The sequence below is a fragment of the Cibotium barometz genome, chromosome 44 (assembly GCF_041138505.1).
Source record: "Cibotium barometz isolate CiBa-2024 chromosome 44, ASM4113850v1, whole genome shotgun sequence".
NCBI lineage: Eukaryota > Viridiplantae > Streptophyta > Polypodiopsida > Cyatheales > Cibotiaceae > Cibotium > Cibotium barometz.
Window position 1 is genome coordinate 10,103,030 of NC_141089.1, and position 72,089 is coordinate 10,175,118.

A 72,089-nucleotide genomic window follows, 5' to 3' on the forward strand; every position below is an offset into this window, starting at 1 on the left:
GTGTGTGCATGATGCATCATCATGTGAATAAGTATAAGATATATCATCATTATCGAGATCCGTGTCACTGTAATCTACACTGTCAAGAACATAATCATGGCAACTCAAGAGTGGGACACTCACACAAAACACCAAAAAAAGACTTATCTAATAAGAACAATGTCGAACCATCTATGTCGAGGTAACCAAGCAACGAGTTGATGAAGTTGTATATACGAACCATCTAGAACCATATATCCTCCTCATCAAAATAATGCCTCATACGACTAGGCAACGAACCTACAAGCTCGAACATTCAATAATGGCATGAGTATGTCGCCTAGCATGAAGTCTACAAATGAGGGTTAGAGCTCTAATCCTCCAAGTACCAAAAGTATGTGTGAAATCGATGAAAGATTAAAAAATGGCAACTCAAAATATTAATCATAGAGCCATGAAGTCAATGCGACACTCCTAAGATCAAGATCTGAGATGGTAATATAGTGATGTCAATGATGATGTGAACTCGCACCATGGTGATCAAATGAAGGGTAAAAGTAGTAGGAATAACCCATGGTCACGTGTGAACACTACCCAAAGTGTACACCCTAAAAACATGATGCATAGCATGTAAAAAAAAAAACTAACAATGCATAGGGAACTTACACCACATGTGAACAAGGCCACAATGCACCAAAGTGCATGAACAAGGCCAACAATGCTCCAATGAGTGTGAACAATGACTAGCAATGCACAAGTGCACGCGAACAAACCCAATAGCTCAAAAACCATGCACTCTCACATAAACAAGCCCCAATGCAAGGTGATACCCAATTCACCTCGAAATCATTGTAGGCCCCAAAAAATTCTAAAATAAGGTATGTGAACCACTCACAACACTAAAATAATAATATGTCCAAGGAGTATGAGTGGTTCCAAACAAAACAAAAGGATGTGTAGAGTGTGGAAGGGCATGTAGAGAGTGAAAAGGGGCAAAAGAAAAAAACCCTAAGGTCTTAATGTAAGTGAACGCTTGTTTTTTTAGGCCCATTACACATCGCCATACCCCTGCCTTCCCATGCTGATGTGGTGGAGGTATCCACCGTCCATAATTCATGGGCAAGCAATCTCCCAAGCCCAATCCATAAGCGGTGGGGTATGTGTAACGGGTCTTGGCTTAAGCAAAGAAAAAACACTTATCTTCCTCCAGCTGTTGTCGCTTCCTCTTTTCTTTTTCTATTGCGCTTGCCTCTGAGTGGCGATGATCCCTAATATGTTTTTTTTTTGGTTGTTTTTTTTTTCGCTCTATCTGTCGAATACATCTCCACTGAGTCTTGAACAAAAGAAAGAAAAAGGCGATGTAGTTTTTTTTTTTTTGGATGATGTGCGCTCTCTAAAAGGCGATTAAGCTCTCTTTTTTTAAAATGATCTGTGCTCTATAAAAGGTGAATCATATTGTTCTACATTTAGATAGAGAATCCTCCATTCAAGCTCTTCACCTTGCCATCCTTTGGGCCTATCTATGTAGCCACTGTATTATCATTGATCTCATCACATGAGTGCTAAATCAAGCTGGGAAACTGTATTGTTTTTTTTACTTTTTTTTGAAGCGGGGAAAAATCTTCCTTTGATCCATGCAGGCTTGTATGTTTTTGCTTCTACTTCTATTTCTGCTTGTGTTGAGGAAAATGTTCATCACTTGTCTTCTGCACGATGATGCTCTACGGAGCTAAGAGTTTAAAGCTCTATGATGCCCAAGCTTCTTGCTAAGCTTAAGCTCCAAGAACTCTCTGGGCCATATGCAAAAGCTTTAGTAGTAGACAACCCTTGATCTTACCCCTTAGAAAGAAAGCTACAAGATTATCACAACATTGCTACTAATGTATCTTTCCCAACAATTGAATATTGCATAGAGAATCTGTCGCTAATAATCTATCATTGCTTGTCAAGGTAATGTTGTTTAGATTGATGCACCAAGATGCCAATTAATCTCTTTGATCAAAATGTTGTTCCAACTGATCTTAATCACCAACTGTTGCAAAATTGCCACTTAATTAATTCAAGCATGCATGATAGAAAACTACAAAAAATACCTTTGCAATTGAGATCAAAACCCTAGCAATTCCACAAGAACAATACATGGAATTCACAACATACTTGCAACCATGCATGAGACATACAAACCTTGTTTTTCCATTTCCCATGTTCAGGCTTTCTTTGATACCAACTATAAGATCTCCCTAAACACAAGCAACAAGATTAGTACCAAATAGGAGTGCATGCTAAGCTCACCTCCCAATCGTAAGTGTGCGTTTGTAACCCAGTAGCCCACCCTCCAGCCCCTTAGGTTAAGGCATCCATAGACCATGTCCCAAGCCTAGGCATATCCTTCCTGTCATTTGACCACATTGATAGGATACAAAACACAACAGTAGTCACACAATAAGCTCACTCCACTTATATAACTGCAAGCAACCTATAGAGATATATTGTTGACTCATAAATAGCTATAGCAAGTAATAAACCTTAACCCAAGTAATCATAGCATGTTGGACTAATCCCTAGGGTCCCCCCACCCCAGATTAGACCCCACTAACCATGTTGTTAGCGTCAAGTACGTAACAAATATGAGCTAGGACTAGCGTGATGCAACAAATGTGCCTTTATCTTCACAAACGACAATGATAGCAAGATCCAAAGAAAAAAGTTGCTTTGTTTTTATGCATATGGTGCTTGTGCTAGGTGCGACACATGATTTGATGTTCCTCTTCTATAATGAAGCGTTTTGTGCTTGAACTCCACTTCTAACAACTCTTGGATCTACCAAGCCACCTTTTGTTCTCAACATACACTCTCTTGATATCATGTGTATGGATAAACTTTTTGATATTGTGTGTATGGGCAAACCTCTATTGCCATCTAAGCCTTCGAGTGTTTGAAGCCACCTTTGACAATCATAAATCTGATCTACATGTTACAAGTTGTCATATGGATTTACAAGTGGTGATATGGTATCCATGAGCTTTAGAATGCAGCAAGCTATTCTATGCTTTGTTATCTTTCCAGGCAGCACTAGGATTTGCTACTAATGAGACAATATGTGGTTTTTCTTATTTTTTTCCATATCTCGAAACCACTCACATCATGACTAGTCATGTGGTTAGAAGCGCTAGAATCCACACATAAAATATCTCTTGGCCGTGATACATCTCTTGTCGTAGAGCTGAGCATATGCTACATCACAAATAATTGCCCACTTTTATCATCACCCTGTTTACTTTACATTTTGAGGTAAGGTGCACGTGAAGATGCTAAGAGAGAGAGAAGGGTTAGGCTCCTCACCATCATATTCCTCGTCTCCTTCACAAGGATAGTCGTCGTTTTCAACTTGGTGTTTAATTGAGAGATTGACTTGAATGTGCTCAAACATATAAACCTTGGTATAAGTGTTTAGAGGGACCTATTATGCAAACATGGATGTCTTTCTACAAGCTGAAGTCTAAGACGAGACAATCCACCATGGAAGGCTGACATGTTAAAAAGTTGCTTGCAAAAAATTGAGAAAGAGAATGTGAAGCATAATCATTCAACACTCAATTTTCCTCACATTTTCTAATCAAAGCTCCAAATTTTAGAGTGAGTTCCCACCATGTAAAATGTCATGCTTTTTTCGGACTCTATAACAATTCATTATCCTTCACCTTCGTCAACAAGAGTACTCATCTAAATAAGGAATGAAATGTTTCCCTAATTTCAAGACAACCTCCCCGCCATACCTTGTGTATGGTCGTCGTCGTCTTCTTTTTTTTCCCACAAATTTACACACACAAAAAATGTTTGTTGTAATCAAAATGATTAACTTTATCAATAACCCATACTATAGTTAACTTGTTGATGTGCAAGGATTTTGTGAGTGGCTTCTTCGATATTCAGCTATCAAGTCATTCACCTCGTTCCTAACAATTACTCTCAAAATTCTAGTAGAAATAAGATCGTTCTTTTCATATTTGATAAGCAATCCAAAACAATTTTTCTTATTGTCATTCCATAAAGTTGTCTTTGCTTCATCGCCACAACATTCTAGTTAACCTATGAATGTTGTGCATGCTTTGGTTTGCATCAATTCTATGTCATGTCAAAAACTTGTTGGCTAGAATGAATCATTTGCAAAATTAGTGCTCTACATGCTTGGGCTAACATCAATGTCACTGTCGAGCAAGCTAACACATAGTCTTTGTTTCTTCAAAGAAATAGTAAAGATAAATCATCCAACTTTGTGCATCACATGCTTAAGTTTGCATAAATGCCATGTCATTTGGATAGGTCATGTTATTTCTACATAGCAACATTGACCAAGAATGATTATTAAATCAATGCTCCATGTCCTTAGGCTACACCAATGCCACCATTCAACATGTTCACCCCCATTTCTTGAGAAGAGCTAGAGCTAAACAAATAGTTCTATCAATCATGGAGTTGCCAATCAAAACCCTCATCTTCAAATAAAGGATTTGTCATTACAAGTCCATCTTCTATAGGTCACACCAACATGTACAAGCCATATGGGAAGGGGTTGTTCTAATAATGATGTCAATCCATTATATTCCCACACAATGACATTCCCAATGGCCTAGTGGTGATCCAGAATGGTGTGGGGACTTGAAGGGCTTCGACCTGGAGACACTATTTGGATTCATGGAAGCCACAGTAATGTGGTTTAGATTGATTACACTCACTCAAGAATGTTGCCTTCATAGAAGCTTGTGGTAGCTCCTTGCGACACGGACCATTTGTAGGGTATGTGGTTTTTACAAGTCCAATCTATAAGCATATGGCCATACGTCAACACCTCAATAAACATATTAACGGACTTCAAACTTAGCACCTCCCTCTCACTATATATTTTAAATGTGCACAAGAAACCCCATGCATAATTGCCCAAGCCTTCTAGTTAAGCAGTAGTAGGTGCCTTTTTCTATGTGCACCAAGGGCAAGCCATCTCCCATGTGTAGTTGTGAACTTTTTGTCATGATTCCAAGCAGTGTGAATGAGACCCATCCTTCTAAGAGAACTTGCTTCAAATCTTCACGTGCACTTTGGCCTTGTACAATTTGCATTTGGAGCAAGGAGCCTTGGTTGATCCTAACGACTTCATAGCTTTTAGGACCCCTAGAGAGCTTTGCATTCTTAGAAAACATTGTCAACAGCGTATGCATGTGGCTTTCTTCTGAACTTGGATGCTAAGGAGACCATGCCATGGACTTATGGCAATGGATAAGAAGACCTAGTCATGTTCTCCTTACCATGAGATAATGGCACCTTTAGCAATCTCCTTTCTCTACACAAACATCCCTCCTTGGACGACTTACTACTCAAAATGCTTTGCGCTTCACAATACCTATGCAACCTTGTCTCACCTAAGCATAAAACACAAGATTCATGTTTTCACCACTCCCAAAGGCACTTCCATGAGACTCCTCATTATCTCGCTCCCACCTTCACCTCACCACCATTTTGTTTTTGTCCACCTATCCCCCCTCAACCCTTCACCACCCTTCAAAATGTGAGCCTTCCGAGTGATACGATCACGCATATTGAAAGAAAGGGAAAGGAAGGCATCACCTAAAACATAAAAATTCCATGGGAAAAGCACAAAGTTATATCTAATCCAACCATCCATCAACATTTTCCACACAGGGGCATTGCCAAAGAACAGAAGTCCTAACCATGCCTACAAACCTTCAAAATCTTACACTTTATACTGAATCTCTGGTCTGATTACCATTCCTTTTACTATATAGAATTAACGTTGAGAATCAATACTCCTGATGAATAAGAACTTGAAGAAAACTCTCTAAATATGTTCTTAGACCCAGGTTCTCAAAGAAAAACAAAACTAGCTTCTCACCTTTTCTTGATAGAAAACTGGAATGAAAAGCTAGTTTGACGTATGTACGATTTCCCTGGAAACAGGGAAGAGTAGGGAAGTGAGAGCCTTTTTCTGATCAACCAAATTTAATGTTTTAGAGATCCGCCATGACTAGAAAAACTTCATTCCTACATTAACGGCTTTTTGAAGTGGTTCACTACATCCACTTCATTTGCTGCCTTTTCAATGGGTGTGCCTAGACAAGTTCCTTTTCTGAAATCGGGCAGCTGGATTGTCTGGGTACAAGCTCTGGAGACTTCTAGCTCTGCAATACCGTTGCGGGGTCACACTGTGCAGATGTAAACTGACCGTTGTTTGTGCATTGCATTGCCCTCATGCAGTTATTCTTCTCCAAGTGCAGAAGATAATACATCAATCAAGTTCCAGCATGATTCCCTTCTTGCTGTTTATGCCATCGGACAACTTCCACATAAGGTAACTCACCTCCAAAAATGTCTAGAGCACTCCCAACTGTTACGTTAACAACTCCACCTCCCGCAGCACGGATCAGTTCAAGATCAGCAATGCTTGATACACCTCCCGCATAAGTAACAGGTATCTGATACCAGGCAAAACTGGCATCACAATCCGTGAAGTGTGTATGTTGCAAACAGGAGGTTATGCTAGCTGGAAAAACTTACAGGTGACCATTGCCCAAGAAGAGACACAAGCTCCTCATCCACACCAAGTCTGAAAAGCAATCCATCCCAAATTACATTCTCAGCATACATTGAAGTGGCAACATGATACTTTTCTACAAACCAGTAGCTCTTTCCTATTACCTTTTCCCTTCTACGTCAACTCCATGAACAAGGAACTCATCCGCATATTGAGAAAGGCTTTCCAATGAATCCTTTGATAAAAGAAAGTCCGTAAATTTCTGCCAACGGTGTGTCACAACTGCATACCTACCACCCTGACTCTGTCACACTCATCATAAAAAATATTACATTATGAAAAGTGTAACTTAATTACATCACTGGCATGTGTGAAAGACCAATGGATAGTTTCAAAGCATGCAATCACTCAATGCTTCATACTCTTTTCTTAATAACCAAGTGAAAGCATGTCATCCCGCGGACCATGTGTGCATAGCAGGCTATTGTGAGGTCTGTTGGCATGGCAGACTATTGCAAGGACTATTCCATATATTACAGGCAGTTTCCATACTGAAACATGGAAAGCAGTGAATCAAAAACACCACTTCACTTTGTCCTGCTGTCTGTTGATGAGGAGTCAATCAAGCTATCAACTTCCTTTCTCCCATGGGCCAGGAAACCTCATTAAAATAGATCTTGGCATCCCATTTTGTACAACCAAAAATGCATGGCACTCACCAAAGTTTAGGCATAGCCTAGGAAGTCTGAGATTCTCGTGATCAATCATGAGAGGTGCAGGCCCCAACCTCTCCAGACTGGACCATTTTTACATTGATAAGCAGGCTTATGGACGAGGCGGCATATTTGGCATTCTTGCAGGCACTTCCTTCTCAGATCATGCCCCTGTCGTTCTTTCCCTGGAGGACCAACCCATGGAGGCAGGACAGACACTTGAGCACCCATATCCCCCAGTGCCTCATTCAGAACTCCGAGATTTGTAGCAGCATTGAGGAGATCCGGGAGAGTCTTGATTTTCACGCTGGTTCAGCCACAGGGGCCCTGGATGCAGGACTTGGAGAGATCACCGGTTTGCTGCAGGAGGCAGCACAGAGCAGAGAGTTCAGAGAGCACGAGAGAGAGCATTCATTGGAGCCTAGCCTGGTGGAGTACAGATATCGTGCTAGAGCTTCCTTCTGGACGCAGGCTGGGGAGACAGGGTCACTCGCCATTGCTTTGAGATCACAGGCCCACACAAGAGGAGGGATGGTATCCGCAGATTGTGGGGCCAGGATGGATCTATTGTTTCTGATCCCCCTCAACTTTAAGCTATTGCCACAGATTTCTTCAGGTCCCTTCTTTCGGGATCCGCAGACTGCGTGGCCAGGATGGATCTATTGTTTCTGATCCCCCTCAGGTTTGAGCCATTGCCACAGATTTCTCAGGTCCCTTCATTCCGGAGCCCTTCTCTCCGTGCAGGTGATGGATGCGATGGATCAGGTATGGCGGCACACACGAGAGGTGGTCCCCCCTGCTCACCGGACCTTCTTGATGACACCCTTTACCTCAAAGGAGCTGGCTGAGGATCTACATGCCCTAGGGAAGATGGGCTTCTGGTCTCTTTATTTCTTCATCACTAGGATCTCATAGAAGGCAGGCTTCAATGAGATTATGGCCATGGGCTCGATGCCAGAGAGGTTGACTGAGGTCTTGATCCATATGATTCCCAAGGAGGGTGGAGCCAGATTGGAGAATTGCCAGTGGGTGGAGGAGACCCATCACCCTCCTAGGGACTGCCTACAAAACCCTCGCCAAAACCATCAGCCGACACCTTCAGCCTTTCCTCCCCGACTTGATATATGGCACACAGACAAGGAGTATCCTGGACAACATCTTCAATTTTTGGGAGGTGACTGCCTCGGGCTATTTAAGACAACAGGATTTGATAGTTCTCCTTGATTTTGAGAAAGCCTATGACAGGGTGGATTGGGGGGACTATCTGCAGATGGGTGGGTTTGAGGTGTCTCCAAACTCTAATCGGCCTCACAGTCAGGCGCTCATCCAAGGGGCCCAAGGTGACAAATTCCCTCTTTCTAGTTAGGTCCAGCAGGGCTGCCCTCCCGCTCCCTTTTCTTGTTTGTATCCGAGGCCATTAGCAGTTTCCTCACCGCAAATCAGACCGGTCTACAAGGGCTACACCTACCTCTATCCGCTCATAGGAGGAGCTACTTGACTCTGAGTTTGCCGATGGCACACTAGCATACCTGTCAGGAGATGTGAGGAATCTCCAGAGATTCGCTGATGTGATAGAGATTATGCTGTGCATCCGGCGCACAAATCAACTAGCACCAAGTCATGTGGGTTTTGGGTTCGCTCCTCGCCCGCCCCGACTTGGAGGCCAGTTAAGGCTTTTCACTGGATCCTGAGCGGCACTCCTCTTAGATGCCAAGTTGGTATTGCAATTTCCCCAGAGAAATAGCTAGCCCCTCTTCTTATGAGCATTCGGAGGAAGTTGTTATACTAGAGTTCAGCCAGGTTTTCCTTAGGTGGCCGAGTCGTGGTGGCGAACCAGGTTCTTCTCGCCACCATGTGGTGCATCACTTCCTGTTGGGCCTTCTTCCGAGCATGCATTGGCCAGGTTCAGCAGTTGTTCCGCAACTTCCTCTAGTGATGAGAGGCCCACAAAGGCCAAGGTGGCTCGAGAGTGATCATTCAGCCTTGCCATAGGGGGGGCCTTGGCATCATCGATCCCTCTATTCAAAGTCAAGCCTTGCAGGCCGACGTAGACTTCTTCCGGGTGGTGAACCCTGGAAGGATTTTCTCTTAGCTCAAATATCAGCCCACGCCCCCGTGTTGGGTGGTCCCTGGCCGCAGAGTCCGAGACAGATCTTCACAGAGATGGGGGCCCATGGCTTCAGCTTAACATTCAAGGACAAATTTACAGCCAGCCTCCTTCGAGCTTGGGACCACCTCAGAGTAGCCCTTCAGCAGTCCTCCCTGTCAGAATATGCAACGGAGATGAAGACAAAATCTGAGAACACAAGAGCAAGTGCAGAAAATAGACAGCAATGGAGAGAGAGAGAGAGGTGTAACTCTACTCTAGATACACAAGGAAAATCCCGGATACAACGATACAAAAGGCATGGGGCCATTTTATATGGCCCCAAGAAGGCAGTCGGCCTGCATCAAGGACAGCCGACAGGAGACCAAAAGAGCCCACGACTACACATAGCAATCGGCCTGCATAAAAAAGGTCCACGGCCTGTCCAGAACAGTCGGCCACCTCCAGAATGTACACTGATGTAGTCAGCCAACAACTAGATCCTCCTGCCACCACAACAGAGCACCCAAGCCATAGAAAAATAGGAAAAAATGGGGAAAAAATATGGAGAGTGAGGAAAAATGAGAAAACACCTAATACGGGCGGGCACACCCACTATAGAGGCCCTGGTGTATATGTATAGACAGAAGATGACTTCTAACACCCCCTCTCAGCTCTTGGTTGTGGAACCATCCCCAGGGAGCTGGAGTGCCGCCGGAGCAATGCCTGAGATAGCGACTTCGTGAAGAGGTCCACAACACTGTCCTCCGTCGAACAGAACCCTAGCAAGATGTCATCAGCAACGATCTTTTCACGAACAAAGTGCCTCTGGATGACCAAGTATTCCACCAGTGGAAACCCAATCTTGCCAAGTAACCTTTGCAACCTCACCACCTCGCAAGCAGCACCATAAGCAGCCTGGTACTCTGCCTCTGTCAACAAGGCAAGAGATAGCTCCCTCTTACTGCTCCATAAAAGTGCTCTTAAGCCGAGGGTAAAACTGTCACCTGAAGTAGATCTCCTCGTGTTTGGATCTCCTCCCCAATCTGAGTCACTCCATCCTTGAGGTCGGACTCCATCCATCAATCCCCCTCCTGTGTAAAAGAGTCCAAGATCCTTCACATGCTGCAGAAACCACAAGATACGCAATCCTGCCTCCCAGAGAGTCAACTGCAAACATGAGCTCAACAGCCTCATCAAGAAGCTCCCGTCCAATCTAGTATACATCAACCAAATCAATGAACCATTCTGCTTCCAAGACAGAGAGGCACCATACTGCTCACAAGGATCAACAACTGTTACGGTGGGATGCCAAGTCCTGGAAACCTGCTAAAGACCACTCAAGGCCTTCGAAAACCTGTAACCAACCCCCTCTGAATATGGAACCACAAAGCCTAGAGAATGTACAACATCCACCTCCTTTTGCAAGTAATCAACTATCACCTGCCTGGCTTTCCAAGAGGTCCCCGTGGAAAGAACTTCCTCGTCCCGGAAAGCCTGCACCTGCAGCGTATCCACGCTTAAGTGGCCATCACCAGACTGCCACTCATCACAAAACTGAGGACCTAGGAGAGAGAGTGCGGAAAGTTTGTAAACTCCATTCTCCACTCCGCCTTCCCAAACTACTTGGCCTGTGGCCTTGTCCCGGAGAGCAACAAAATGCTCATCAAACTCCACCCCTATGCCAGTCTTGCAAACTTGATGCACTGACAACAGATGAAAACCAAGTGATGGAACAAACAACACCTCGGAGAAATGCTTCCCCCCTCTGCCATCAGGAACTATCTCCAACCTGCCCTCACTGTGAACTGGGATAGTGGATGTATCCCCAGTAAGAATGTGACCAAAATACCAGCAGAAATCCTATAAAGCCGAACGGGAAGGAGTCATGTGCCTGGAAGCACCACTGTCTAGAATCCACTCCCGAGTATTCCTAGCGGCGAGTCCTCCAACCTCCTCCCTGCCCGAAGAAAATGAAACATCGGTGTCCATCACCTCCAGGTGCACAAATGCTGGAGTCTTCACGATTGCTGCTGATGAGGATTCTTCACCCTTCTCGATGTTCCGCTTGGGACACTTCCTCCAATAGTGGCCTTTCTCGCCACAATCATTACAAGTCCTCTCTGCCTTTAGTTTCTCGCGATCTACGTCGAACATCTTCTCAAAAGACTTCTCCGATGAAGCCTTCCCTTTGCCCTTGTTGTTATTCCGGCCTTTCGACCGTTGGCCAGTTAAGGCCTCCAAACCTCCGCCCTGTGGAGGGTTCGAGAATCTTTCCTCCTGGTCCAAGACCATGGGCACAAGCTTCTCCCACGTGATGGTGCTGAGCCTACCACTGGTAATCAAGGACGAGTAGAATGCTGAGTATTGAGAGGGCAAATGCAACAGCAACGTTAAGGCCATATCCTCTGATGATATCTCCTTCCCAGCCTGACGAACTTCCTACAGAAGAGCCTGCAGCTTGTTAATGTGCTCCCGCATCGTTGATGACTTTGCAGGGTTCATAACCCGCATCTGTACTTCCAAGGAAATCCTCTTCATGGGCGATTCCTTGTTATAAAGAGAAGCCAAATGCTGCCATATACCTCTGGCCAACATCATATGCTTTGTATGATTGATTACCTACGGTGTGCAGTTGAGGAAGATGAATGAACGGAACCTGGCATTGACACGATCCCATAATTGTGCATGTGCCGCTCGGTCCTTACAAATCGACGGTAACTCCCCTTCCTCTACCTCCGGCCATGGAACCCCAACAACAATGAAATCAGCAAGGTCATAAGACTCCAGAACAGATTCCATCATTACCTTCCAGATGCCGTAGTTATTCCCGTCCAACTGACGGTCCATTGGGAATGTGGAGAGTGTCGGGATCTTCACATGTCTCTCAGCCATCTCAAGCAGATCTACCATTGTGGGGATGTAACTGAAAGGGGTGGGTGGGTGGGAACAAAGAAGAACTTACACCCGCAAGTGACTGTCCAGCAAATCAACCCACCTTCCTCTTGCTTCTCCTCTTCCCAAACAATCCAAAAACAGTCCACCAATCAGCAACGCAACAATCCCCCTCTTGCTCACAAAATTCCCAAGAACTATCAAGAGCCTAGGGCTCTGATACCATGTCAGAATATGCAGCAGAGATGATGACAAAATCTGAGAACACGAGAGCAAGTGTAAAAAATAGATAGCAATAGAGAGAGAGAGAGAGAGAGAGAGAGAGAGGCGTGTAACTCTACTCTATATACACAAGGAAAATCCCGGATACAATGATACAAAAGGCATGGGGCAATGGGGCCATTTTATATGGCCCCAAGAAGGCAATCAACCTGCATTAGCCGACATGAGACCAAAAGAGCCCACGACTACACATAGCAGTCGGCCTGCATAAAAAAGGTCAACAACCTGTCCAAAACAGTCGGCTACCTCCAAAATGTACAGCGATGCACTCGGCCAACAACTAGGTCATCCTGCCACCATAGGGCAGCCACCCAAGCCATAGAAAAATAGAAAAAAATGGAGAAAAAATATGGAGAGTGGGGAAAAATGAGAAAGCACCTAATACGGGCGGGCACACCCACAACAAAGGCCATGGTGTATATGTATAGATAGGAGATGATTTCTAACACTCCCAACTTCAACAGAGGAGGGCCTCTGACAAAACCCTCTCATCCGGTTACCCAATGGTCACATGTTGGGTGCCCATCTGCATGTGTGGTGGGGAGCTCTAAGCATGGGCCCAGCACAGTCCCTTGGAGATTGGTTACTTTTCAGACATCTTCCCCCAGAAGCCTAGGCAAGGAGCCTCGTTGGGATACGAGACAAGGACAAACTTAGCCTTGACATCAACTCCTCCATCCTCCCCGGAGTGGCTAATCCCAATCCCGGACCCTCCTCCCCCACACTAGCTGGGAGTGTTCACCAAACATGACATACCATTGGCAGTGCATGGTGCTCACAAAAGTTCCGCTCGCTTACGCGCCTTCAATGGGACCCAGTAGAGTGGACATGGCAAGATCTCTTTGCTAGAGAGGAAGCTCCCGGTACCCCTTTCTTTGCTTACACAACACGACTAGGCCGTAGGATTCAGATGCCTGAGATTGAGGACACTCCCGCAGCAACGGGGCACTGGCAATCCCAAGGCTTCCCTCCTCAATTTCTTTCACATAAAAGGCTGTGGGACAGTTTTTGGCAGCGGAAGATTACACTCTTTCTATGGCAGTTAGCCCACCGGAGCCTAGTAGTTGGCACTTGGTTGGCCATCGGAGGTAGATCACCAGTCCGTTCAAGGTGTGGCCATCTACAAGAACCCCGCCCCCCTCCCCCGGCACGTTCCCGTTTTTTTGTCATTTTGCTTATCGCTCTGCTCCCTCTACGGAGCTGAGTCTGTACTTAGCCTGTGTAGCTGTTCTTTTTGGTAACTAATAGGAGTATCTCTTTTCCGGAAAAACAAAAAAGAACTCAATAAACCGGTAGTACCTTAACGTTGAGCCAGTGAAGGCAAACAGGAACTATCCACAAAGTCCATTGGAGAAGGATTCCGAGAAGGAGACCGTTGATGACGCGAATGGCATCTCTCCCGCCCACTACGTACCTGTGTAGAATGACATCTTCCGAACCAAGAGTGAAGCTCATGCAGTACATCTCTACATGCATCCAAAGGACGACTCCACAAAGTCTCGCACTTCGTCCGTGGAGTCATCGTGCCCTCACAGAGAAGCACGAGCCTAGGTAAACACAAAATCTGCAACTATAGATGGGTGCCATAACCTATGAGGGCAAAAGGATGAAAGGACCACATGTACAAGAGATCAAAGCAAAACCACACAGCATGAAATATGTGAGTGAATATATATATAATGGTGAGTGCAAATATGTACAAGAGCCCTCAGGTGTGAGGTGACTTTGAGTAGAAAGACCGAGCTGAAGCACGGTCGATGACAAAGGCTCGCGTCGATGTGAGGCAAAGCACTCCGAGTAGGTGGTCGGTGTCGAAGGCTCGCGTCGGTGGAAGCAGAGGCACACCAGGTGGTAGTGGCAGCAAAAGATGAGGTGATGCTACTGTACCTAAGGTGGTTGATGAAGAGCAGTGAGGGCTGTCGTCTTGAGTGATGGTGGTGGTGGAGCAAGCTCTGATGGCAAGGGTGCTGCAAGACCTGAAGGGTGCAGGCTCTGATGACAAGGGTGATGCGTACCTGAAGTGGTGAGGAGTAGAGAGGGCTACCGTCTTGAGTGGTGCAAGCTCCAATGACACGGGTGCTGCATACCTGAAGTAGAGAGTGGGCTGCCATCCCAATGTAGTAGAGAGTGGGCCATTGTCCTGATGGTGAGAGCTGAGGCAAAAACGCTGATATGATCTATGTATAGCAAAGGGGGCTGCTGTCCCACGGGCTGTGGCAAAACGCAAAATATATGCTGATGTAAGTACCGATGTGAGCCCTGATGTATGCGCTGATGTAAGGCTGATATAAACGCTGATATAAGCCCTGATGAAAATGCTGATGTCTGTTGATGTAAAACGCAGATGAAGTGCTGATGTAGGCGCTGATCTATGCTGATGTAAAATGTAGATAACAGTGCAAAAGTAAGCCTGATGTAAGCGCAGATATAAGCTTGATGTGAGGCTGCTGTAAAACGTTGATGTCAGCCTGAAGTAAACGCTGAAGATAGCAGAAGAAAAACGCTGATGAAAAGGATGTAAATCTCAGATGATAAACGCTGAGGTAAGCCCTGATGTAGGCAGCCATCAGATGATAGAGAGAGGGCTGCTGTCCCACAGTGGCCTATAACAAAGGGTGGGCTGCTGTCCCAGGTAGTGGCCAGATGGTAACGGATATAACAATGAAGTGGTACACCAATGATAAAAGATAGGCAAGGCTATAAATACTGAGGGGGGGGTGCTGGTTGGTCACCCTAAAAGGTGTTGGCCAGCAGCCAAGAAAAAAAACCCCAAATAAAATATAAAATATCTAGAAAATTCCCTTTTTCAGGGCTAGAAAAAATATTGTTTTCTTCACACCCCCTCTCAGGCCAAAAAGGGGACCATGAGAGAAGATGATGGATGCCAGGGTCCCACATAGACACAATGGCAGAAGGAATATATCCCCCTCTGGAAACAAAATCTGATAAAGTCAGAGAGGGCGTCCCTGTGTGGTCCAGATCAGAGTTTGGATAACCATCTTCTGGTGAAAAGAATCGATCCTCCGGGAGTGCGGGTAGATGATCCATGCTGTGTGCTCTCGAGGTCTTCAATCCCTTTGCTCACGATAGCTCTGATACCATGTGAGAGCAAAAGGACGGAAGGACCACATGTACGAGAGATCAGAGAAAAATCACACAGCATGAAATATGTGAGTGAATATATATATAATGGTGAGTGCAAATATGTACAAGAGCAAGAGCTCTCACGTGTGAGGTGATTCTGAGTAGAAAGACCAGTGCAGAAGCAAAGATGATGTTGGAGGTGAAGCACGGTTGGTGACGAAGGCTCGCCTCGATGTGAGGCAAAGCATTCCAAGTGGTGGTCGGTGTCGAAGGCTCGCATCGGTGGAAGCAGAGGCACTCCGAGGTGGTAGTGGCAGCGGAAGATCAGGTGATGCAGGCTTTGATGACAAGGGTGCTGCTGTACCTGAGGTGGTCGACGAAGAGCAGAGAGGACTGCCATCCCGAGTGATGGTGGTGGTGGTGGAGCAAGCTCTGATGACAGGGGTGCTACAAGACTTGAAGGGTGCAGGCTCTGATGACAAGGGTGCTGCGTACTTTAAGTGGTGAGGAGCAAAGAGGGCTGCCGTCCCGAGTGGTGCAAGCTCTCGTGACACGGGTGCTGCGTACCTATAGCAAAGAGTGGGCTGCCGTCCCGATGTAGCAGAGAGTGGGCTGTTGTCCCGATGGTGAGAGCTGAGGCAAAAACGCTGATATGCTATATGTATAGGAGAGGGGGCTGCTGTCCCATGGGCTGTGGCAGAACGCAGAAGATATGCTGATGTAAGCACTGATGTGAGCCCTAATGTATGCGCTAATGTAAGACTGATATAAACGCTGATATAAGCCCTGATGAAAACGCTGATGTTTGCTGATGTAAAACGTAGACGAAGTGCTGATGTAGGCGCTGATCTATGCTGATGTAAAACGCAGATAACAGTGCATAAGTAAGCCTGATGTAAGCGCCGATATAAGCCTGATGTAAGGCTGATGTGAGCCTGATGTGAGGCTGCTGTAGAACGCTGATGTCAGCCTGAGGTAAACGCTGAAGATAGCAGAAGAAAAACGCTGATGAAAAGGATGTAAAGCTCAGATGATAGCGTTGTGGTAAGCCCTGATTAAGGCGGCCAGCAGATGATAGCAGAGAGGGCCGCTGTCCCACGGTGGGCTGTAGCAAAGGGTGGGCTGCTGTCCCGGGTAGTGGCCAGAAGGTACGAGATATAACAATGGAGTGGTACACCAATGAAATATAAAATACCTAGAAAAATCCTTTTTTAGGGCAGGGAAAAAAATTGTTTTCTTCACACCCCCTCTCAGGCCAAAAAGGGGACCATGAGAGAAGATGATGGATGCCACGGTCCCACACAGACACAATGGCAAAAGGAATATATCCCCCTCTGGAAACAAAATTTGATAAAGTCAGAGAGGGCGGTAGTGATGGCAAAAGTGGAGAGGATGAGTTGATGTACATGGGTTATCGTCTCCCAAAGAAGGATCTTAAACGGGGCTCTCCACTGAGTAAGAAGTCCCATTCCCTGTGTGATCCAGATCAGAGTTTGGAGACGCATCTTCTGGTGAGAAGAATCGATCCTCCGGGAGTGTGGGTAGACGATCCATGCTGTGTGCTCTCGAGGTCTTCAATCCCTTTGCTCATGATAGCTCTGATACCATGTGAGAGCAAAAGGACGAAAGGACCACATGTACAAGAGATCAGAGCAAAACCACACAGCATGAAATATGTGAGTGAATATATATATAATGGTGAGTGCAAATTTGTACAAGAGTCCTCATGTGTAAGGTGACTCTTAGTAGAAAGACCAGTGCAGAAGAAGAGATGATGTCAGAGCTGAAGCACGGTCGGTGACGAAGGCTGGCATCAATGTGAGGCAAAGCACTCCGAGTGGTGGTTGGTGTCGAAGGCTCGCATCGGTGGAAGTAGAGGCACTCCAAGGTGGTAAAGGCAGCGGAAGATGAGGTGATGCAGGCTTTGATGACAAGGGTGTTGCTGTACCTGAGGTGGTCGATGAAGAGCAGAGAGGGCTGCCGTCCTGAGTGATGGTGGTGGTGGAGCAAGCTCTGATGACAAGGGTGTTGCTGTACCTGAAGGCTGCAGGCTCTGATGACAAGGGTATTGCGTACCTGAAGTGGTGAGGAGCAGAGAGGGCTGCTGTCCCAAGTGGTGCAAGCTCTAGTGACATGGGTGTTGCGTACCTGGAGCAGAGAGTGGGCTGCGATCCCGATGTAGCAGAGAGTGGGCTGCTGTCCCGATGGTCAGAGCTGAGGCAAAAACGTTGATATGCTCTATGTATAGCAGAGGGGGCTGCTGTCCCATGGGCTGTGGCAAAACGCAGAAGATATGCTGATGTAAGCACTGATGTGAGCCCTGATGTATGCGCTGATGTAAGACTGATATAAATGCTGATATAAGCCCTGATGAAAACGTTGACGTCTGCTGATGTAAAACGCAGAGGAAGTGCTGATGTAGACGCTGATCTATGCTGATGTAAAACACAGATAACAGTGCAGAAGTAATCCTGATGTAAGTGCCGATATAAGCCTGATGTAAGGCTGATGTGAGCCTGATGTGAGGCTGCTGTAAAACGCTGATGTCAGCCTGAGGTAAACGCTGAAGATAGCAGAAGAAAAACGCTGATGAAAAGGATGTAAAGCTCAGATGATAAACGTTGAGGTAAGCCCTGATGTAGGCGGCCAGCAGATGATAGCAAAGAGGGCTGCTGTCCCACAGTGGCCTGTAGCAGAGGGTGGGATGCTGTCCCAGGTAGTGGCCAGATGGTACATGATATAACAATGAAGTGGTACACCAATGATAAAAGATAGGCAAGGCTATAAATACTTTGGGGCGGGGGCGGGGGCGGGGTGCTGGTCGGTCACCCTAAAAGGTGTAGGCCAGCAGCCAAGACAAAAACCCCAAAAAAATCCCTTTTTAGGGCTGGGAAAAATATTATTTTCTTCACACAACCATCGGGCCAAAAGTGGTTGTCAAGGCCTAAATCCATGCGTCCACACGTGCAGCAATTCGCTCCTCCATGCCAGAAAGCGCTTCCATAAGGGCCTCTGTATCCATGATGGGGTGTTAGAACTGGTAACCAATAAGAACCCAAATAGTGAAATTTTCCAAACCCCACTTGTGCAATCTTGGAAGCTAGGGACTCTACTCTATCCAAGCAATCAACACACACCAGTGCCAGAAAAGAAAACATTTGGCGGTTCCCTATGCTGTGACACCAACTGTAGAGCTCTTGTGCTTATGTGCTAGGGTTTGAGAGTAGACATAAGAGATAGCAACGGAAGCAAACACCGCACACACAATAGCCCTTAAACTACTGATTTTTATTATTTAAAAAGAAAAAAGTGTTGCAACTGAATTTCGAGTACAAAATATGGCTGAGAATGAAGACGACAATTCGCAGCCCAATGCTTTGCTAAAGATTTCCCCTTGGCCAGCCCATGCATTGCAGAGAAACGCTCTATAGAAGTCTAGTGCTGAAAAATGCAGGTGGAAATGACAAATTTCCCTTACTCGTATATATAGCACCTGATGTGCTGGGCCTGTTTGTGATACGGTCGGCCAGGTCAGAGGACTGCCCACAACTTGTTTCCACTGGCTGACTGCCATGTGGCACCTGGACCTGTAAAATGCTGCACATCCTGCCCATAGGCCTGAGCGCCTGGCTACAGGGGCTGTCATGGAGGTGTGTCACAGTTGAACAAGCTATTTATGCAGAGTCAACGTGACTTCCGTTTGCAACTTTTTGGATGACTAAGGTATGACTTACTTAGCATGTACTCAGCTTAATGTACTGTTCTTTTTATTGACATAAGGATCTAAATCTAAATATCTCAGAAGAGATAAAAGACCAAGAGTGCTAAGAAACACGAAGAGTGTGACTTCAAGAGTAAATGACACCTGCACACTACACTTAGAATGCCAAACGTGGTGCACACACTGTCAAAAGTAGAGTTCAAGCCCTTATTTGATGTAGACTTGGCATAAACAGGTAAGATAGTGATGCTTGGAAGCCTAGCCTACTCACCCCGCTTCAGTATGCTGATAGCCATGCCATTGCCAATACTCTTATGTTTTGCACTCGATAAACCAGGGTTGAGCAACTTGCACCACAAGCACGTGTGTGCATCCCCCCCCCCCCCTTCCCCGCGCCCCAACAAACACACACATGGATGCACACATGCAAACATGCCCATACATTTACAAGTGTTGTACAGATGAGTGGAATCCTATCCAATCATAGAGATTTCAGGTAGTTACGAGCTGTACCCTTCTTCTGCAACTAAGATCAACCACCAGCCTTCTTTTACCGACCACTTGGACGAGTTCCTTCAGCTTTTCAAAATCCAGCTTTCCATCTGTAAATATAAACTGCACACACCAAAGCCATATCAATACATAAAAAAACACCTAGGGAAGAACAAAAGTCGCTTAGGAGGTTAAACTTTAACATAGTATGAGTATAGAGTACTATAGAAGAAATACTGTTAGCATTCCATAATAGATATTGTAACAAGATGATGATATGACAATGAGCATTTGGCTAAGAGGATGTTAGTAAAATGGACACGGGACCTACCATTTTCCGAGCTAAAACCCACGAGCTCCCGAGCTAAGGTATCACAAAAGAGGAGCAATTACTAACTTTTTGAGAAAAATCACATGATCCCACCAGCATGTTTATCCAAGAAATATGGATATATTATTAAATTATGTATTTTTTACATTCCAAGAAAGAAACATTGATATTATATACCTAGATGAATCCAAGAACATGCCCAAATTCACCTTTTCGGAACGAGCATGTTATATACTCATGGTAGACAACCCTCGAGACTATATAACTATCAACTCCATTATGCATAGTATGGACTAGATACTATGACATCCCCACTAACGTCCTCAGTGCCCAATAGTTGGTGTAGAACTCTGTATCAAGATATGCTCTCACACACGCACTCCACACACACACACACACACACACACACACACACACATAAGAGCATATATTCACACAAAGGCCTTCGTACTGAGTTACACGATGGCTAGAAAACAAGCACAACTAAATATTAGGAGTTACATGTGAGGGTGGCATGGAGAGAGACTAGTGGATTTAAGACACGGGAATGTAGGCATATGTAAAGGAGATCATGCCCATGTAAGAGACTCCTCTCCATGCACATAATCAACAAAAGTAGGAAGGACAAGGAGCTTATGGGTCTGTAGAGGAGATCATCCCTAGATACATACATACTAGGATAGACTTAAGTAATGTCACTGAAAAAAGCATAAGAAATAGCTTTTAAACTTATCCAATTATAAATCTATATCTTTATTTTTTCTTATAAAATTCATAGTAAATCATGTTTTTTTTAATATAAGATTTAACCCATTGAATGCGCTCAAATGGCATTTTTCCTTCGATTTGAGTGGTTGGATGACTATATTTGGACATTAGATGTGAGCGTTATGGCAATTTTCAAAAGCTGTCTCAAGTATCGCCAGCGAAAGTACTTGGGATTGTCTTCTTTCACAAGCTATCCCAAGTACTTTCTCTAGAAAAAGTACTTGGGCTTGCTTTCTTTCACACCAAGTTATCCTAGTTCATGTGCCAACAGAGGAGATCTTGCTATCTTCGGGACTCCTCCTTAAGTACTTTCCCTAAGGGGGAAGTAGAGAGGAAAAGGAGGTCATGGTAATGTAATGGAGAACATAGCCATGCTAGGGACTCTTCCCTAGGTACTTTCTACAAGTGAATAGGGAGGATATGGAGGTCATGTGTGCTTGTAGAGGAGGCCACACCAGGAAATTATACTGAACATGTATCCCCACTAACTCTTTTTTCTAGTATGTTGTATAATTTCTTGGATAAATATATGAATTAATGCATGTGAAAATATATAGCTCGACATTTTTAACTCGGAGGTTTTAGCTCGGTAAATGTGCATACCCAATTGGCACAAGCATTGCTGGAAAAAAAATGTCACAAACACTAGCACAATCACTCTCTGATTAGGCAGCTAAGTGACATAGTCGCTTGAGAATCTAACTCTTTGGGAGTCTGATTGGCTTATGTCCATGAAACATGTTTGTGGTCCACGCCTGCCCTTGCTGGTTCCATGGATGGATTCTGCAATCTCCCATGTTTTCGTAGTTTACACAAGACAACTCATCTATAGATGGACCTCGATCTGACCTCTAGCAGAGGAATGTGGTCCACGCCTGCCTTTGCTGGGTCCATGGATAGGCTCTAAGAAATCTCCCTGGACTCTAAATCTTGTAAGCTAGTTCTACTCTCTACTGACCAATCCTTCAAAACAAAGAAGTAAGAAGTTTCTGGATGGTATTCCATCTCGTAGTGTGTGTCCTGAGGATATCTCCATCTCAAGGGAGAGAGAAAGAAAAGAAACACAAAATGTATTAGAGTCTTACAAAAGAGCACAACGGTCTATGAGACCAAGGTAATACACCAAGAATGTATCTATGATCCACAATGGTGTAAAACATGCAGAGAGAGGGAGAGAGGAATTAAAGGATGAAAGAAAGTTCTTATTGACTCCTAAAGACCCAATGGGTCTATGAGACCAAAAAGTGTTACAAAAGTTTCATGTGTAAACTAAAACATGGAAAGAAAAACTACCAAAAGAAAAGAAAATAGGCCTAATGTACCATATGGGCTCTACATGTAAAGTGGATAATGAGGCCAATGAAACCAATGGAGAAATGAAATGAAATGATATATTAACGTCTTCCAAAGGCCAAAATGACCTATGAGACCAAAAAGGTTACAACAATTGGTGGATCTAATACAATGTCTGTGTAAGAAAAGCTAAAACAACTAAACAACTAACTGAAACTGAAACAACAACTATGAGGAAAAGTAAGGTACTAGGAGCTCCTAATGGATAACATCTGGGAAGGAAAACTCCAGCAACAAAGGTAAGCATCATATACATCACTATCCAAAGATGTCTCTCATCGGTCGATGGCGGATATCCTCGATGTCCTCCATGGTGAGTACTCTGACTGGACGTCATGTTGTGCTAGTATGGTCCCGATCCTCTGTTGTAGTCTCCGCCGGTGTCGAGATGGGCCTCTCATCTTGGGGCGCCTGGTCCGCCCCAGCTCTATAGCCCGATCAATCAGTGTACCTCTGGTGAGGCTATACTCTGGGGCTAGCTGCAATGCCTATTATCCTGACTGCTCAATCTCTGGTCGAAAGAAGTCTGTAATCTGCCTCTTTAGGTGTCTCTCCCTCTCTGATCCCCTCCCTCTCAAGAGACCCTCTCTATGTCTACGCAGCTCTAGCAAGTATAATCCGAGGCATCTCTGATCCTGGTATCTCATGACTCTGGAAAGTGGTCCGAAACCCTCTCTAAACAGGCAGTGAAAACGGCCTCGTATCCCATAATATACTCGACAGTGACATATGTAATGTAACTCTACCTCTGGCTCCATCTGGCACAACTGACAAATCCTAGCCTCAGCTCGTACTCCTCTGAATCTGCCAGTCTCAATCTCTCGCTGGTGTGAGGATGTGCGCATCTGACCAATAGCACACCGTACCCCATGAGAAAGATGAGTATCCATGTAGCTGGGCCTAATCACAAACCCATCCTCCGTGAGCTGGAGAAGATGATCTCTATAGAAAGCCATCTTCGTACCAAGCTCATGTGTCGGCTGTATCCATGTCCTCCTAGTGTCCAGCTGAGTCAAGTCCTGCTTGATAAGTCTGGTAATATCTGCCCGTGTGAGAGAGAGGGAGGGTGCATCCAAGGAGTACTGAAATGGAGGTAGCCTATCCATACTAAAGCCATGCAGTTGGAACCAAGCTGTCATCTGTGCATACCAACATGATCCGTCTCCCTGTGATGCCAACTGTCGTGAAGACTCCAGGAGACTGATCGAGTGAGTGCCTCTACTACCAATGGGGGGGCAGCCATCTCTGCACGGATAATATCATGTGGTACGGAGGCCTTGGCCCTAGTCATCCGGGAAATCATAGAAACCAAGGGCCTCTCCACACATCTCCATCCATCAGTGCTACCAGCTCGGCTATGGTGATCCACTAAGGGTCCCCATATCTCCACTCCATACAGCATGGCTAAAGTGACCAAAGTGTCAAAGAGCCAGAGCTTTGTTCGAGGTTCCTGAAACTGAACCTGCGAACACATCCTCTCTAGTCTCCCCGATGCTGCATAAGATTTGGTCAATAGTCTAGCCCGCAAAATGGATTAAGCTCTATTCATCTCCTGGTAGTGTGCCCAAGTTGTGTATCAAGGGTGCCCAAATTTATCCCGGGCAGCACCATATTTTTCCCTCTGTTCAAGGCCCTTCGTTGTAGGGTTGGCCACCCATTTTTCACATGTTTATGATTTGCTAGTCGTGAGTCCTTTTCTAGAGCAAGTCGGCCAGCTCCTGTAGGGGCTATAAAAGCCAGGCTCTTATTTCTTTTGTACTCACCTTGACAGGGGCTTCTAGGCCCAGGTCCTCTCTCAGGGGAGTAGCTCATCATGCCCTCACTTACGGGGACCACCCCTTGCACACGGTTGTTTGTATCATTGCTTCTTCATCATTATGCAGATTCGTTTTCTTTCTCTCTGTGCCCCTGTCTCATGCTTTCCGCTGCGCACTTTTGACATGGTATCAGAGCACCAGGTTGAAGCTCTTCTACAGAAGGTGTTCTGGTGTTTTTTGAGAGAGGAGGAGGTGCTGGGCAGCATGGCTGCGTTTTTTCTGGATAAGGTGCTGTGGGCAGCCCCTATAGCTACGTGCTGGGACCTTGTGAAGAGGTGAAGGGGCAGCCAGTAGAGGTGAAGATCAGCCCGCTGCGTTTTTTTCTGCCCCCAAGTCAGAGGTTGAGGACAGCCCCCTAAGGCTGCGTTTTCTGCAGATATGGGGCAGCAAGTAGGGGAGATACACGTGCTGCGTTTTCTGCATATCTGGGACAGCCAGAGGAGGTGCTGAAGGTGCTGTGTTTTCCTCTTCCCTCTCTTCTTTTTGGTACACGTGCTGCCAGCTGGTTACAGCAGCGCTTTTTGCATTATCTCATCTGCGTTTTTGGAGGCAGTGGAGGCAGGTGTTCTTTTCCTGGAGTGGTGCCTTCCCACATGACCTTGAGCCCTTGCTCAGCCAATCATTGCTTTGTCAGAGTTTTCAGACTCATGGGTGCACACTTGGATTCACATCCTCGAGGTGTGTGTGGAAGACAATCAGTCCTTTCTCAATAGCAGAGGAGGTCTATGAGTTTGTGCCAATTCAGCATAGTTTTGCTGGTGTATAGGTGTTTCCTTTAGGTTCTCAAGGTGTTCACCTTGAGAGGGGGATGTGGTTACTTGGCAAGGTGAGCCACTCCTATTTCCCAGGCATATGGCCTTCTGGATTACAGGGTACAAGAACAAGAGTCTTCATCCCTAGGATGAGAATTGATTTGGGAACATGGTGTATAGGTTGAAATCGGCATTCATGCAGAGGCAGGCTAGGACATTTGGTGACGAGAGCTGTTGTCGAAGTTCACAGGTACTTGCTCAGTTGCAAGATGGGTACAAGAAGCATGGTAAGTGTACAGGTTCATTGGATACAGATAGGTACCAGTGGAGCAACAGTTTGGAGCAGATGATTGACATCAGATTGTGCTTTGGGATGATGAGTTGTGGATGGTTGGTTCCACATGGACACATGACTGGTTGGTTGGGAGCTTGCCAGTTGGGGGTGTCAGAATTCGGCAGGAGAGCTTTCTTGAGCTCAGTGCCATAGTTAACACCAAAGAGCTCAAGGGGTGTTGCCATGAGACTGGGTGACTCATAGGGGTGTGTGAGTAGTAGTCCCATCACGCGACGGCGAGTTATGGATACAGGTTTTAAAGGTTAGGTGCCAGTAGGATTGTCAGCTACAATGCTGGAGGTATGTTTCTTCCACTTGGAGTGTTAGCAAGACAGAGAGGCATTCTTGGACCGAGGGATACATGGAGATCCAGACACGTAGTATCTGGAGATTGGTGCTCAACAAGCTCAGAGTTAGAGGCTTGAGTACCAGGGCTGTTGTAGACAGTGGGCCTCTAGGGTGTCTAGCGGGGGTGCCAACAAGGAGACAGTTTGGCGGTGTTCTCTAAGGAGCAAATTTTTTTCTTGGTGGTAAGAGAGTCAGATGACATCCTTTCTTAGGCTGGAGAGGGAGCACATTGTGTGGACCGGCGTGATACAGATTGGGTTGGAGATATGGACATTTGGTGGTTCATTTTTGGATTTTGCTGGACTTCTGGATCAGGAGCAGTTTCATGGAGTAAGTGGGCCCGGGTCCTCCCTCAGGGGAGTAGCTCATCATGCCCTTACTTACGGGGACCACCCCTTGCACACGGCTGTTTGTATCATTGCTTCTTCATCATTATGCAGATTCGTTTTCTTTCTCTTTGTGCCGATGTCTTACACTTTCAGCTGCGCACTTTTGACAGGAGTGTGGCGCTGGACCACTCGTGCGAGTGGTGGGCTACTAAAGACCAAAGGGCCTATGAGACCAAAATGTAGTACATGTGATCCATTCGTAGACTGGATGTCAACAAGATATGGACGTAAAAAAGCTGTCCCAAAAACCAGGGCCTACATACTATGTGAGCCTTGCATGTACAATGAACAATGTAAGTAACCCAGCCCATCATGTAGTACCCTCCAGGACTGACTAAGTAGCACCAATGTCCACCTCTCGTGCCAATGCCGCTCTACGACACCCCTAATCTGGTGCTGGCAGGAGGAGGGTCTGGACCTCACGGCTTGAGCACGTCTGGCTCTTAGAAGAATCTGTGCTTTCTCTTCGAGGACTCAACATGTGCGGGTTGCCGATGCCTATCAACGCTGATTAACAAAAGGAAGCTTCTAAAAAGGTTGTGTTGTCTTCTGCAAACTTAAAATACAAAAGTTCATGTTTGCCCTCGTTGGAAGGTGGAGACCACTCTGATGGTTACTTACGTGAAGCAGGAAACATAACTCATAGCCTCTTTCCCAAGGCGAAAAAGCAATGGCATAGGTGGGCATCCCTAACAAGCTGATTGAAAATCTGAAATTTCCATCCCCTTGGGCTGTCAAAACGAGAGCCTTTTTTCTACATAAACTTCTATAATCCCAATCTATTAAAGTCCCATGTCTAAAAGTCCTTCCAAGTATCCCCTGTCAGAATCATAGTTGCCAAAAAACATGTTTCGTTGGGAAGCATACCCAAATGAAAATTTTATATAGGTTTTTTTCAAGACTCTTTTTTTAAGGTGCTATTGTAGTCTATGCTAATTTGAGAGCACTCATGCAGCATGTTGGTCTATCTATTTTTCATGTGTTTAAACTTTGGTTTCTTTTTATGTGAGTTTGTTAAATGATTCATGTCATGATTCATGAATCAGGATGACACCTGGATTCTGCATCCTGGTATAATGATTCAAACTTCATGCCTGCATGTTGAAAAACGTTTTTTCAAAGGCCAGGTAACTATGGTCAGTATGCCTTATAAAATCTAGTAGCTCAAATTGCAAAGGGATAAATAGTTTATAAGACCCATTCTACTGCAAAGCTTTGTTGTCCTGGTGAAGTAATGAAGCGAAAGGAGATGGTGGTAATAATCAAGCAGCAACAGCCATGTACACAAAGCTCGCAGGGTAGCTTTATGATGATAATGAATTTTTTCTCTTTTTAAAGTCTACATGCTTCCATATTTGAAAATTTATTAAAAACAAGTTGTAATAGCTTATATTGTGCAATGAACATAGATTTGAAGTAGAGACATACAGAAGTGACAATCACATGGCTTGCTCCACTGTCAAGGTACTTTTTTGCACTGTTTGGAGTTACTCCACCTCCTAACTGTAATCCACCTGCAGCAATAAACCAATCATATTGCAGTTAAGCAATCAATACACAGTATTTTTTAGCAAAGATAGTCTAAAAGGAAATCAAGTAATATAAAACGAAAGGCATGTTACTGCGTGTGATAACAGGATTAAGACTTGCCCAAACTAACTATGTGTCCTTGAGGTTAGCCTCAACCACGGAGAAGCATAGATGAGATCACCTTGTTTACTTCATCTTCTACTATGTTCTTTAGCTCAAACAAGAGTCTTGCCTTGAATAAGCATTCCCTAATAGCTATTTTCAACCAATGATCTAGCCTACATGCAAATTTGTGCAACAATCGATAGGTTTCACACCAATAATTGGGCACTAAAATAGAGGTTGCATTATTTGCATACCAGCAGAAATTATTCCTTTTGATGACTTCCCAATGGGCATCACTAATCTGGGATGGGGATTGTGGGGGAGAAACCATGCTTCCTTTGGAGGAGAACACTAAGGTGATGATGCCGTTCTAAGTATCCTGGGTCTCTTACCCTTGTGTATCTATCTTTGGTCTCTCTATGAACCTATATCTATCTCAAAATCTCTATGTTTGTCCTATATGCCTATATACGTGTGTGCACTGTTGTCTCTTCAACTTCCTGGCATCTCCTTTCTCTATTGTGCTCTAACTATCAACTGACATCTGGTAATACTATAGAATAGGATAGCTTCCAGAAGAGGGAACTGTAACTCATGCAGGGTTGTAGGCACTTAAGCTATTAATGAGATTATACATTTAGTTAATAAGCAACACACACGAAACCCACAATATTGAAGCATGTGACAGGACACTATGGTCTGAATGGGCTGAACACTTTCTCCCGCCCTCTTTGTCATGTGCATCTGTTAATACCCATGCTCATGGACATGATTATCCTTGCTAGCAGGTATATGAGCAAATTTAGGGGTAGATTTGGACCTGATTTTAAGGCCCTGGCACCTTGAGTGCCTGGAACATAGGCTATGGATGGGACACCTTTTGGGCACAGTTTAGAGGCAAAACGTGACTTTTTGGATATTATTATGCAGGTCAAAAAGGTAAAACCGACCTCAACATGACTTTCAATCCTATTCCCATATAAAGAATATCAAAGGGCACCAATGAGGTGATAGCTCAAGTGGTAAAGGTGTTTGTCTAGGACCAGGAGGTCCTAGGTTCAAAAACCCACAAGGTGCTTCCTCAGTGGCATCACTCACACGCACATTAAAACGTGCCTATACGAGTGGGTTCCTATGGGTTGTGACAAACGATAACTATAAGAGGATATTGGGCCTAGGGCAAATCGCAAAACCAAAGGGCATGGAAAGGCAGATATCTTACAGATCTCTCATGCATCTTTCATGTGTTGGCAAGAACCCCCGCATAGACAGTCTGAGGCAGCTCTAGGAAAAAGACAAGCATCTGGAGGGCACGACCAAGCTGTGGAATCAACAAGCTTTTGCAGGCACATAGATTAGCATGCACCAACCGGATCTAGGTCAAGAACCAAGATTATCCTACATATGATTTGGAATAGGCAGTAGATTAGGTCTACCTTGTCTTCTGTGTGTTTTCTTAACATGGGATTAGCATTAATCTATTTTGCTTGGCATTAATCACAAACTAGCTTCCACAACACCATGTCGCACTAGTATCAAGGCTTAGATCAACCTAGGGCACGCTGAATGATTAAAGTTTCAAAAATTAGGGTTTGCAACTCAAAATTAGGATTTCTCTCTTGCACGAGTTCAACCCTAACAACAGTGTTTTCAGCCCTAGATTCAATATGATGAGTGGAAAAATCAAATTAATTTTCCATTTTTAAAGTTTCAGCATATTTTTGCATGTAGCTTAGGTTGCATGTAGGGTAGGATATGCATTAGTCTTACCCTAGGTCTAACCTAGGTAGGAAATGGCTTCTGTCGGGCACTCCCTCAACAAGAACCTCACACAAATGGATAGCTTTGAAGACATAAAGGAAAGGCATCAGCAAGAGGAGGAGTTTCGCAAGGAGGAGTCTCAGCAAACTTGCAAAGGCAAGAAGAGATGAAACAACTCCGAGAGGAGATCCACCAGTTGGAGGAGAGTATAGCCATGATCAAACATATCCAAGAGGCCAAGGAAGAGGACCCGTCAACGACAGAAGGAAGAAGCACGTCAAGCACAACTTCGGGAATTTGCTGAGCCAGTCTGTCAAGTGCCAGACATGTGCAAGATGATCCCTGAAGGGCAACAGACAAAGAACCAGACTAGAAAACAGATTTGGAGCTTGTGTTGCTAGGTTTGGGGCACGAGAATCTTGTGGAAAGGGACAGGAGGCTGTCAGCCAGGTGTTGATGGAGTTTCCTCTGTCGGTTGCAATAAATATCTAAATATTTGTCCTGGAGCTGACCGACAGCAAGTCGGCCAGTCCATGAAGGCAATCCAGCCCTATAAAAGGGGTACACTTGCTCATTGTTAGGTACTCACTCCTCTAGATAGAGTCACTAGAATAGGCTTAGATTAGGGTTTCTACCATTTCATGAAGGCAGCCAAGGGCTGCAAGATTGTACATCCTTTTTGTACCATATGAACATACTGAATACTCAACTATCTCTCTCTCTCTTCTCTATCTTCTATATGCGTTTTGCATGAAGCATGTTCCAAGATGGTGTTTAGGGCTGAAAGAAGACTCCCAGAGCTTCCGCATGTAACATTGGTATCAGAGCATGATGCTCAGCAAGGCTAAACACTAATTCAGTCCCATGAAGGTGCACAGGTCCAAGGTACAGGAAAGTGCACACGTACGAGACCCAAGGAACACAAGACATGGAAGAACTTCCCAGGAGGTTGGTTGGTGGTGTTTTACAAGACCCAAGGGGAATGGCAGTCTTGTGAGTCGGGTGCCACTTGGGGCACACCAGGAAAGGCTTTCAGGCAACGGTTCTAGGGAAGGATGATCCTCCAAGGGGTGGAGAGTGAGTGCCAAACTCAATAATCTGGAAAAGAAGACTAGAGAAAGTGTTCAGGGACAGGGCATGAATGGAAAGAGGACAAGATGAAACAGATGCACAGATCTTCATCAAAATTAAAGTGGATTTGGAGACCGGGCCGGGTTTTCAATGAAAAGGTTGCCACGAAGGGAAGGATGACTGGTTGGGACTCCGTGAAAAGACAATGGGATGATGACAGCCATCCAAGAATAGAAGTTGGAATCCCGTCATCAAGTTTAGTAGAGGAGGATATCATGTGCAAGACATGTGTAGGCTGATCCCAGGGCTAATCCCTAAAGGGCAACATACAAAGAAATAGACTAGAATAGATTTGGAGCTTGTGCTGCTAGGTTTGGGACACAGGAGAACCTTGTGGAAAGGGACAAGAGGCTGTCAGCTAGGTGTTGATGGAGTTTCCTCTGTCGGCTACAGTAAATATCTGAATATTTGTCCTGGAGCCAACCGACAACAAGTCGGCCAGTCCATGAAGGCAATCCAGCCCTATAAAAGGGGCACACTTTCTCATTGTTAGGTACTCACTCCTCTAGGGAGATAGAGTCACTAGAATAGGCTTAGATTAGGGTTTCTACCATTTCATGAAGGCAGCCAAGGGCTGCAAGATTGTACATCCTTTTTGTACCATATGAATACCGCCACCGTCCGTTCCACCCAGCTCCTTCAGCAGTGTCCGCCCTGCCTCTAGATTATTGAGTTTGGCACTCACTCTCCACCCCTTGGAGGATCATCTCACCAAAGTGAAAGATTTGCAGGAACAATTGCTCAACATTGATGAGGTTATCCCAGACAGACAGATGGTCACCAACACTCTTCATTCTTTACCACCTTCCTACTTGGGCTTTCACACCTCTCTCAACCTCTCTATGAGAGGAGGAGGTGATCCCGTCACTTTTGAAGAGCTGGTGGGTTTACTCTTGCAGGAAGAGCAAACAAGAGCAAACTTAGCGAGCAACCGTGGTGGCGACAAGGCATTTACAGCCAAGGATAAGGGTAAAGCAAAGAGCTTTAAGCATGGGGGACAACAGTCTAGCAAGGCTGGTCATGGACAACCCTCTTCTGGTAGTGAAAAGTCTGACAAAGGAGATGCAAACAAGCCCAAAAAGAAGGGCAAATGTCACTACTGCCATAAGCCTAGACACTACATCAATGAATGTAGGAAGCGGATTGCAAAAGAGAAAAGGAAAGAAGCAGGCAATGCAATAGCAGACTCTTCTGATGACAAAGCACAGCAATCAGCTAATGTAATTCAGGAAGAGTACACTTTTTTGGTCACATGCACCAGTGACACACCAAGTGCTTCAGACAATGATATGTCTTGCATTGCATCTGACAGACAGGATGTATCATGGTATTTTGATAGTGGTGCTTCGAGCCACATCACTTCATGCAAAGATGTATTTCAGCACTTGATTTATGCTTCAAATGGCCGCACTGTATCATGTGCAGATCATACCACATATCTAGTAAAGGGAATTGACAATGTCATACTTATTGCAGCCAATGGTGCCAATATATGTATGAAAAATGTATTGTATGTTCCAGGCATAAAGAAAAATCTGCTCTCCGTCTCAGCCATAAACGACCAAGGTTTAAAGGTTGAATTTGAAGATGGGAAGTATTTGGTAAAAGACGCATCAAAGGGTTATGAAATAGTCACTTCTAGAACACGATACAAAGGCTTGTATAATCTGGATAGCTATGACAAGCCTACTTATGATGCAAATACAGTGGCTGCCCACACTCCTGCTATGCATGATGCAGAGCTATGTCATGCTCGTTTTGGACATGTAAATTTTCGGAGTTTGATGCTTTTGCAGAAGCATCATATGGTTGATAATATGCCACCTCTTGAGTCTCCACCAAGACATGTATGTGAGGGGTGTATTTTGGGAAAGATGCAACGAAAACCATTCCCCAAAGATGAAGCTGTTAGAGCTGAAAGTAAATTACAGCTCATACATAGTAATGTATGTGGTCCAATGCAGACACAATCCATAGGGGGGCATCTTTACTTCGTCACATTCATTGATGACTACTCCAGGTTTGCTTCAGTTTACCCTTTGAAATCGAAAGCAGAGGTGTTTGCATGCTTTCGACACTTTGTAGCAATGGCTGAAAATATGTGTGGATGTAAAGTCCAAAAACTCCGCTCAGATAGAGGTGGAGAATACATGTCAAATGCATTCAAGGATTAATCATTATATGCTTCAAAAGGGCATCAAACACCAATGTACTGTGTCTTATACACCGCAATAGAATGGTGTAGCTGAAAGAAAAAATAGATCTCTCATGGAGATGGCAAGATGCATGGTGAAAGCACAAAAGTTGCCTCACAATTTTTGGATGGAAGCTATAATGTGTGCACAAAAGTTGCCTCACAATTTTTGGATGGAAGCTATAATGTGTGCAACTCATGTGTTGAACATGTGTCCAACAAAAGCTTTGAAAACCATAACACCATTTGAGGCTTGGTATAGCCGAAAGCCAACAGTGGATTATATGCGTACATTTGGGTGTTTGGCATATGCACATGTGCCAGAACAACTCCGAACAAAGCTAGATGACAAAGCAATGAAATGCATTTTTGTGGGCTACGGCAATGAGAGCAAAGGATACCGTCTTTATAATCCAATGCATTTTTGTGGACTACAGCAATGAGAGCAAAGGATACCGTCTTTATAATCCAACAACACGAAGGATTTTTGTCAGTAGAGATGTGGTATTTGCTGAAAATTCAGAACAGCCCATGTACAGCTTGTATAAAAGTAATGATACAGGCATACAGGACATGTTTGATGGACTATTACCCATTGCAATTAGGGGGGATTCATATCAGCCAGCCCCTACACAAGAAAATCCTCATGTAGAACATGTGGAACAGCTAGCCATTCAACCCCCTTCTATGGAAGAAGTGAAAGATCTTGTCAGGGAAGAGCAAACAGCCATAGACACAGCCAAGTTAGTGCCAAGATGGTTGCTGAAAACTTTGCAAGAAAGCAAACTTGCAGCTCCACTCACAGGTAGAACAAGGGCTAGTTCTAGCCATGCATTGAATATACATCGTGGGGAGTCTGCATTAGCCATGGGTGGTCTCTTTGATTCAGAAGAGCCTTCTTCTTATGAAGAAGCACATGAGAATGAGCATTGGGTGCAAGCTATGCAAGCTGAAATCTCTTCTATCATGAAGAACAATACTTGGGATCTTGTGGAACTGCCTAAACGCAAGCATGTCATTGGAGCAAAGTGGGTGTACAAAGTCAAAAGGAAGTCTGATGGTACTATTGACAGGTACAAAGCAAGACTTGTGGCTAAAGGCTACTCCCAAAAAAAGGGGAATAGATTATGAAGAGACTTTTGCTCCTACTTCAAGAATGACCACAATAAGATCAGTGATTGCATTGGCTGCACATAAAGGATGGAAAGTGCATCAATTGGACATCAAAACTGCATTCTTAAATGGGGATTTACAGAAGGAAGTATATGTAAATCAGCCCATTGGTTTTGTAGTTCCTGGTGAGGAACATAAAGTATGCAGATTACACAAAGCATTGTATGGGTTAAAGCAAGCTCCAAGAGCTTGGTATGATAAAATACATGCTCATCTAACCAGCCAAGGTTATGTGAATAGTCTAGCTGAAAGCACATTGTATGTGAAGAAAACCGGTGCCGATATTCTCATAGTCATCTTGTATGTAGATGACATGCTCATTACAAGTACTAGCAAAGCACAAATTTCAGATTTCAAAGCTAATTTGAAAGCTGAATTTGATATGTCAGATTTGGGGCCTTTACACTACTATCTCGGCATACAGTTTATGCATACAGATGATGGCATTGCTATGCAACAAACTAAGTACATCAAAAGTTTGCTAAAAAGGTTTCACATGGATGAATGTAAGCCCATTTCTACTCCAGTAGAACCAAGTGTACGCCTTACTATGCATGATATTGGAGAGCCTTTTGAGGCCGGCATTTACAGCCAGGCAGTGGAATGTCTCATTTACTTGTGTAACACGAGGCCAGACATATCTTTTGGGGTGTCTTTGTTGAGCAAATTCATACACAGCCCAGGCACAAAGCATTGGCAAGCAGTCAAACGCATTTTTCGTTATCTTCAGGGTACCCTGGATCTTGGTTTGTTCTATCCCAAGGGGGGCAGCTTGCAGCTTTATGCATACAGTGATTCAGATTGGGCTGGAGATTATGATACCAGGCAATCCACAAGTGGGAATTGTTTTTTTCTTGGCAGTTCATGCATATCTTGGTTGAGTAAAAAGCAACCCACTGTTGCCACATCTACTTGTGAGGCTAAGTACAAGGCAATGTTCACAACTACAGTAGATTGTGTATGGTTGAGGAGATTATTGGCTGATCTTCGTGAGTGTCAGCAGACACCCACCACCATTCTCACTGATAGCCAGAGTGCTATGGCCGCGGCACGAAATCCAGTATTTCATGCACGTACCAAGCACATTGAGATTCATTATCACTATGTCAGAGAGAGGTTACATGCAGGGGAGATCAATTTATCTTACTGCCCTACACAAGATAATGTTGCAGATCTATTCACAAAGGCTTTACCTCGAGAAAAGTTTGAAGCTTTCCGCAAAGCTTTGGGCGTACTCTCATACAGAGAGTGATCTGCTACCTTGTACAGGTTCACACTTCCACTACAGGGGGGATTTGTAGGCATATGCTCACTTATGGTAGTACTATGTGTGAACAGGGCTTAACCAAGGACACTTTTTTCCCCATGTGGTTTTTCCCCTTGGATATCAAGTGTGAAAGGACACTCTACATATAATATTTTGTACTTCTATATTATATGGATGTGACACACATGCAAGGGTTGACTTGCATTTTGTGGCTACCACACTTTTGGCTCTCTCTCTCTCTCTTTTATTTCTGTGTGAGCTTTATCAGATTGAGGATGATCTGAGAAACTCAAATTCAAAGTTGTTTTCAGCTTCTCAAAAACAAGCCTCCAAAAGTCACTTGTAAACTTAGTCTCCCTATCACCGACTATGTCCTAGGGTAACCCGTACAGTCTAAACAATTGTTCGATAAACTGCCTTGCTAATTGCGTAGCTATAATGGTCTTCCGTGTCGGTAAAACTCTAGCCATTTTTGTTAAGCGATCCACCACAACCCAAATAGAATCGTGGCCTTGAAATGTTCTTGGCAATCCAGTAATAAAATCCATGGAAATACTTTCCCATTTATTACTCGGGATTTTACAAAAAATGCAACATCCCAGCCTGTCTAAAGCGTTCAGCTTTATTTGCTTGATAAACCTAACACTTGAGGACATAATCTTCTACATATCCTTTCATCTTTGGCCAATAAAAAGTGTGTTTTACTGAAGCTAATGTCCTGTGTACCCCAGGGTGTCCAGCAGAAGGGGCGTCGTGACACTCCGTAAGAATCTTGGACCTTATGTCCGAGATCTGTGATACACAAATTTTGTCATTATGGAATAGTAAACCATTTCGAATCATCCACTGGTCTCCTGCAGCCTAAATGGAAGGCTACTCAGTCACTGAGTCTTGGTCAATCAATGAGATCCCAACCTGGATCTTCTGCCAATATGGACCAAAATAACTATCAGTCCTGCAAAGCCCTCTCAATGACTGAAATAAGTCAGTAGAAATCTCGGTGAATGACAAAGTATTCACCTCTCTAATCCGACTAAGCGCATCTGCAACACTATTCATGGACCCCTTTTGATAACAAATCTCAAAATCAAAATCTTGCATTAACTAAGCCCATCGAGCTTTTCTTCCTCTCAAATCATCCGCATCACACACATACTTGATCAATACCACAAACTTGGAGCCATATAAATAATGTCTCCAAACCTTGAGAGCGTGAATCACAGCATAAAGCTCCTTCTCAAGGGTTGGCCAACGAGATTGAGTGTTGTCCAACTTTCTACTCTCGAAAGCAATCGAGTAGTGCTAAGATAGGTGCTTCCTTGACTTTATCTTTCAAAAGTCTAAAGGCCATATCCAGATCGTTATTCCAAGTGATAGGCTGATTCGACTTCCGTCCACGACCTTTCAACAAGTCGGTCATCGGTAGTGTGAGCTGAGAGTACTCCCACACAGATTTCCGAAGAAAAACAACAAAACCGAGAAAAGAATGAAATTGTTTCATAGTCTGCGGTATAGGCCAGGCCAAAACCTTCTAAACTCGATCATAGTCAATGCTCAACCCGTCTCTTGTGATCTTGTGTCCCAAGTAAATGATTTACGTCATAAAAAACTCACATTTACTTAATTTAGCATATAGTTGATTGTCTCTTAAAATAGTTAAGACAATCGTGAGGTGTGTAACGTCATCCTCAAGAGTACGACTATATATTAAAATATCATCCAGGAACACAACCACAAATTTGCCCAAATGTTGACGAAAAAGATCGTTTATCATTTGCTGAAAAGTGGCTGGAGCATTGGTTAACCCAAAAGATAATACGAGAAACTCGTAATGGCCATTATACCTAGTCCGAAAGGCGGTTCGTTCGACGTGCCTTTCATGAATACGTATCTGGTGATAGCCAGTACATAAATCTATCTTTGTGAAGTACTTCGCTTCGGCTAAACGGTCAATCAGGTCACCTGATCTAGGGAGAGGATAACGGTTCTTGATTGTCAGTTTGTTTAATCTCTTGTAATCTATACACATTCTCCAGGTGTTGTCCTTCTTTCTCTTGAGTAACACAGGTGCACCCCAAGGTGATTTACTTGGACGGATCTGGCCCATCCTCAAATAATCTTCGAGTTGTTTGGCCAAATTATCTTCCTCAGCCTGGCTCATCTTGTAAGTACGATGATCCACTGCCCTTTCAAGTAGTAAGCGTGATGGCAGTTCCTTAGGAAATACATCTATAAACAAATCAAGTAACTTCTGTAATTCTTTGCTTTCAAACACAATTAATTCATTGACATCCATAATAGGTATGAGAAATGAAGAAAGTGGAATCAACACGTACTGGAAAGCATTATACAAAGAAGAATCCATTATATTTTCAAAATCAACGTTATTTACAAGAGGTCCCTGAGAGGGATGTATACAATCACCTAAGATACAATACTAGGTGTTCCTATGTTCAAAAGAAAAAGTATGACTAGACCAATCTATCTGGACCTGAAGAGTCTTAAACCACTCTATCCCTAATAACAAGTCTATATACTCTAGATGCATAACGTAGCACTCCAGAATATATTCGTAGTCCTGAATCCAGATCAGTAGCTTCTCCACCTTTCAATCCCATACTTGCCGACCCGCAAGTAGGCGTACCTCGTAGGTATGATCGCTAGGTGTTGTGTCCAGACCTAATTTCTGCACAAGTTTGTAATTAACAAAGTTGTGTGAGCTGCCAGGGTCCGGAGAAGATCATGCAAGCCAAAAACTTTAGAGTTCAACATACAATCAGAACAGGAACTAGGGCGAGAAAGTACAGTGACTGAAGTACCTGTTAAAGTCAACTGGTTATTTAGTTGCCTTCGGCTTGGGTCCTACGTTGGTCTTTGCACCCTTCTTCTTCGGGCACTCGTTACGCATGTCCTTTTTCTTCGCAGACAAAGCAATGTCTCTCCTTTTTGAGCTTCAAAGTCTTGAGGCGGTGGTTTTTCTTTGCTGGGGTCGAAGTAAAATTCTTCGAAGGTTGGTCCGAAGACTTTCCTTCTATCGTGCTAGCCATCGGTGTAGAGAACTTCCTTTTGTGCTTATTTCCTTGCTCGGTCACGGGTTTAGATTTGGAAGAAACCATTGTATCGTCATAAATACGAGCAAAATGAATGGCCTCGTCCAAAGTTTTGCATTTGTTGTTTTTAACTTGTAAACGATACGAGTCGAGTAAAGTAGAATCCATCTTCGTAGCTTTCATCTACAAGTCTCTAAATTTTTGGAGGTAGACCTCATAAGTGAGGTTCTGCGAGGTCATGGTCAAACTGGCAAACTGAGCAACGATATCGTAGTCATCCTCCTTCTTGAGGAATTCTTTCTTGAAGACTTCTTCAAACTGTGCCCAGGTTGTTGGTTTAGGTTTGAGTTCTTTCCACCAAAGCAAAGCTTTGCCTCAAAGGAAACCTGCTGCTAACTGAATCTTTTTGCCATCGTCATATGGATGAAACTGGAAATGGACCTGCCACTTATGTAGCCATGTGTCCACTATCGCCTTGGTACGCTGCTTTTGCTCGCCCCCAAACTGTTCCGGAGTAATGTTGGGGCCTAAAGCAGATGCCAAGGTATCCATATCCAAGAGAGTAGACAGGATAGTGGTCAATAAAGAGATGGAATTTTATAAAGCCTACATCTGCGCGGCAACTTGTGCCTGGCATTCCGAGAAAGAAGCTTCAAAAGCAACTTTAAACTCCTGAAAATCAGATTTTGATACAAAATCGTCAAAAAGATCGCCATCAGTGGCCTCAGTAGCCGACAGGTCTTCACGTTTGGGAATGGGTTCCATCTCCGATTCTTGGGTCGACATCTTGAAGAGGGTAAGATGAGAGAAAAGCTTGGCTTTGAACCAGGAAGAGTGCTAGAGAGTACGAGGAGAAGTGTGGCAAGAAGCCCACTTGAGGCGTATTTTATAGGCCTTCCCAAAAGCATGTGTTTTTATACGGTGCTTTTGTGTTTTTTTTAAAATTAAAAAAAAACACCATGCTTGTGGGCTTTTTTTTAAGAAAAAAAAAACCACCCATAAAGCTTAGTAAAAAAAACACTTTTAAAAAACACGTAAGCTTCACAAAACTAGTCACATAGAAGCTTTTTAAAAAAATCTATAGGTTTTTTGTTCTTTAAAAAACACACTTTTGATTTTATTATTTTTTAAACCCCTTTATAAAAGTTCTAAAGACAAAAACAATGCACATTTTTTTTTTAAACAAAGGCTTAAAACAACAAAAAGCGGCTGCTCCCTGTCGGCAGATTGCTTTCCGCTTTTTTCTCTGCAGAAATTCGTTTGCCGATTTGCAGCGAAGCCCTTGACTTGCACGCCTACAACTGGTTCGAAAAGGAATGACGTCGCCTGAGCAATCGCCAACCAGCCCTCTTCTACTCGACACCAGTATTTGCTGTAGTTTCTCTCTCATAGGCTGCGTAGACTAAACAGCCGACCAGCATACATGCGATAGCTGCTCACGCTGAATCATGCAGTCAAATGAGATCTACTCTCCTCTTCTCTCTTTTACTTGCGAATTCACAGCCTTTACCTTATATTTCTCTCCTTGCCAATAACAACTCTTCTTCTTGCTTAACAAACAACCCATTGCATGACCACAACCCACTTGGGTTCCAACAATGCAAACATAACATGCTGAATTCTGAAAAAAACAGCAGTATGCTCGAAAAACAGCAGTCTTCTCAAATTCTAAGAGCATATATTCACACAAAGTCCTTCGTACTGAGTTTCTATGTCCAAGTTCATATCCAAGTTCAAGTACTCTAACTTCCCATGAGTAATCTCCACAACTCCTACAACGTTATCGATGAAGAAAACAATGGAAAAGCTCTTTCTGGCAAGAAAACTGATCTAAAACCTGTTTTAATGGTTTTTGAGCGATAAAACCTCCAAAAAGAAGTTTTTAGGGTTTTTGGAGCAGTTTCGGTTCGTACATGTCCATACAGCTCCATACATGCGTCCGTATCGCCCATGCATATGCCTATACAAGTCTAGGGCTGACCATACATCTGAAAAGCAAGTTGGAGAAGGTGTTGATGGCGAAGAAGAAGCTCTCCATGATCATAATGATGCCCACACACTGTCAAATCCCCATAGGATCTCCTCGTAGAACGCTCCTAGTACAAGACTCGAAACCTGCAACTAAACCAAACAAACATGACGGATCTCCTCGTAGAACGCTCCTAGTACAAGACTCGAAACCTGCAAACAAACCAAACAAACATGACTGACCTCCCAACCTTGACAGACGTGGGCAAGTCCACAAGTCTTGGCTATCCCCACCGAGCCACAAGCTGAGCTAACTATATGGACGTACCGACCAATCTCTACCTCATGACGTCCCATACCGCCACGAAGCTACCCTTGTGGGCCTCGAGATTGCTGCCGGCCTCGACTGCATGAAGCAGGTGCACGTCTGCACTAGATCCAGGCTCCTGACCATAGAGCTCTCACAAAGACACGCGAGACTCTATATGACTAATGACTAACCTTGGCCACTCTTTTATAGGCTCTTGGCCGGTCATCGGGCGTCCACACTTGGACGTCCGCCCGTCCATACTTAGGTGCCCACCCGTTAGTCAATCCCTAACTCAGCTCGCCAATCAGCTTGCCTAGCTCCAAGCTTCCCCAACCTCGAAGCTAGTCTTGTGTGCGTGTAGCACACGGTAGATACACACTATGCACATGACATACTCCCCTTCCTCTAAGAGCTCACTCCTGAGCTCAATAAAAAGCTAGGGTAATCTCTCTGAAGAGTAGTCAATGTCTCCCATGTAGCGTCCTCCTCAACACGATCCTTCCACTTGATCTTATATTCCGTGATAAGCGTATTACGCAATCTTCTTTCACGAAATCCAAGAATCTTTTCAGGTTCGTGTGGAACAAATGTCATGTCCTCAACATCTATGATTTCTTGAGGAGTAACTAACTGGTCTGTTCCACCCAGTACTTCCTTAAGTCTACTGACATGAAATACAGGATGAACTTTCACATGAGAAGGTAAATCCAATTTATATGCAACTGAACCAATCCGTCGTGTAATACGAAATGGTCCACAATATCTAGGAGATAATTTCGGAGATCGACCTATCTGTAAAGTCTCGGAATCTTTCGGAACTGCAAATACACCATCGTTCCTTCAGAGAACTCTCTGGGTGAACGATGTCTATTAGAATAAAATCTGTCTCGGTCTTGAGCACTTCTAATAGATTCCTTCGCAACTTGTAACATTTCTTGCATATCTTGCAAAAAATTACGTGCTGCATCATGCTGAAGTCCTGAGAATCCCATTGTAACAGGTGATCTAGGTTGAAAACCATACATAAGCATGAAAGGACTAAAACCTGTACTCATATGCTTAGTACTGTTATATGCAAATTCTAACATAGGAAGATAATCCTCCCATGAACTTTGCCTTTTGGATACATATGCTCGAAACATATCCTCCAAAATCTGATTCACTCTTTCAGTCTAGCCATCAGATTGAGGATGATATGAGAAACTCAAATTCAAAGTTGTTTCCAACTTCTCAAAAACAAGTTTCCAAAAATCACTCGTAAACTTAGAGTCCCTATCACTGACTATGTCCTGCGGTAACCCGTACAGTCTAAACAATTGCTCGATAAACTGCCTTGCTAATTGCGTAGCTATTTTTGTCAAGCGATCTACCACAATCCAAATAGAATCGTGACCTTGATGTGTTCTTGGCAATCCGGTAATAAAATCCATGGAAATACTTTTCCATTTATTACCTGGGATTTGCAAAGGATGCAACAACCCAACCTGTCTAAAGCGTTCAGCTTTATTTGCTTGATAAACTTGACACTTGAGAACATAATCTTCTACATACCCTTTCATCTTTGGCCAATAAAAAGTGTGTTTCACTAATGATAATGTCCTGTGTATCCCAGGGTGTCCAACATAAGAGGCGTCGTGACACTCCTTAAGAATCTTGGACCTAATGTCCGAGATCTGTGGTACACAAATTTTGTCATTACAAAATAGTAAACCATTCCGAATCATCGAGTGGCCTCCTGCAACCTGAATGGTAGACTGCTCAGTCATTGAGTCTTGGTCAATCAATGATCTCCCGTCTTGGATCTTCTGCCAAAATGGACCAAAATAACTATCAGTCCTGCAAAGCCCTCTCAATGACTGAAATAAAACAGTAGAAATCTCAGTGAACGACAAAGTATTCACCTCTCTAATTCGACTAAGCGCATCTGCGACACTATTCATGGACCCTTTTCTATAACGAATCTCAAAATCAAAATCTTGCATTAATTCAATCCATCGAGCTTTCCTTCCTCTCAAATCATCCGCATCACACACATACTTGATTGACTGATGATCAGTCCAATACCACAAACTTGGAGCCATATAAATAATGTCTCCAAACCTTGAGAGCGTGAATCACAGCATAAAGCTCCTTCTCAAGGGTTGGCCAACGAGATTGAGTGTCGTCTAGCTTTTTACTTTCAAAAGCAACATGTCTACCATCTTGAAATAGAGCAGCCCCGATGGCATAGTCACTGGCATCAGTTTCAAGAACATAAGGCCGACTAGGATCGAGTAATGCTAAGATAGGTGCTTCCTTGACTTTATCTTTCAAAAGTTTGAAGGCCATATCCATATCGTTATTCCAAGTGATAGACTGATTTGACTTATGTCCACGACCTTTCAACAAGTCGGTCATCGGTAGTGTGAGCTGAGAGTACTCCCGCACAGATTTCTGAAGAAAAACAACAAAACCGAAAAAAGAACGAAGTTGTTTCACTGTTCGCGGTATAGGCCAAGCCAAAACCTTCTGAACTCGGTCATAGTCAATGCTCAATCCATCTCTAGTGATCTTGTGTCCCAAGTAAATGATGTTATGTCATGAAAAACTCACATTTACTTAATTTAGCATATAGTCGATTCTGTCTTAAAATAGTTAAGACAATTCGTGAGGTGTCTAACGTGATCCTCAAGAGTACGACTATATATCAAAATATCATCCAGGAACACATACTAACAGGGTGAGCACCAGGGATTAGGTCAATACGATGATCTACTGTCCTTTCAGGTGGTAAGTCCAATGGTAGTTCCTTAGGAAATACATCTTGAAACGAATCAAGTATCTTCTGTAATTCTTTGCTTTCAAATACACTTAATTCATTGACATCCATAGAAGGTATAAGAAATGAAAAAAGTGAAATCAATACACAATGGAAAGCTGTATACAAAGAAGAATCCATTATATTACCAAAATCAACTGTATTTACAAGAGGTCCCTGAGAGGGATGTATACAATCACCTAAGATACTATACTAGGTGTTCCTATGTTCAAAAGAAAAAATATGACTAGACCAATCTATCTGGACTTGAAGAGTCTTAAACCACTCAATCCCTAATAACAAGTCTACATGTTCTAGATGCATAATATAGCATTCCAGAGTATCTTTGTAGTCCTGAATCCGGATCGTAGCCACCTTTCGATCCCATACTTGCCGACCCGCAGGTAGGCATATCTCATAGGTATGATCGCTGGACGTTGTATCAAGACCCAATTTCTGCACAAGTTTGTAATTAACAAAGTTGTGTGAGCTGCCAAGGTCTAGAAGAATGTGGATTCTATGGCCATTCACTTCTACATAAACTCGGAGAAGATCATGCAAGCCAAAAACTTTAGAGTTGAACAGACAATCAGAACATGTACTAGGGCGAGAAAGTACAGTAACTGACGTACCTGTCAAAGACAACTGGTTAGCTGCCTTTGGCTTAGGTCCTGCGTTGGTCTTTACACCCTTTTGCTTCGGGCACTCGTTACGTATATGTCCTTTTTCTTCGCAGATGAAGCAACGTCCCTCCTTCTTGAGCTTCAAAGCCTTAAGGAGACATTTCTTCTTCGCTGGTGTCGAAGTTGAATTCTTCGAAGGTTGGTCCGAAGACTTTCCTTCAATCGTGCTAGCCATTGGTGCGGAGAACTTCCTTTTGTGCTTGTTCCCCTGCTCAGTAAACGGGTTTAGACTTGGAAGAGACCATTGTATCATCATAGATACGAGCGGAATGAATAGCCTCGTCCAAAGTTTTACATTTGTTGTTTTTAACATGTAAACGGTATGAGTCGGGTAAACCGGCTACGAAGAAACCCAAAAGAGTTGTGGAATCCATCTTTGTAGCTTTCATTTGCAAGTCCCTAAATTTCTGGAGATAGACCTCATAAGTGAGGTTCTGCGAGGTCATGGTCAAAGTAGTAAACCGGGCAAAAACATCATAGTCATCCTCCTTCTTGAGGAATTCTTTCTTGAAGGGCATTCGTCAGCGCTCGGAGGCGTTTGATTACACCTTTACACGGCTTTTTGGAGCCGAGGGCCCCCATGAGCCAGCTCCCATCCGAGTGCATGTAGTGATACCTCCGGCCCGCGGGGAGGAGGCACTAGACTCAGCGGTGGCCTTCTCATTCCCTCTTTGTGGACCCTGTGACCGGGAGTGGACTCTAGAGCTCGCTCTCAGCACGTTGAAGACTCAGGCAGTTGAGTTTTCTCATCACATGAGCGATTTGGAGGTTACAGATGTGATAGGCCGACTTTGGGAGTTGGCTCATTTTTTCTTGGATCCCGGGAGTGTGGATACATCCGGGATTCGGCATTTGGTCGTGCGCATAGTTGCAGATTTGGCACGCGACCCAGGATATGTGAGTATACACGAGGTTACTATGTCAGAGCAGGAGGCAGTCGCCATGGGTCACAGCCACTGGCGCCTGATCCGGGATTCTTGCAGCACACCGGGTGGGCAGACTCGCAGCCGTTCGGATGGGGACTACTCTCCATCCAAGCCGCTTGCGAAGGCTCGCCGCACGGCTGAGACAGCATCCACCTCAGTAGGACATCCATGAGGATCATCTCATGGAATGTTCAGGGCCTCGGCGGAGCACACTTTATACGTTATCGAGGTTGCTTGAGGCAGGAGCTACAGAGATGCCTGGTTGGTGGCAGCATAGACATTCTGATGATGCAGGAGCACCACTTGGGTGAGAGCAGGATCCGGAGATATGGTTCGGTGATGCCTGGTAGATGGGACACTTTCTGGTCTGCAGGGTTTGGTCCTTTGGGTGGACAGGGAGGAGTATGCATGGTTATTGCAGATGCATGGCGGCAGGCCATTGTGGATCGAGGGATCATTGTGCCTGGCAGAGCACAGTATGTCATTCTGAGGATGCATGATGAGCTATTGGGTGTGCTCAACATCTATGCGCCCAATCATGCTAGTGCCAGAGCAGAGTTTTGGACTCAGGTTACAGATGCATTGCCAGAGGCTGCACATTGGTGTGTTGGGGGAGACTTCAACATGCTTGAGGACCCGGCAGATAGGGTGGGAGGCAGTCATGTTACAGTGCACGGCACGGAGCTTGCAGCTTGGGACCGGTTTTGCATGTCACTGAGGATCACTGATGCATGGCAGCATGGGGCTTTCTCCCGGTCTCAGGACAGTCTTAGTTTCTCTCGGTCGGATCGCCGACAGGGAGGGACTAATCTATCTCGGATTGATCGCTTTTATGTGGGCGATTGGTTGGGGGAGCGAGGGGGCTCCGTCGGCATTCTTGCTGGCACCTCATTTTCAGATCATGCGCCGGTTATATTGACTTTGGAGGAGGGGACTCGGGAGCCCAGCTTGCAGTTGAGGATCCCAGAGCGGGTACTTGCAGACCCCAGTCTCGCTGAGGACATTGAGAGGATCTGGCAGGATAGTCAGTGCTCTGACCAGGATGCAGCGGGCCAGTGTGCCCAGGGACTCATTGATCTTAGCTCTTTTCTGCACGCTGCAGCTTTGACACGACTGGGAGAGATTCGCGAGCGGGAGCAACGGCTGAGACGTAGCCTTGCTTCGCTACAGCGCCTTCAAGAGCAGCAGCCAGCATGTGAGTGGGTGGCGTCCCAGCTGAGCCAGGCCCGCCAGGAGGTTAGAGAGGCAGAGGAGCAGAGACATGAGTTTTACTATCGTCGTCAGGCCTCTCAGTGGACGCAGCTTGGTGATAGAGTGACTGGGGAGTTTTTTGAGATCACTGGACCCCGTCATGCGCGAGCAGGGGTTCGCCAGCTTGGTAGACCGGATGGATCGATAGCTACTGAGCTCGGGGAGATCAGAGACATTGCCACAGCTTTTTATAGTGACTTGCTTTCAGCGGAGCCAGCCACTGAGGCTCGGGATGTATGCAGACAGACTGTGTGGGCCCATGTGCAGAGGAGGGTCACAGACCATATGCGCACAGTTTTAGGTGCGCCTCTGTCAGAGACTGAGCTTGCCGAGGCCTTGCGGGTCCTACCGCGACATAGTTGCCCAGGGGAGGACGGACTGACGCCGGCCTTCTTTATGCGCTACTGGGACCTTTTGGGGCCAGGCCTCCGCAGGGGCTTTCAGCATGTTTTGGACACTGGGGTGATGCCGCAGAGCTTTTCAGAGGGCTTGATCTATCTTATCCCCAAGGGGGAGGGAGTATCAGATGATATTCGGCATTGGAGGCCTATTACGATCCTCAATACTGTCTACAAGGTCTTGGCAAAGGCCTTGAGTTTGAGGATCCAGCCCTTCCTGGGGGAGTTGATTCATGCTACTCAGACAGGATTTGTCAAGGAGCGCAGTATCCTTGACAACATCTTTACTTTCTGGGAGGCGACGGCCCGAGCCAGGTTTCTGGGTGAGGACTTGGTCGTGATGCTTCTCGATTTTGAGAAGGCATACGATAGAGTCGATTGGGGATTCTTAGAGGGCACTATGCTACGCCTGGGCTTTGAGCCAGGATGGATCAGAGGGGTGGCAGCTTTGTATTCCACAGCTCGCAGCCAGGTGCTGATTGCAGGAGGTCGGGGGCCGAGTTTTGAGCTGACCAGATCAGTCCGTCAGGGGTGTCCTCTCGCTCCTTTCCTTTTTCTCTTCTTTGCGGAGGCTATGAGTATGTATTTGTCGGCAGAGGAGGTTGGTTTGAGAGGACTTCAGCTCCCAGTCCGGGGGGAGGATTTGCTTGATGCTGAGTTTGCAGACGACACGGGCCTATTTTTGCATGGCCAAGAGGCCAATCTTATTCGGGCAGAGCAGTCGCTCCAGGTTTTTAGTGCAGCTTCGGGAGCATTGATCAATTGGCGCAAGACAGTCGCCTTTTGGATCAGTAGTGCTCCCACTCCGGCATGGAGTCCGGACCCCGGTTTTAGATGGATTCCTCCCGGCACAGCAGTGCGGTATTTGGGATGCCAGATCGGCCTCGATTTGTCACCAGAGCAGCAGATTGCCCCGCTTCTTCTGAGCATTCGGAAGAAGCTATTGTATTGGAGTACAGCTCGACTATCCTTGGCTGGTAGGGTGGTGGTGGCAAATCAGGTGCTGTTAGCGACTATGTGGTACATTACGTCTTGCTGGATTTTCTCGAGCTCTTGCATCAGCCAGGTACAGAGGCTGATCAGGAACTTTCTGTGGTCTGGGCGGGACGGTCAGCCAGCTCGGGCAAAGGTTGCATGGGCAGTTATTACACTTCCGCTGGCTCAGGGCGGTTTGGGCATTATAGATCCAGTCGATCAGAGTAGAGCCTTATTGGGGAAGCTTATTGTTCGGGGGTTGCTTCCAGGCGCTGAGCCTTGGAAAGAGCTCCTCTTGCAGCGACTGCAGGCCCGGGCGCCTCCTGCAGGGGGTACTTGGGCACCAGAGATTCGCTGGATCTTCATAGAGATGAGGAGGACAGGCCTCAGTAGAGGATGGGAGGACAGATTTGCTTTGAGTATCCTGAGAGCTTGGGAGCTGTTGAGACCGGGGCTCTCTCAGCGGCCTCCTTCTTGTGTTGAGGAGCGGGCCAGGCAGCCGCTCATCTGGAGCCCAGCGGTTCGTACTGAGCAGGGTCATATGCTGGGTTCTCGGCCTCGTCTAGCCTGGGGACCTTTAGCGGCAGGCCCGGCTCGTAGTTTTGGAGACTGGCAGGCTTTCTGCAGTCTACCAGAGGAGACCCAGGTGGAGAGGCTGAGTCACTTCAGAGGGGGATTGATTATGAGGGATGATATTCAGGAGGCACTTTCAGAGGAGTGGTTCACACCTCTCGAGCCAGTGGCCCCACGATGGATGGGAGCCTTTACACAGTTGGAGATCCTGATTGCTGTCAGAGCTAGCACTGAGGATGGCAGATGCCTCTATTATGAGATTCAGGATGAGGGCAGACTCCAGAGAGTGGAGGTGGAGTCGCCTTTGGTTGCAGAGTGCACCTTTCAGAGGATTCGGGTAGTGGCTGCCGCTTCTCGGAAGTGGCATATTGACCCCGACCCTGCGGACGTGCTCCCGGATTGGCGCATCTGGGCATATGCAGCGCGCCCCTTGGCCCGGCTGCAGTGGGACCCCGGAGAGTACGAGTGGCATGATCCTTATGCATCCCTTGAGGCCACAGAGATCACATTTTTCCAGTATACTGTTAGGCTGGGACGGCATATCTTGACGGCGAGGAGGACGGTTTCTCCAGCGGCAGCGGGGCATTGGCGATTGCAGGGACTATCACAGGAGTTCCTGGAGGATTTCTGGGCTCGGCTCTGGGCTAGTCGACAGGCCCGCAGGATCTCGGCTTTTCAGTGGCTGGTCGCCCACAGGGGCTCAGCAGTTGGCACTTGGCTTGTTTACAGCGGTCTTCCGGCGGCCTGCGTCCGATGCGGCCACCCTATGGAGACACAGAGACATTGCCTGTGGGACTGCCCTCAGGCACAGCAGATTTGGCTGCGGATGCTGCGTATTCTGGCCCCCCTCTCTCCAGAGGGTATGTTTACGTGGGGTGCCGCTGCTTGGTCGACTTCGTCAGGGCCTGCTATGGGCTATGAGATGGAGCAGGGCAGTCAGGCCATCAGATTTATTAGGGGCCAGCCTCGCCTGGTTCCGGCACCGGATTTCTCGTCCGCCAGCTGGACACAGGAGAGGGATTTACGATGGGAGCTCCTCAGCAGCCTCACCATCTGGTTCACCTGGAGGGCCCGGTGCTTCACGGCCTTTGAGGGGAGATTGGAGCCACCAGCAGAGACTGTTCGGGGGATTTGGCAGGAGTTGATCCACACCCTGCGAGGACAGTACGACCGCATCCGGGGAGACTCGGATGAGGCGATCTTACGGCGCCAGGCCTTTCATACCACTTGGCGCTGCGGCCCGTTCTATACCCTACACACGGGATCCCCCCGTTGGCATTACAGGCCACCTGTTTGGCTTTTCCCCCCCCCCATTGTATGATTTAACCGCTCAGTCCTTTAGACTGATGCTTGTATTTTGCAGCACCTAGGGAGAGTCTCCCGGGCTGCCACGATGTATTCACTGCTCTTCTCTCTGGTAGGAGCAGGAGAGATCTCTTTTGTAGCCCTCCGGGCGGTTTTTTACATAACTAATGAAAGGATCTTTTCTCGGAAAAAAAAAAAAAAAATTCTTTCTTGAAGACGTCTTCGAACTGTGCCCAAGTCGTTGGTTTAGGGTTGAGTTCCTTCCACCAAAGCAAAGCTTTGCCTGAGAGGAAACCTGCTACTAATTGAATCTTTTTTCCATCGTCATATGAATGAAACTGAAAAATGGACTTGCCACTTATGTAGCCAATCTCCTTGGTACGCTGCTTTTGCTCGCCCCCAAACTGTTCCGGAGTAATATTGGGACCTAAAGCAGATGCCAAGGTATCCATACCCGAAAGAGTAGATAGGATAGCGGTCAACAAAGAGATGGAGTTTTGTAAAGCCTGCATCTGCATGGCGATTTGTGCTTGACGTTCCGAGGAAGAAGCTTCAAGAGCAACTTTAAACTCTTGGAAATCTGATTTTGAAACATAATCGTCGAAAGGATCGGCATCGGTGGCTTCCGTAGCCGCGGCATGTCTTCACGTTCGAGAAAGGGCTCCAACTTGGATTCTTGGGTCGACATCTTGAAGAGGGCAAGAGGAGAGAAAATATTTATCTTGCACAAGGAGAGTGCTAGAGAGCTTGAGAGCTTGAGAGATGTGTGGCAAGAAGCCCTCTTAAGGGGAATTTATAGGCTTCCCCAAAAGCTTACTTAGTTTTTTGCTTCTGTTTTTTTTTTGGTAATATATATATATATATTTTTTGCTTTTCTTTAAAAAAACACATAGGAAGCAAAACTTGGATTTTTAAAACCCCTTTCACTAAAGTGTGGGTTTTAAAAAAACCTTACGCATATGAAAACACCAAAAGCACGCGATTGTTTGTTTGTTTTGTTATTATATATATATATATATAATAACAAAACAAACAAACAATCGCGTGCTTTTGGTGTTTTCATATGCGTCTAAGGTTTATATATATATATATATATATATATATATATATATATATATATATATATATATATATATATAAAACAAAATAAACAAACAATCGCGTGCTTTTGGTGTTTTCATATGCGCCTAAGGTTTTTTTTAAACTATATATATATATATATATATATATAACAAAACAAACAAACAATCGCGTGTGGAGTTTTTTTTCATTAAAAAAAACAAAAGCTAAAATTATCGAAAGCTGTGCCACCCGTCGAATGCTTTTTTGCGATTTCCTGCAGCAACTCTAGCGCCGACTTCCAGCGCAGCTTTACGTGCCCGCCTGCGAGTGCCAACTGGAGTTTCCGCTTGTGTGCGCATACTTGCCCATCTGCGCGCCTGCATATACACGCATGCAAAAAACCTGCCCGACTGCACGTACAAGTTCGCCTGCCTACGTGCTCTTGCCCCCCCCCTCCCCAACTACCTGCAATACCACCTGCGTGTACCAGCACGCTTGCACACGATTGATGCAGATTTCATGCGGCTGGCATCTTCATTCAAGTAGGTTCCGCAGCCTTCAGGCGTCACATAGCCACGTAGTCTTGAACAACCTTCGCTAGCTCTCTCTCTCTCTCTCTCTCTCTCTCTCTCTCTCTCTCTCTCTCTCAAAAACAGCCGATTGGCTTCCACTTTTTTTCTCTCTAAAAACTATTCATACAGTTGAAGCACCTATAGCCCTTCTTCTTGCAAAGCAAACAACCCATACAAGACCTGCATGTGTGGAAGCAGCCAAGCAGGGCGATGGCCTTAGGTGGTAGCGTGTGGCTAGCATCAGGATGAGGCGCATCACCTTGGGATCGCAGGATCGCAGGAGTACATGGGCCGACTACAGGAGTATGAGGGCTGGCTGCAGGATTCGCATCTAGGTGCTACACACAAGTAGCGTATGGCTGGCAGTAGGACTCGTATCCAGGCGCTACTTGCAGATATCGTGTGGCTAAGCAGGATTCCTCAGGCGGAGAGCTTTATAGGTCTCCTTAGGCTATGTTTTGGAGACATCAAGGGCTTGCCCTCTTCCCTATGTGTGTGGGCGCACAATCACAAGTGTGTATATGTGCCGGTGGGCGCTCGTGCGTGCACGTGGGTTGTCGGAGGAGGTACTACTGCTCTCGGCTACTGTTGTGGCGGCTTTGTGTGGATTGTACGGGCGAGCAAGGCTACTGTTGATGCTCCTGCTCTGCTGTTGTACGACCGTACTGCTATTTTAAACCATGGGGTGCAGGCCCTATTGAAGAGATTGGGATACAGAGGATCAAGTCAAGATGCACAGGATGATGTTCTTGGAAGAGATGTGTTGTTACTCTTCGTCTTGGACTTATGTGTATTCAGGGATTGCTTGACACGTCCTCTATCTTTCTCTCTCTCGGTTTTGGCAACCATGCTTGGATGGTATATATGTCATGGAAATAGGACATTGGTTTTTCCAGAGGAAACAAGACTTTAGTATCGAGGAAACACGCCTATGGTTTATGGATACAGGTCTATGGTTTATCGGATACAGGTCTTTGGTTTCATGTGGAAAGCATGTCTCTGGATTCATGTGAACAGGTTGTAGTTTTCTCGAGGTTACATGCAAGCTGTGACTATAGGGAAGGACATATGGTTTGGTACAGCCCTACTGCTGTTTGGGAAAGGGTTTGAGGGATCCATGGTAGCGATGGAGAAGACCTTTTCAAGCAGGGAGGTGTTGTACAAGTGTGCCTTCTCTATGGAATGCTTTGCTGTAATAACGAGAGTTCTTTTTTTTTGAAGTCCTGGGTGAAAGCTTCGAGGGATCCTATTGGTAGAGGATTCTACAAGTTGTACCTTGTACTCACATTTGATCAAGTAAAGAAAACCGCAAGGGGCGCCACTGCATTTTGGGGCCAATCGGTGTCCTTGTACTATTTGCAGGAGCACTCTAGCTCCCCCTGTTTGATTCCTTTTTCAGGTCCCCATGGGAGATGAAGTGTTTTGTGTGCGAGTGTTTGTTTCACCACCCGTCAGATTTCTGAGGCCGGTTTCACACGCACACACACACACACACATAAGAGCATATATTCACACAAAGCCCTTCGTACTGAGTTTCTGTCAAACCTCCGGAGATGCAGGGCAGACTCAGCCATAATGAAGCCTAGCACTAAGAGAAGTAGCAAATAGAAAGAATTAGTCCAAAAATAAGTAGTTGATAGGATAAATGCACCGCTAAAGATAGAAAGAATAAGCACAATATCAACTGGCCGCAACTCGGCTTCACATTGTGAATCTGCATGTCCGCTAATACAGCTGAATTATATACCTAGATGAATCTAGGAACATGTCCAAATTCACCTTTTAGGAACGTGCATATTACATACTCATGGTAGTCAACCCACAAGACTATATAACTATCAACTACATTATGCATAGTATGGACTAGATACTACATCCCCACTAACATCATCAGTGCCCAATAGTGGGTGTAGAACTCTATATCAAGATATGCTCACACACGCACTCCACACACACACACACACACATACGAGCATATATTCACACAAAGCCCTTTGTACTGAGTTTCTGTCAAACCTCCAGAGAAGAGAGCTAGAGGCACAATCCCTTCCTCTTGAATCTGTCTTGATCGCAAGACGTCTATATATGTACTTCAAATACATTTGGACCAACCACTTGCTCATCAGCTCGAAATATATCTAAATAGTCCTTGAAGTACTTGTCTGGCATTCATTTCACATTCAATCGCAAAATTCTTGAATTCCAACAGGAACTTCCTAACCACTGTCTTTCCTCTTTTTCTCACAGAATGAAATACAATTTGTTATGGCTCTTCCACCCCTAGTGGATCCTTCAAAACAAGTTCCTCTAGGGATAGCCTTTACATGGTTTCAATAAAACGTCATGGAAAACATTATATATCTTCCAATGATCTGAAAGGTTCAACCGATGACATACTTGGTTGATCTTCTTGGTATCCTGAAACGTCCATATACCATCATTCCCTAACTTTGGCAATCCAAAGATAAAATCCATAGCAATATTCTCCAATAGAACATTCAATGGGTGCAATAATCCTACTGGTGTTTGTCGATCAAACTTGACCTTTTGACAAACCAAACATTCTCGAATCATGAAGTTAAATGTCCTTTTTCATAGTAGAGCAATAGAAGTAGCTCTCCAAAGCTTGAAGTGTAGTCAAGGTGTCTCTAGAATAACCAACATTGATCCTTTGCTAGCATAAAGTCCAATAGAGAGAGAGGGAAGGGATAAAAGAGAATAGGGATCTTTGCACAATACACCACATTGAGCAGGGAACAAGCCCCGCCTCCTTTCAGGAATTTATTCAGGAACAATCCATGGGTACATTGGCCAGGATCAATACAATCAATGAACACAAAACAAACATGTCAATGTAGAATATCCAAGTCGATGTCGATGTCGAGGCACAAGATCTCTGATGTCGAGCACACCACGAGGATACCCCACAAGTATCTCTCACCAAGCCAGTACCAAATCTAATATCCAAATTCAGTGAATCCAAGTCCAATGAATCTAAGTCCAAGTCCAAGTCCAAATCCAAGTCCAAGTCCAAGTCAAAGTCCAAGTCCAGATCCAAATCCAAGTCCAAGTTCCATAACCAAGTTCCATGTTCATGTCCAAGCTATGTCCAAGTTCCATGTTTATGTCTAAGTTTCATGCCCAAGCTTCATGTTCCATGTCCAAGCTCTATGCCCAAGTTCTCCATGTCCAAGCTCTATGTCCAAGTTCATATCCAAGTTCAAATCCAGGTTCAAGTAGTCCAAGTTCCCATGAGTAATCTCCACAACTCCCACAACGTTGTCAATGAAGAAAACCACGGAAAAGCTCTTTCTAGCAAGAAAAATGAAATAAAACCTGTTTTAATGGTTTTTTAGCAATAAAAACCTCCAAAAAGAAGTTTTTGGAGCAGTTTTAGGGTTTTTGAAATTTCGGTCCGTACAGCTCCATACACGCATCCCTATCGCCTATGCATATGCATATGCCCATACAAGTCTAGGGCTAACCGTACATCTGAAAAGCAAGTTGGAGAAGGTGTTGGTGGCGAAGAAGATGTCAGAATACGCAGCGGAGATGATGACCAGATCTGGGAACACGAGCAAAAGCAAAAACGCAGGCAGAAAAACAGCACAAGAGAGACAGAGATGTAGGCGTGTAACTCTGCTCTGATATACACAAGAAGATCCCGAATAATGATACAAATGAGGTATGGGGGCTGGGGTCCTATATATACCTCCCTAGAGGGCAAGCGGCCAGCATAAAGAAAAGCCCACGACTGATAAAAAGGTCCCACGACTGCATAAATGCAGTCGGCCAGCAAACTGGTGCCCACGACTGATGAAAACCAGTCGGCCAGCAGCAAGAGTGCCCACGACTGATAAACACCCTGTCGGCCAGCACTGTACTGCTCTTGGCACCCTCTGGCAACCCTCCCAAGCCTCAGAAAAAATGGAAAAAATAGGGGAAAAATACGAGGAGTGAGGAAAAATGATAAAACACCTGATAAGGGCGGGCACACCCACAACAAAGGCCCTGGTGTATATAAATAGAGAGGAGATGACTTCTAACACCCCCTCTCAGCTCCTGGCTGTGTAACCAACCACTGGGAGCTGGGGTGCCGCCTGAGCAAATCCTGAGAGTGACCTCGTGAAGAGGTCCACCGTACTGTCCTCCGTCGAACAAAACTCTAGCAAGATGTCATCAGCAACGATCTGTTCACGAACAAAGTACCTCTGGATGACCATGGGTTCCTCCAGTGGAAGCCCAAACCTGCCATGCAACCTCCTCCTGCTCCGTAAAACTACTCCTGGGCCATAAGTAGATCCCCTCGTGTCTGAATCTCCTCCCCAAACTGAGTCACTCCAACCGCGGAGTCGGACTCCATCCAACAATCCCCCTCCTGTGTACAAGAGTCCATGATCCTTCGCATGCCGCAGAAACCACAGGAAACGCAATCCTGCCTCCCAAAGAGACATCTGCAACCAAGAGCTCAACTGCCTCATCAGGAAGCTCCCGTCCAATCCGATGTCCATCAACCAGATCCATGAACAATACAGCTTCTGAATCACAGAGACATCACACTGCTCACAAGGATCAACACCTGTTACGGTGCACAAACAAGTCCTGGAAACCTTCTGAAGACCCACGCAAGGCCTTCTGAAACCTGTCAACCACCCCCTCTGAATCCGGAACCACAAAGCCTAGAGAAACCACCTCCTTCTGCAAGTAAACACCTGCCACCTGCCTGGCTTTCCGAAAGGTCCCTGTGGAAAGAACATCCTCAACTACCGGAAGTTCTATGTCCCGAACACGACGAGACATCAGAGCATACGTGACCTGTTCAGCTTCCTCTGACTCACGAACACATAAACTACCAACCTCAATACTGGAAAGTTCCTGCCAACTGCTGCCGTCTACTACTGGCAAGCTATCCACCACCTGGTCTCGGAAAGCCCGCACCTACAGCGTATCCACACTTAAGTGGCCATTACCAGACTGCCACTCATCACAACCCTGAGGACCTGGGAGAGAGAGTGCTGAAAGCTTGTAAACTCCATTCTCCACTCCGCCTTCCCAAACCACTTGGCCTGTTGCTTTGTCCCGGAGAGCAACAAAATGCTCATCAAACTCCACCCGTACGCCAGTCTTGCAAACCTGATGCACTGACAACAGATGAAAGCCAAGTGCCGGAACATACAACACCTGGGAGGAATGCTTCCCCCCTCTGCCAATCGGGAACTATCTCCATCCTGCCCTCACTGTGAACTGGGATAGTGGACGTATCCCCAGTAAGAATATGACCAAAACACCAGCAGAGATCCTGTAAACCGGAACGGGAAGGAGTCATGTGCCTGGAAGCACCACTATCGAGAATCCACTCCCGAGTATCCGTTGCGGAGAGTCCTCCAATCTCCTCCCTTCCTGAAGAAAATGAAGCATCGGTGTCCATCACCTCTAGGTGCACAAAAGCCGGAGTCTTCATGTTGCTGCTGAGAAATCTTTACCCTTCTCGGTCTTCCGCTTGGGACACTGCCTCCAGTAGTGGCCTTTCTCGCCACAATCATTACAGGTCCTCTCTGCCTTCAGCTTCTCGCGGTCAGCGTCGGACTTCTTCTCAGAAGACTTCTCCGATGAAGCCTTCCCTTTGCCCGAGTTACGGCCTTTCGACCGTTGGCCAGTTAAGGCCTCCGAACCTCCACCCTGAGGAGGGTTCGTGAATCGTTCCTCCTGGTCCAGGACCATGGACACAAGCTCCTCCCACGTGATGGTGCTGAGCCTGCCACCCACTGGTAATCAACGACGAGTAAAATGCTGAGTACGAAGAGGGCAAATGTGACAGCAACGTGATGGCCATGTCCTCCGACGATATCTCCTTCCCAGCCTGAAGAACTTCCTGCTGAAGAGCCTGCAGCTTGTTAATATGCTCCCGCATCGTCGATGACTTTGCAGGACTCATAACCCGCATCTGTACTTCCAAGGAAATCCTCTTCATGGGCGATACCCTGTTGTAAAGTGAGGCCAAATGCTGCCATACACCTCTGGCCAGCCTCATGTGCTTTACATGATTGATTACCTATGGTGTGCAGTTGAGGAAAATAAACGAACGGACCCTGGCGTTGACACCATCCCACATCTGTGTCTGGGCCTCCCGATCCTTTCGCGTTGACGGTAACTCCCCTTCCTCTACTTCCGGCCGTGGAATACCAACAACCACGAAATCGACGAGATCGTAGGACTCCAGAACGGATTCCATCATCACCTTCCATATGCCGTAGTTGCTCCCGTCCAACTGACGGTCCACCGGGAACGTGGGGAGTGTCGGGATCTTCACATGTCTCTCGGCCATCTCAAACAGATCTGCCATAGCGAGGATGTACTCTGAAAAGGGTGGGTGGGTGGGAACAAAGAAGAACTAAAACCTGCGGCTGTGGGTGGGAACAAAGAAGAACTAAAACCTGCAAGTGGCTGTCCAGCAAATCAGCCCGCCTTCCTCTTGCACCTTCTCTTCCCGATCAGCCCAAAACAGTCCCCCTCTTGCTCACACAAATCCCAAGAACTATCTAGAGCCTTGGCTCTGATACCATATCAGAATACGCAGCGAAGATGATGACCAGATCTGGGAACACAAGAGCAAAAGTAAAAACGCAGGCAGAAAAACAACACAAGAGAGAGAGAGAGAGATGTAGGCGTGTAACTCTGCTCTGATATAGACAAGAAGATCCCGAATAATGATACAAATGAGGTATGGGGGCTGGGGTCCTATATATACCTCCCTAGAGGGCAGTCGGCCGGCATAAAGAAAAGCCCACGACTGATAAAAAGGTCCCACGACTACATAAATGCAGTCGGCCAGCAAACTGGTGCCCACGACTGATGAAAACCAGTCGGCCAGCAGCAAGAGTGCCCACGACTGATAAACACCCAGTCGGCCAGCACTGTACTGCTCTTGGCACCCTCTGGCAGCCCTCCCAAGCCTCAAAAAAAATGAAAAAAATAGGAAAAAAATTACGGGGAGTGAGGAAAAATGATAAAACACCTGATAAGGGCGAGCACACCCACAACAAAGACCCTGGTGTATATAAATAGATAGGAGATGACTTCTAACAGAAGAAGCTCTCCATGATCATAATGATGCCCACACACACTCCACGAACTCCTTCAATCTTCAATGATCTTGTTCATGGTACTACAAGAGAAGTCCAATCCTTTATATACTTGTAAGAGACCTTGCTTTTTGCCAAAAAACTTTCATGCTTTTGCTTTACCTTTTTATGCTTTGCTTTTCTCTTTTTGCCTTTGCTTTTGCTCTTTTTACTTTTATTAATAAAATATTACTCAACTTTTGGTGCTTTGCTTTTCTCGCTTTAAGGCCTTGCTTTTTGGCCCTATAGCTGCTTTTTGAGAAAGCCCCTTTTAGCTTTTTGGTCCGGCTCAGTCTCCTCTTTCCAATGGTGCCCTTCGCTTGCGCTCAACCCTGTTTGACTTTTTGGTTTTTCCTGCTTTTTGACCAAGAATGGTGCTTTTTCTTAATCAAACCTTATGGACCCTATCCCCATGTCTTCTTCCACCTATCCAGTGTCCTGGCATGGATTTCATCATGTGAAAAGAGCTAGGAGGACCAAATAATTATAGAGCACCTAGAAAGATCACAGACATTCATCCCTTGGGATGTGGCTATTATCATGTCGAGTTTGATTCACCTACAGCTTTGGACAAAGTCATGCAATTGAGCCCCATCGCACTCCGTACGTTGCACGGCACACCTTTGCCAGGTGGTAGCATGGCTTCAACCTGGTGTCCGATCCCTTGGTTGGTGTCTCAGGCTTTCCTGTGACAGTCTGCTCTCCAGGTCTCAAGAAGGAATGCGTTCCGCATTCCTCTCCTCCCGTTGATAGGTGGCGCTCGAAAGAGTGATGGAATCTCCCCCACTGCCGCTTCGGTTCTTGTTCTTGCACGGCCAACGGGGATCCCATCCCTTCATATATGCATAGCCTCCCCGGAGTCAATGCCTCACTCCATTCTGCTCCCTAGTCTACGCCCCAAGCTCAAACCTTCCCTGGGGAAGCTAGGACACAAGCCTCCAAGTACCAGAGCACCAAGATGCATCCTTGATTGAGACCAGCACAAGAGTGGCAGACCACTGGCACGAGGCGGAACCACCGGCCAACCTCTAGGGCAAAGCGGCGCCAGTTGGTGCGCAGGCTAGCAGGAACCAGGAGGATATGGTTGTGTCAGGGAACCATTTTGAGCATTTATCTCAACAGCCCCTCGACGTTGATGCCCCCCCCCTCTCTCTCTCTCTCTCTCTCTCTCTCTCTCTCTCTCTCTCTCTCTCTCTCTCTCTCTCTCTCTCTCTCTCTCTCTCTCTCTAGAAACCGTTACCTCGTCGAGATCCCCCTCCAAGCTTTCAGGCTCCCAAGAGGCCAGCTGACCCTCCAGAGCCTGCAGTGGGTCCGGACTCTCAGCCCCTGCCCTCACCCCCCCACCCCACACGCCGGTGAACCCTTCTCCCGCCTTGTCCGGGACATGTCAGCCAGTGTGCCACCCCAGGAATGTCAGGATCACTAAATCTAGAGTGGAAGCTGAAGAATGCAGATGTGGTATGGTCTCTAACCACTACCTAAGGTTAACAAAGAAAGATGTGAAATAGCTCATGGCATACATCATGTTCCAAGAACCAACTCGAATAAATATCCTTTCAACGCAATAAGAACATGCCTGGAAAAGCATCCAATGCTTCAAGTGCAGCATTTTGGCTTTCCTCATCTGATCCAAGCATTATAACATGGCCGCCGAGAAGTCCATCTCTTTTGTAAAGTTGTGCAAATTCTGCCGGTGACTTCTCCGTCTCAAAGTTGGTGACGAGTGTTTCTGCCTTCCCAGGCTGATCAGATAGAGTAGATCCAACAATTTGTTTGACCTTCCCCTTAAAAAAAATATGAAGAGGTTCAGAAGAAGTGTTCCAACACCTAAACATCAGCATGGTAATGAATATGATATTTCCTTTTGCGTGTGTGTGTGTGTGTGTGTGTGGGGGGGGGGGGGGGGGGGTATATAACAAAGCCCACTATGATGATCAAACCCTAAGGAAGGTGGGGAGAATATTCACAATACATCTTGAGCTACCTTGTGTATATCGATACAAGGCCTAAACTGAATGGATTGTTGTCGTGAGGAGTTCGCATCTGCAATGTAAATCCCATAGAAATGCAATCAGCGCATGTGGAATGTCTGCACCAAACTATATAATAAAAGTTTAAGGGAAAGTTTAGAACTTCCTACCCGGACGAGGCGCGCTAGAATGAGTCGTAGTCGAGGTGGATGCGCGAAACAGCAGTTGAGTTGAACAAAAAGACGCTGATCGAACCACGTCCATCACCTGATGTTTGCAAACACAGAAAAATGGCCTTTAACAATTCTTGACAACAAATTTGTACGTCATCAATTTTTTGTTTATAATTAATTTATTGAATCTTCATTGTCGAAATTTTTATTAAAAAAACCCTTGGAAAAGATTTTTAATTGTTTGATTACGTTTTTATTCGTTAATTAGTACTTATAAGTAAAAATACACTTTGAAGTTTTACTGCGTAGGGCTTTCTTTTCATTTGTGTTAATAAAGATGGCAGCTATTAACATAAGGTCAATCAATAGTTTTTCAAAGATTTTTTGTATTTCATGATATTGCATATTTATTTTTTTTGTGAGTGAGTTGGAAAGAGAGAGAGAGAGAGAGAGAGAAATTAAATAAAGAATGGCAATTGTCTTTTTCTAGATTTTTTGTAAGCAATTCAAAAGGCATAAACCTAATTTTAAGTTCAAAGATCTCAAAGTTTTAAGTTCAAAGATCTCAAAGCCTTGGTATTATCGTGCTCTTTCAATGCCTTGCTCTTAATGTCTTGCTCTTAATGCATTTAAAACATCATTGCTTCCCTCATTATTAGCCTCACTAATAGTTAGTGTTACCCCTGTAATGAAGTAGATTTGGTATGCGCATTCACATGGGTGATGAGGCCTAGGCACTTGGGCTTAGGGTCATTTACATCTTAGCCTCACTAATAGTTAGTGTTACCCCTGTAATGAAGTAGATTTGGTATGCGCATTCACATGGGTGATGAGGCCTAGGCACTTGGGCTTAGGGTCATTTACATGTTACTTTTGGGGACCTTGGGCTTTATTAGGCATAGGGCTCATGGGCATTGTACCTTTTTTATCATATTTTACTCTATAGACATCGATGTCTTCTTGGTGCTCATGCCCAAGCTTCCATGGTGACCTTCACCCACGTACTAGACTCCATGTAAACAATGTTTCGTGTTCCCGACTCCACGTAAACAATGTTCCGTGTTCCCAACTCCACGTAAACAAGTCATCCTCTTCCTTCTTTCTTTCATTGGTATCAGAGCTCATGCCTTTGATCCATTTCTAGCATTTTCTTAAGATATCTTGATTTTCTCGATCAAGAAGATGACTATGGTGATCTTGAATGGTTAAAGTCCCATTTCTATGGCTAATTCTTGAACCTTTTGGGCTATGGGCTTACTGGGGAACCAAATTTCAAAACCAAAATTGAGGAAAAAGTCACTACTCTTGATTAGTTTGCTAATCAAAATGTTTTTCTTTTCTCCCTCTCCTTTGCTTGATCTTATGAGAGCTATGGTGATCAAATCTTGACCTAAATGCCTTCCATAGCTTGGGTTTATGCTAGAGAAGGGTTTAAGCTTCACAACAACAAGCTTCAATCAAGCAATCTACGCTCATGAATTGTGCCTATAGGTTGCCGCCGGCTTTTCGCCTTCCCTTGGAATTTTGGAGCTTCAATGACAAGATTGAGGCTTAGCAAAGCCTAAGATCTTGAATAAACATGTTCTAAGCTTCAATTCATGCACTATTGAGTCTATTTTCTTGGCGATTTTACCCATGAGGATAGCTGCGCGTGTTTTTTATTGAAGATTTGAAGCTATGAGTCACATTGGTTGCAAGAAGTGCTTGACAATGCTTCTACCTCACATTTTGCTTCAATTCTTCAAAAAAAAATACATTTCTTGGCATTAGGGTTCTTGTTGGAAATTAGGGTTTCGTGAATGATTACTTTCTTAATGAATTCTCTTGCCTTTCTTAATAAGCTCTTTTACCATACCTACTCTTGATTGATGCATCTACTCGTGAATTTTCACCAATTTTGCCTTGAATCATTCGTTCTTGCATCAATTTTGGGGATGAGGGATAAGCTTTCTAATTACCTTAATCTTCAAATGATAATGCTAATGATCCATTAAACAAAGGATTACATGCATAATGATTATAGCCATTCTATCTTACGAATTTTGGGGATTTTCATGAAAAATCAAGGTTTCTTGGCTTGTTTCATGCTTGAATGAGTTCTTTCACATGGCTTTTCTGCAAATACAAACTTATTGAGCTTCATTGAGTGCTAAGCTTTCTCCATTGAGGTGAGCTTTGGCTATAGCAAGGATTGGTTATTGTTGCAAAGGGATATGCCCAACAAAAGGGCATTGATTATGATGAGACCTTTGCACCCACATCTTGTATGACTACCATTAGGTGTCTCATTAGCAGCACATCATGGGTGGAATGTACATCAGTTGGACATTAAGACTGCATTCTTGAATGGTGATTTACATGAGGAGGTGTATGTATCGTAACCTCCTGGTTTTGTTGTGAAAGGAGAAGAGTCTAAAGTATGTAGGTTGAAAAAGGCTCTTTATGGCCTTAAGCAGGCTCCTAGAGCATGGCATGAGAAGATTCATGCATACTTGGTTGCAAATGATTTTTGTAACAGTCCAACGGAGAGTACCCTCTATATGAAGAGGAGTAAGGACACATTTTTGGTCATTGTTCTATACGTTGATGACATGCTACTCACGGGACCCGATATAGATCAGATTTTAGCCTTTAAGGCTGATTTATGAGGAACCCAGTGTTTCATGCTCGCACTAAGCACATTGAGGTGCATTACCACTATGTTAGGGAAAGACTCTCTGCAGCAGCAGAGATCAGCTTAGTCTACGTGCCTACACATGATAACATGGCAGATTTATTCACGAAGGCTCTTCCTCATGAAAAGTTTAAAGCTTTTTCGTAAAGTTCTGGGCCTACTGCCTTTTCAGGATTGATCGGCCATACCCTATACATGTTCACATCATTACTCCAAGGGGGATTTGTAGCATTATATGGTAGTGATGTGTGTGAACACACTTAGAATCGTCGGGGTACTTTTTCCCTCACTACTACGAGGTTTTTTCCCCGTGTGTTTGTACACCCTCTTATCTACTCATTTTGGGGTGTGTACTTATCTTTTGTATTTGGCACACATTTGTTCACTCTAATCTAGTGAGTTTGTGTGCTCTCAAGCTTTTCTATCTTGTGTGTGTGCATTGTTGCAACCCTAACCCTAATTCCAACACTATTTCATAAAATTCCATGCCACAGGTAGGTCTATTTCATAGCAATAAAATCCATGAGCCTAGTTCAGACAAAAAACGCTAAGCCTATAGACACGAGTCAACACACGTGGTACTAAAGACGTGAGTCTAGAGGCATGAACCTAGGGACGTGAGCCATTAAAACTAATTTAATTAATTAAATAAATTGAAAAAACTTAATTTTTTAAAAAAGCTTATTATTTGTAGATTGAGTAGAACAATAGACATATTTGAAATCAATTTCAAACTTGCTTTCAAAAGTTATAGAGACCTGCTTCTAAAAGTCTTCTAAAAGTTATAGAGACCTTTTTCCAGAAGTTATAAAGACTGATTTACCAAAGTGAAACCCTTTGATGCGAACACGATCCAAACTAATTATTGGAAATGACAACATAGTCCACTGTAGTACATCAAACCACATTTTCGGATTATTTGAAATGACAACATAGTCCACTGTAGTACATCAAACTTGCTTTCAAAAGTTATAGAGACCTGCTTCTAAAAGTTATAGAGACCTTTTTCCAGAAGTTATAGAGACCGATTTACCAAAGTGAAACCCTTTGATGCGAACACAATCCAAACTAATTATTGGAAATGACAACATAGTCCACTGTAGTATATCAAACCACATTTCCTCAAATCCACCTAGCCTTTAGCCGTAGCCAATAACCATTACTTAAAACAAAGCACTCCCCTCCTAAGAAGGCAAAACTCCTTCCAATCCACCTCAAGTGAGGAGCTTTGGGATAAAGTTAGCCAATTGAACATAAACGTGTGTAGAGGAACATTGGAACACGTGGAAGCAGGAACAACCACGGTCCTTTGAGCTCCAGATTCACCAGCTAGCTATAGCGCTATGAAATTACATGAAATGGGCATTAAACCACCCCATTTTTGGGCAAAGCTTTAGTGAAGGAATGGGAGCAAGACCAAGAACCTTAAGATTTTCTCCCTCAAGAGAAGTAGTCAAACCGTGTTGGATGCCATAATGTTTTAAACCCGTTGATGCTAATTTTGATCTAGGTTTATCCTAAGTTAATTTTGAGCTGCGTTTATCCTAAGCTGACTACGACCAAGCAGCCAACAATCGTAGTTTACGACAATCAAAACATATCCCTTTTGCTAGACCATTAGTAACAAGTGTTCCACAAAACACCTAACAACAAGGACACATAGTGTAAGTAGGAGTCCCACCTTCTCAACCAGGAGCCCATTATAGAAGCTTCTTCACCACAAAACCAAGTTTCGATTCTTCTCCATGCTTTTGACAACAAGGAATAGAGGAAAGAGTAAAGAGCTAATGTCAGAGACTACCTTAAACCTAACAAAACCACAAGCGCATTCACAAAATGTGTCCTCGGTTGAGCAAGCCTACAGCCTCAAAGTTAGAAATCGCATAACTCAACACCATATGGGGGGAGATATCATAAACCCTCGGTTTTATGCAACCACTCTCTTATGCTCCACCGCGCAAATAAATATGCAAAAGGCATGCTTAGAATGGCATTTGAAATGGGAAGGGAGGTTGCCACAAACATAGCACCTAGAGGCTTAGAGTTGGGCAAATCTAAGCCAATCCACATCTCAAGGATGATTCCCAAATTAAATAGAACAAGAGATCTCATTTAGAACTTCTAGAAGTTTGATCAAAATTGTGAGGCCATGGGAAGGATTGATGGTCCCACCAAGATCTCTTCATTTAAACTTTACCTGTGGTTTAGGTCTCTAAACAACACACTTGAAAAGGCCAGCTCTACGAGGTCTTGAGATACACATTTACCGGTGGGATTCCAAACAAATGGAGCGATGGAGCAGCATTGCATGGATCTATAATCTCAAGCAAGAAGAGGAAGAGATAATGCGGGATTATATTGTTAGAACCAGTCAGATATAGTCCCTAGAGGCTAAGATAACTTATTGCTCATCGATTTATGAATCGATCTCAAGAGAAAGAAGCTTCACGACCATCTCTATAGGTCTAGACACTACATCTTCATGTTGCCACCATGAGGCAATAGACCTACTAGATAATCTCTGATAGATCCCTGCCCCCTCCGCGTAACGAATTCGGGGGTGCTAGCAGCGGAAGTAGTAGTTCATGCGCAGGGTAGAGCCTCTCACTCGAGGCCTCGCCCACGGATATCCGAACAAGAGACTAATCCCTCGGTTCTTCCAAAACCGAACTCAAAAAAATTTTCCTCGCCCAACAGACATAGGTGATTCCTCTGGGATATTTTATTCTAACGTAGTCAAGGTCTTCACTAACCAAACTGATCCGACCGAACCCGTAAGTCTCATGGTCAGATCAAGGAAGAGACTTGCACTTGGATCATAGAGTCCAATGCTTTTTTTCTCATCAAGAGGCACAGCCGTTGATTCTTTTCCATAGAACAAGGGTTATCCAAGATTTACTTCAACTATCGTAATTTAACAGAATTGAGTCTCATTTTAGGGATCCATAAGTCCAGCCTAACCCCATCCAATCCCATGGGCTAGCCAACCGCCCAACCACTGTAGTAGTGATAGGATCCATTTAGGAATTTAGTTATGTTTTACCCCGGGTACCAGGGAAAAGAGTTCCCAGGCCCCCTAGCCGGTGCTTCAAGCAAACTTCAAGATAGTCACACCACTTACACACCCAATATGAAATTGTATGTTTCACAGATTCAGTTGTCTTTAAAACAATCTTTTAATGAAACCATAGTTCACTAGTCATAATCCTCCAAAATATCTAGCTTGAATTCTAATTTCCAATCATTCCTTCATCGGTGTACCTATGGCATCATTGGTAACTAGAACGCTCACCACCTATTCACTCAAGGGCCTTTTCAATAGTTCCTAGCAATATAATCACATAAGAAAATCCAGATGGACTCTCCGTTGAAGATTAACAAGATCAACCAACATATCCATATAAAAGAGCTATGGACTCATCCGTTGAGGACCAGCAAGGACGATCAACCAGATCCATGCCTGAGTTCAGAAAACAACTCTAACACCTTGTTCCATTTTTCTTCCCCGATGCACATGTGGGTATCTTCGGCGGACCAAAGGCCGTCGAGCACCGTATAGTCAACACCCTCTAGGCTCCTTCGTAGGTCACCTAGCACTTCACTCATAGGCTGCTTCCTTGGTTTCTCATCCACCGTACCAGAAGCTCACCATTTAAATTGAACCAAGGCTGGTCAAGACCTCAGCCGAACCTTGCTATGTGAGACGTCCTCCATTGACTCTCCGTTAGATGTTGTAACTTTATCACTTAGGTCTCCACGACCTCATTCACAAGATGGTCAAAATGCTTTCCCAGTATTCTTGACATAAAACAATCATTTAAAAATAGGTTTCATAAATACAGTTTCTAACAAACTCTCATCTTTCCACATTGTTCCACATCATTTCTCGTTATTCCACATTCTTCTACATCAATTGACATTGCTTATTCCACATCCAGTCATATGTATTCACATCGTCTTTATCTATTCTCATATTACATCTCATTTCATCTATCCACATTTATCCTCATCACATCTCATCCATTCATATCTACCCATATCCGCATCACATCCAATCTCATCCATTCACATCTACCCTGATCCACATCACATCACATCACATCCACCATACATCTCATCCATCCATCCATTCATATTACATCACATTCATTTATATTCATTCAGATCCACATCTCATCACATCACATTCATCCACATCACATCACATCCATCCACATCACATCTCATCCATTCACGTCTCATCACATCATATTCACATCCATTTACATCTCATCATATCATATTCACATCACATCACATCCATTTAGATATCATCACATCACATTCACATCTCATCGCATCTATTCAGATATCATCACATCACATTCACATCCATTCACATCTCATCACATCCATTCACATCTCATCACACCTATTCACATTCTCATCACATTCATCCACATCCATCCATTCATTCACATTCACATCTATCCACATCCATCCATTCATTTACATTCACATCTATCCACTCATTCACATTCACATCTATCCACTCATTTACATTCACATCTATCCACATCCATCCACTCATTCACATTCACATTTATCCACATCCATCCATTCATTCATTCACATGCACATCTATCACTTCACATCTTATTCTCATCCATTTACATCACATCACACCCATTCACATATCATCACATCTCATTCAGATCTCATCACATTCACATCCACATCCATTTACATCGCATCACATCTCATCCACATCCACTCACATCACATCTCATCTACATCCACTCACATCACATTCACATCCACATCCATTTACATCGCATCATATCTCATCCACATCCACTCACATCCACTCACATCTCCTCTCATCACATTAACATCTTATCACATCACATTCACATCTCCTCTTATCACATTCACATCTCCTCTAATCACATCGCATCTATTTACATCCCATCACATTCATTTACATATAGTATTTTCATTCCTTAAGCTTTATTAATGAGAACTAATTCTAAACTTCCGTTTACTCATTGGATCCTCGATCCTTCTAGAGATCCTAGATTCTCTTTTTCTAAATAAGAATTATCCAAGTTTTCTCAATGGATATTTTCATATTCTTTCTCAAATTTCTCAAGTAAGGTATATTTAATATTCTTCTTTTTGAATAAAAGATTCATGGGATTTACAAAAATCAATTCTACCCATATTTTCCAATAAAAATAATAATACTCAAAATTTTATTTTTGATAAATACTCATAATTTGAATTATGTAAAAAATTCCTCTTTTACCATTTAATTACTTGGATCTCAAATATCATGGGAATTCCTCTTTTTGCATAAATATAAATTTACCAAAAATTCCTCTTTTTGTATAAAAATAAATTTACCAAAAATTTCTCTTTTACCATTTAATTACTTGGATCTCAAATATCATGGGAATTCCTCTTTTTGTATAAAAATAAATTTACCAAAATTTACTCTTTTCTCATAATCAATTAATTATGCATAATTACAAAAAAAATTATTTCTCATGAATATGATAAAAATCATTCTTTTTGCATAGAATGTCCAATCCTAGAATATGGTAGGAAGTCCTCTTTTAGCATTATGCATAAAAATAAGATATGTATTATTTTCTAAAAATTTTACCATAGCTTTGTTGCTATTATTGATCATTCTCAAATTTTTTTCTAAAGAATAAAAGCTTGTTATGAAAATATGATAGTAGTTCCTCTTTTATGCTTAAAATCAAACTATGAATTTAAATCATAATTTTAACCATAATCATAAATTTAATTATGATAATCTCACTAGATTAAGGTAATTCCATTATTCTCTTTTCCCAAATTGATAGGATAATCTATTTCTCATTTAGAATCAATCAAAGTAGTTTTTAACTACTTATGAATAATCTAAAAGAAATAACCATTATTTTGTTAACACAAAATCATAAAAATACCGTTTTCTTAATTTCTAGCTTATCAAGCCTAGAGTTTAGCTTTGAATTAAGAGTCTATCATTGAGAAGCATCTTTTTTCAAGGGATAAAGATGGCTATTCTTTTAGAGAGAAAGAAAGAAAGAAAGAAAGATTTTATTAACGTCTTCCAAAAGACCGAACTCGGCCTATGAGACAAATCGGAGTACCTGTATGTGGTATCCTCTGTCATCCCAACAAAATGAAAAAGTACTAAACAAAAAAAAGCTGAATTTGGGTGTGCAGGGGATGGAGCTCTACTACTAGGAGAATGGAGAGCTATATGCATGGAGTATACAATCATGATATGCAACCTAGCTAGCTCCATCCTGTACCATACTGGGGGTATAAAATGGTATACATCAGTGAAGGGGGTGTCCACAGCTCCCTAAAGAACATGCCTGGGTGTGCTCTGAAGTAAGCCAGTCGCTCCGCACCCTCTCTGTGAAACTGAGCGCTCTGATCTCTGTCATCTCTCTCTGGTATAGGCGTGGTGTCCGAAAGCCAGATGTCCTCTGTCTCCTGCGGGCTCTAAGTGTCTCTGCTCTCTGGAGAGTAATTCCTTGCCGTGTAGGGGCTGGGAGGGGATGGATCTCTGAAAAAATGTAGTAATCTGTGTCTGTCGCCCCCCCTTTGGAGCTGTCTGAGCCTGTAATAATGTCTCTCTGTGGCGCTGTATGTCTAGAATGTATCTCCCCAGTATGCGCTGGTCTGCTGCCTCAAAGATCTGGCGTAGGGAATGTGGCTCTCTAAATAAAATGGGATATCTCTCTCTGATGGCTGTATATGCTCTGCATCTGCATACATAATGCTCCTCACTCTCCACCTCCTCTCTGCACAATCTGCATACCCTCTCCTCTCGGGGGATCCGTGCTGACCAATAGCCACTCGGGAGCCGTGTGGTAAAAAGCCCTCCATGTATCTAGGCCTCTCTATAAATCCATCATCAGTGATACTCATGAAGTGATCTCTGTAGTATAGCATGTTCGGTGGAAGAGGCTGTGTAGGCGATATCCATGTCTCTCGTGTATAGAGCTGCCATAGATCCTGTCTCAATACTCTGTTTCTCTCACTATGAGAGAGACGGATATGTGGTGCATCCCTGTCATACTGGAATGGTGGTAGATGATCCATGTCTAGGCCATGCTGTGAGAACCAATGTGTGACCTGTGCATACCATGATCCTCTGTCTCCTACCTCAGCCAGCTGTCTAGATGCCTCAAAAGCTCTGTATGACAATCTGTCATGTGGCGTCTCTCTGAATCTGTCTAGCAGGCATATAGTCTGAAATATGGCCTCTACCATCATAGGAGGCGCAACAAACTCTGCTCGGATAATGTCATGAGGTACTGACGGTTTGTTGCGTATCATGCGTGCCATCATGAGGGCCTGTGGTCTCTCTATCTGTGTCCACCAATGGGTAGCAAGGCCTGGCGCCCATAATACAATATCATCAACATAGAGCATAATGTGTACTGAGGTACCTGCTACATCAACTCCATCTCCGCCTCCCCGTGTAATGAAGTCAACCACCTCATCAATGTATAACCCAAATAGCATGGGGGAAAGTGGGCATCCTTGCTTCACACCAATGGTGCTAGCAATAGTCTCAGACATACCTCCTGGACATCTGACTCGCCCAAAAACCTGCTCATATAATGCATAGATGCCCCATGTCATATCTGCTGGTATGCCAAGAGACTGCAGGCACTGAAAGAGCCTCTCTCGTGGTACTGTGTCAAATGCCTTGCGAAAATCCACAAAGCAGCAATAGAGCTTTCTCTTCCTCACTCTGGCCTGATCAATCATACATCTCAAAGTGAATACATGGTCAGTGGTAGAGAAAGCTCTCCTGAAGCCTGCCTGCCCTGATGAGCGTAAACATGCTCGCTCAGCATATAAGCTAAGCTCTTGCTCCAGCACTCCACCATAGAGTTTGGCTAGCACGTGGCCAACCATAACCATCCTGCAGTTGCTCGGATCGAGCATATCCCCTGTTTTGTGAATCGGCACAATGGTGTGCATCGTCCACTTCGTAGGCAAACCCTCTGCTAGTGCCCTGTTAAACAGGTGTGCAAGAAAAGGAGCTAAAGAATCTACTGCATATATGAGATGCTCACCCTGCAGGTCCATATGGTCGGCGGCCCGTCCATGCTGTAGTAGGAGGTGGATAGCTTCCTGTACCATCGAGTGGGTAAAGAAGCTAGCTGTGGTAGGTCGAGGCTCCTGTGGGCTGAGGTATAGGTGGCTGCTGTGGGGCATGGTATAGACCCTCTGCATATGTGTTCAATTGAGGACATTAATAGTGTCATGCAAAGGCACTATAAAGGTTGTACCTTATGAGATATTGGCCACCCAAGGGCCTAGTAAGTTTTGGGCACCCAAGTGTGAATAAGGGCCAATTGTATATAAGGCATTTTCTCATAATAATGAAAAGGACACAATCCCCTTTGTGCGATTGAGAGCTCTCCCCTTGTGACTTGAGAGAGAGTGAGGAGAAAGAGCATTCTAGCATTGTGCCTCTTTCATGCTTGTGTACTTATGCTTGTATGAGAGAATGAGAGAGTGTGATTGTTCTATGTGATGGTGTGAGCGACTCCACGGTAACAGTGTGGAGGTGGAGCTTGGGGTTTGGAGCGAGCTTGGAGTTTGGAGCTTGATAAGCGAGCTTGGAGTCCTCAAGGGACTCAAGATTGAAGCATTGGTAAGTACCCCACGATGGTTGTGATCTATTACTCATCCATTAGGTGAATGCATAGAGTTCCCTCTTGGAGGTGTGGTAGTCCATAACATTTTTGGTGCCGCTATCGGGGGGGAAACACCTTTGTATCTTCCATCCTCTTTGAGTTTTAGCTCCCATTGCATAGTATTCATTATTGCCTTTGCATTTTGGTAGTGCATTGTGTGGAAAATGAAGGGATAAGGTATGTGTGGTAGAAAAAAAAGATATGGTTTTGATGCTATGAATGTTGTTGTGGTGGAGTAGTTTAGGAAAGGATTCATTGGTTACTTTTGATAATTTTGAAGTTAGCATCACTAAAAACACCAACGTGAAGGAGCAAGTTGGGTGTTGTTTTCTTTTTTTTCAAAAAATTCATAAAAATCAAAAACATAAAGGACCATTGATTGAGCTAGGAACTTGTATTTCATTCCTTAGGAGTGGCACAATCTAATTTTCATCATTTGGATAAGTATTATGCACCCAAAACCATAAACTTCCGATGCGGGAAATTCCACGTGAAACTGCAAGAAAGTT

At 44.5% G+C, this 72,089-nt stretch overlaps 1 protein-coding gene across 1 annotated transcript; it reads right to left on the minus strand.

The window, feature by feature from the left end:
• Nucleotides 1-5,754: 5,754 nt before the first annotated feature.
• Nucleotides 5,755-60,326, minus strand: APG10 (Aldolase-type TIM barrel family protein). The gene is made up of 8 exons (XM_086782218.1): nucleotides 60,184-60,326; nucleotides 60,028-60,086; nucleotides 59,620-59,827; nucleotides 27,320-27,405; nucleotides 19,821-19,922; nucleotides 6,691-6,830; nucleotides 6,550-6,598; nucleotides 5,755-6,467 (listed from the first exon to the last, which is right to left on the minus strand). Exons 1-8 carry the CDS (start codon nucleotides 60,275-60,277, stop codon nucleotides 6,285-6,287), a joined length of 921 nt encoding a protein of 306 aa, XP_086638344.1. The 5' UTR covers nucleotides 60,278-60,326; the 3' UTR covers nucleotides 5,755-6,284.
• Between the last annotated feature and the right edge of the window lie 11,763 nt (nucleotides 60,327-72,089).

Coding starts and splice junctions, on each gene's coding strand:
- APG10 (XM_086782218.1), bottom strand. CDS start 60,277: ATGGACGTGGTTCGATCAGCGTCTTTTTGTTCAACTCAACTGCTGTTT. Junction 27,406..59,619: donor AGCATTGGATGCTTTTCCAG/GCATGTTCTTAT, acceptor TTATTGCTGCAG/GTGGATTACAGTTAGGAGGT. Junction 6,599..6,690: donor GTTGACGTAGAAGGGAAAAG/GTAATAGGAAAG, acceptor ATTGCTTTTCAG/ACTTGGTGTGGATGAGGAGC.